We start from the raw sequence: 71,300 nt of genomic DNA, 5'->3' as shown, positions 1-71,300 counted from the left end.
GCCCACCTCCTCCCCACCCTCCCCAGAGCTTTGCTTTGTCCAAGCTCAGCCGACACAAGGCCCAATACCGCCATCAGCGCATACCTCCTCCTTGCGCTCGGGCAAGTCTCTTGCCTCCAGAGGGAGAAGGGAGAGGGGCATAGTATATTGGTACATGCCACTCTGCCTCCCACCCACTGCTCCCCTCCCTGACATGCCCCCATTCCTCCCAGACATGCTATGGGATGATGTACTTCGCAGAAAGGCATCTGCTCAGAGCAAGTAACCCCTGGTTGCTCTTACTGCACCAATACAGCCACAATGCAGCCCCAAGGTAAGGGAACAAAGATTCCTAAGAAAATAAACACAAGAATAGTCCCATTGGATCTGGCCATAGGCCCATCTAGTACAGCTTCCTGTATCTCACAGTGGCCCACCAAGTTAGGGAGCACACAAGATCTGGCTCCCTAACTTGGTTAGGTAGCCTACCTCTAAAATGCGGAGGTTGCACATACACATCATGGCTTGTAACCCATGATGGTCTTTTCTTCCATAAATTTGTACAATCCCTTTTTAAAGGCATCTAGGCCAGAAGCCATCACCACATCCTGTGGCAATGAGTTCCACAGACTGATTACATGCTGTTTTAAATATTTTAAAGCCATTTAGTTATTTGATTTTTCTCTGTAAACCGCTTTGTGAACATTTAGTTGAAAAGCGGTATATAAATACTGTTATTATTATTATTATTATTTTCTTTTGCCCGTCCCAACACTCAATTTTAGCAGATGTCCCCTGGTTCTGGTGTTGTGTGAGAGGGAATAGAACATCCCTCTGTCCACTCTATCTATCCCCTGCATAATTGTGAGAATTATTCTCATCACTAGTTGTTCCTTTGAGATGTACTTACTACTACCATCAGAACCCAGGGGGGAAAAAACAAAACTTCGATTGGCTTGTCTCAGGTTGGTCTATACTGCACTATGGAAAGGCAACAAATGTTCTTTGTTTTCTAAGATGGGGGGAGTGAGTTTTCTAAGATGGGGCTGGTGAGTCATTATACTTGAGCATAGAACTCGTAGTGCTGTACCAGTTTTGTATGAACATGGAATTGGATGGATTATAGCAAGGGCACAGATAGGGAGGCCCCCGACTTGTATTTGCAGAAGCAGCCCCTTCCCAAATAAAGTCAGGTCTATCCTCCAATAAGCAGATTGAATCCACCCCCAGTGGTGTGGCTAAGGAATCTGGCGGCGAGGGGGGGGGCACAAGCAGTTTTAACACGCACACAGCCCCATACAGTTTCCTCAGGCCTCAGAAGGTCCACAAAAAATGTAAGTGCCTTTCTGATGCCTCCAGGAGACCTTCTGAGGCTTGGGGAGGCTGCTTTTTTGTCTCGGTTCCACCATCAGGGGTATAGGTTGGCACTATCTCAAGGTGTGGGCAGTGTACCCCCTGCCCCCCTTAGCTATGCCATTGTCCACCTCTTAATAATCTTTCTAATCCATGCCACACTGCGGGCATGCTTCAAGCTCCAGAAGACTAATTTAAGTGATCTAAGGCATTCCCAGTTCTAGGAGGTTTGGAGGGGGGGGGGAGTCTTTGAGTTCCTTTGCAGGAGAACTGGGAGCCAGGCATTCTTGGGTTCAGTATCCACATCTGAGATTACTGCTGTAGAAATGGATACCCTCTGCCAGTGCTTTTTTTGTAAAATAAAAAATAAAAAAAATAAAAAGGTGCAGGAACTCACAACTTGTTAATCTTTTATTTATTTATTTTTAAACCATTTTTTATTGGAGAAATATAATATTGTTTTATGTGCTTCCCCCTAAAGATGAACTTACTTCTGAGTAGACATGCATAGAATTGGGCTGTCAATCTCCACATCCCCTTCCCCCTAGCTACTTTTTCTACACATGGGGGAAAAATACTGTACAGGTGCACTTGTAGCGTGTAGTATGTAGTGTGGCACCTACTTCGAGGAGAGGAAGCAGTGAATGGATTCCAAAAAATGGCTTACATGAGTTCCATGTAGTAAAATAACTCTAAGCAACTGTGGGAGTAAGAACAAAAGAGGAATTCTTACACGAGAGGGGTCCTTAGGTGCACATAGAAACAGCTATGTTTGCAAACAAGGAATTAAATATGGTTTAATTCAGGTATCAGAATACTCTGTGCCTTTGGGAAGGTGCTTGGCATGCAATTGTATGTTCTCTGCTGCCCTGAGCAGCTGCTTTGCATTGCTGGAGAGGAGCTGCAAACGCTGGCTGGCAGAGGGCATGCTTGTGGGGGAAGGACGAGGAAGATCTCTGGCAAGGCTGGACAGCACGTTGTACACACGTAGAATCCCTTTTCATCTGCCCTTAGCATGTGAAAACGGGTGCAGATATATATCTCTGCCAGGATTAAGAGCCCAATCCTAGGTATGTCTACTCTGAAGTAAGTCTCTTTCTAGTCAATGGAGCTTACTCCCAGGAAAGTGCCCAGGCCAGGCCCACTGGACACCTGGGAGATGCCCAGCCAAGGGCAGGCAGGCGGGCGCAGGATGGAAGGGTGATGCCTGTGGCTAAGGGGACAGGCAGGCAAAACGGGGGCGGAGGACTCGGGGTCCTCACTCCTGCACTTATTGCCTGGCTCAGCGGGCGTCACACTCGCGCGGGTCTTGCGCTGCCTTGGCCGTCGCCGGGGGTCGCGCTCCTGTGCCCTCTGCCTGCCCAGGCGGCCGGGGAGCGAGGGAGTGTCAGCCGCCAGCGGGAGGCGAACTCCTGAGCTCAAGGAGGCTGAACCTCACCCGCTGGGCGGCCCCCACGATGCGCCACTCGCCCGCCGTTGCTCCAGTCTCCGCGGGACTGCGCGGAGGGCGGGCCTCCGTCCTCCAATGGGCTCTGCGCATGCAAATGAGGGCGCTGCTGCCTGCATCCTCGCCAGCATCCCTCGGGCAGCGCATCCCCTGGACACTCCCTGGCTGGGCAGAGTGAAAGGTCGGGGGCTTCGCTCTTCCCTTCGTTGCCGCCAGAAGTCTCACTCTGGGCCGCCTGCAGGTCCTGGCGTGGGTGCCTTGATCCATTGGCCTGAAGGGGGGCCATGTCCCTCCAATAACAAGTTGGCCCAACAGCCCTGGAAAAACACCAGCCGCGGGGGGAGGGGAATGGGTCAGTATTGGGAAGGCTTACACTGCATTTTGGGATCCACCTGAAGCAAGGAGACCGTGCACAGCAGTGCATGCAAGTGAGCTGGAGACGGGACCATTCTTATGAAGAATATTTCTGTGCTGCTTTTCAACAGAGAAGTTCACAAAGCGGTTCACGTAGAAATACAGTAATAAATGCCTCCCTGTTCCCAAAGGGCTCACAAACCAACCAACAGAAGAGGCACCAGCAACAGCCACTGGAAAAGACTCCATACTGGGATGAAGAGGGATGGTTTCTCTCCCCTGCTAAATGTAAGAGGAGTTGCGTAGCCAAAGGGGGGTCAAAACGCTTTTTCAGGCACCTGTGTAAAGTGACCCCTCCCCCTTGCCTTCCGAGCCATTTGGGGCAGTGAGAGCAACACAGAGCCCCGTATCGCTCTGGTGGTGAGGGGGAGGGGGCACTTTACATGGACATTCAGGTGCCTGAAGAACTTAGCATTTTGACCCCCCTCTAGCTATGCAACTGAAGAGGAGCACCACTTGAAAAGGTCTCTTTGCCTGGCTGGCAGTACTTACTACTAACTAAATCACTAAATAATCAGTGAACAGAGCTGGGCAAGTATGTTTATTAAAACCCAAAGGAAAATCACGAAGAAGTGGACAGAATTGCAGCAAGGAATCTTTGGAGAACTATTCTCAAATACTGTACAGTATTGAAATTGAATGCAGTTACGGAAAATGTCCAGCAGAGAGAGCCAGGAGAGCCAGTTAAGAGAAAAAGGAGAGAAACAACACAGACCAAAAACCAATGGAAATGGGCAAGAGAACATAACTGAACATAAGTGTTCACCGAATGTGGAGATGAGTTCTCATATTCTAGCTATTGGCCTTATTACAGCAATGAACCATTGGAGAACCATTCTGCCTCCTGATCAAGGCATCTCCCAGCTCTCCAGCTCTCCCACGCGCCTTCCTTCAGGGCCCGTGAGAGGGGGGTGCAGAAGGTACATTGTACCTGGGCCCAGGATCAAAACGGGGCCCAGGAGCCAAAGGATGGGAGCCAGAGATTTCCTGGGATGTCATAAAATGTTTGCATATACTGTGTGAAGACTAGCATTCATATTTTGCATCAGCCTACATGGTTTTATATACTGTAATTGGTAGAAATTAGGAAAAGAGAATGGAATGGAAAAGAGAAGGGACTCAAAAGGAAGTGTGTACCCCCAAAACATTGCACCCCCCCAAAGGCAGGAGGTCTGGTCTAGAGGGTAGAGCCTCCGTCTGCCTGAAGATAATATCCACAAGGTCGCCAGTTCGAGGCCACCGGCACCGTGCGACCTTGAAGCAGCTGACAAGCTGAAGCCGAGCTATTCCATCTGCTCTGAGCGTGGGAGGATGGAGGCCAGAATGTGAAGCCAGATCAGAATGAAACACCTGAATGTAGTGGTTCTTGAAAGAAAGAACCTTTAATAATAGGGATTTAAATAAAGCCTGCCTATGTAAACCGCCTTGAATAAAGTCTTGAATAAAGACCAAGAAAGGCGGTATATAAATACCTGTTGTTGTTGTTGTTATTAAAGGGGCCCAAAAGAAACATTGTACCACCTGATAAAATTCCTCTTAGAGGCCCTGACAGTCAGTGTTCCCAGCAACACTTACATCTCTCACCAGCTCCTTCCGGTTAGATTCCAACAACATTGTCATTTACTGCATCTTGAAATAGATGAATAATCTAGAATAATAAACAAACTTATCTATAAATAAATATATGGTGTATCTGGAAATGTTCTGTCATGTCACGGACACCTAGCTCAGTATGGTTGGTGCTGACTGGCAGTAACTCTTCAAGGTTTCAGGCAAACTTTTTCTTCTTTTTTTTCTCTTCTAATGGTTGAGCTTTACAGCCCAAACCTGAGCTGCCCGGCACGTGGGGCTGCAGTGGCGCTGAAAATGACTGCCGCTGCATCCAGCACACCCCAGGCAGCTGCCTTAGCCCAGGTAAAGCGAGTAGCCCCACAGTGGGGCGACTCGATTCTACAATGACCCTAGGGTCAGCATAGAATCTAGAGCTTTTGGGTCGGGTGACCAGCCTGACACGAAGGCTGTGGGCTCCACTGCTCCCACCTCCCTCCCACCCTGCTTCCTCCCCCGGCACACCTCCTCCCTGCCTTCTCCCCACCCTCCACACACCTCCCCCGCCCCGGAATGCCTCCTCCCCACCTGCCCCCATCTGCTGCTCAGTGGTCCATACGATAGCCGAGTGGCAGAGCTCCAGTGCTTCAACAGCACTAGCCTAGCGCCTGCCAACACTAGGCTAGCACCGGCAGAACACTGGTGCTAAGGCCCGTAAACGTGCCTTATGGCAAGTTTGTGAGTGTGCTCCGGATAAATCTCAACCCGCTGGCGCCAGACAGATAAGCAAGCAACATTTTCTATGTTTCCTATCTGAGACAAGCTGGCAGAGGTAATCAAACTGCATACATGTTCATGTGCTAATGAATGTATGATGCCAAGATGTATCAATGCTGAATAGTGCTTATGAACCAAATGTTATGTTATGTAAGGAGAAGATGTAAGTTCAGCATACCCAAAGTCCATACCCAAAGTAAGCCAACATGTATGTTTGCTCAGAAGCAGCCTTCTGCTCAAGCGGGCCCAGAGAAGCAACTTTGCTCTCTTTCTTTCTGAGAGGGTCTGTTTGTGCAACAGGCCACTGTAAGCAACTTAATGCTAAATGTTTACTCATGTTTACTAATGCTGAAACTAATCATTTATGCAAATGCTTGTTCATGCAATGTTATGGGCAAATTAGTTAGGTTTATATATATGATCCCATAAGACAAACAGCAGGATACATTTCTGCCCTGTCTCTGTTTGAGACAGTTGGAAGTAGGTGAAAGGTACAGCTAGTCCAATTATTGGCTAGTCCAATAAATCAGTCCAATTAAAGTGCTATTTGACAGCTAGCAAATAATTAGAGAGGACCCCAGCTAAAGGAATATCCACTTTTAAGGAATGTCCAGGCAAACTGCCAAAGGAACTGATATGTCAAGATGAGTGGCTAATTAGCAGAAGTTGTATTTTGTATGCAATAGGAAAAGCTAAGGTGAATGTTAGAATGTGATTCAACAAGATTCCCTTTTTTAGCCAAATAAACAAATAAAGTACACAATAATGCTTAAGAACATATCAAATGCTAGAAGCCTGAGTGTTTTAAGCATTTCACAAATAAACAAAGGCAAATTTAGGGGTATGCTCAGAGGACAGAGAGTGGAAGCTGGTCAGGCAGTCCTGAAGGGTGTTGCTCTTGGCAGCCTGCCAGAATGATGAGTTCAGAATGATCCAGTTGTCAAGAAGTTAATTGAATTGATAAATGGAGCCAGGCTGAACAGAGAACACACCCCCTAAAGCTTGGAAGTCAAACTGGACCAAAGGAGCAATTTGAACATAATTAAACCAGGAAAATAGCTTTAATAATTACTGAAGCTATTCTTTAGAGTACAAGTATGGTATTTTAAGTGAATTTAATAGGTTAATTGTAAGAATAAAAGTTAGTTGGAGTACATTCCAATTCTGTAAGATTCAAAGTCTTGTTTGATGTTTTAACTGAAACATAACTCATAAGGAGATTTGAAAATAATGAGAAGTCAAAGATGCACCTGGCCAGGAAATGAGATAATTTAAAGAACTTATCTCTTAGTACCATGAAAGAGACATAACTCAAATCATTTTAAGAGAGTTTGAGCTAAGCAGCCATTAATCTAGTCTCTCTAATGAGGACATTTGTAAATCAAGTCCAGCTAACTAACATTGTGTCTCTAAGATAAGAGAAACACCTGCATAATGAGGTAATAAATTGTCTATGAAGTTGTCTAATTGGCCAACATTCTTGAAAATCCACTGGTCAGCAAAACATTAATGAAGCTCCTAAAAGCTGACAGAAAAAGTTAAGTTTAATTAAAATAAATAAGAAAAGAGTTCTAAAAAGAGAAATCTTTATTTAAAGTTAGTTTCCCTGTACAGAATAAATATATGTTTACTACTATACCTTGCTAACATCTCCTAAAGTACACATATAAGAGAAAACTTAGTTTAAACAATGCTGGCACACAGCCCCTATGAAGCCTGGTACTAAGAATGTTAAAGAAGTCAAGGTCAGGCCAATAGAAGAATAAGCAGAGACAAGCAAAGACAGTAATAATTGGGTGAACAGTGCCACCTCTGGACATGTTTTATGCAAATTTCTATTTTTCTTATTGGTCAGTTCAACCTAGCCAACCAAATGTCTGTAAAACGAGCTAATTAATTTCTAACGAATGAGAGTGTGAGATTTAGAGACAAAGAAGTCAAATTACTATTTAAACAATGTACACCTATGGGAAGTTTGCTTTTTCTCTGGGACACTGAGAGACCACAGCTCTCTGTGTTCCCCATTTTGAACCACCAAGAGAAGCCCATTGCTGGCAATGAATAAAGCTTGAAGATAACCACAATTCTAAGTCTGCTGAGATTGTTTTGAACCCTGATTCGCCGTGCAGCAGTCTGTCTCTGTATAGCTTTGTGGAGCGCCTTGGGCTCCAAGGCACTGCCCAGAGACTGTGCCACCATTTCTGCCTGCTCACTCAGACATTCTCCCTGAGGAGCAAAAGAGGAAGGATTGGGCATGCGGGACTGTCTGCTGTGGCACTCAGAGAGAGAGAGAGAGAGAGAGAGAGAGAGAGAGAGAGAGATGAAAACAGCAGCATCCTCTCATTTGCTCTCTTGCAAGTGACGAATGGCTACTTCCAATATTAGCTGAAAGACACTTTTATCCTGTCTATCCTCATGGAACTCAAGGTGACATGTCTGGCTCTGGGAATGTTTCTCTTTCTCATGCTCAGTGCAGCACAGAAATCCTGGTTATCAGAAAATGCTACTTGAATCTTACAAAAGTGACAGGAATATGTTTATGATACTCCGTGCACCAAAACAGTCTGCCCTGTGGTAGGGAAGTGTGACAGGAATATATTTTTGCTGATTTGGCCATGGCTGGATTAATCGGTTTGATGGAGCCAGCCAGCAGCTGAAGGAGCACAAAGCCTGCCGGAGCACTCCTTCAATGACTTGCCAAGAGAAAAGAGAGGTGTGCACTCCTGCAGTGGCCACCCTGCTCTTCCAGGTTTGTCTGGCCACTGTGCCATGCAGCACCACTTGAAGCAACCTGGCTAACTTGGCTAGCTGCTCCAAGCCTGGTCACTGCAGAACTTGGAGCAAAGAAGTGAGTCGGAGCAAAGCAGTGGCCCCTTTGGGAGCAACAGGGGAGGGCACTGACTTTCATCCCTGCTTGTGGGGAAATGTTCACTGAATTCATTTTCTGGCCATTACTATTATTCATTTCATGTCATGACTATTACAGAAAATAATTTTGCTGTATGGCAGGGTGTCAAAAATTTATGGGTCCCAGGTGTCCAATGACCTAAGCTATGCCTCTGATTGGGAGGTACAACATGGCACACTGGCAGACACGGGTGGTTGTGGAGTGAGCTTTCGGCATGCTGAAGAGGCACTTCCTCTCAAACAGAGGAGGGACATGGGTTAGTGTAGCGTTCCAATCTCAATGCCTGGCAACCAAGCAATCAGCTGCCAGCCAGAGCCCCAGCTGGCCAGGCCATACATGGTCCCAACCATGCTCCCAGGGGCTGTGGGGGTGGAGCCAAAGTCCCAGCACAGGTGGTGTGGTGGGCACTTACAGTGGCACTGGGCAGGGATGTGACATTCTGTGCCAGTGAATGTTACAGATCCTCCAGTGACTGTATGTCTCTGTATGTCCCTGGCACTGGGTATGCCTCTGCTGTCTCCACTCCTGCTTGTGTTGGTGGCAGCGCTTGGCCAGCATGGGTCCTGCGGCAGCCCCCATCCCAGCATCACCTCATCTGCTGCTCCTGCTGACTGCACGGGCATAGGCCCTCTGGGCGGCTCCTCATCCTCGTCCACAGAGATGGGAGAGCCGGCCTCTGGCAGGGACTGCTGCAGCTCCTCAGCCTTCTCCTCAGGTGCTGGTGGTGTCTGGAAGTGCGATGGCCCCAGTGGTGGGGGTCACACTTGTTGGAGTAGGTGCAACTCTGTCTTCTGCCTCTTATCCCAACCCTGACCTTAACGCTACCTTTGCATTTTAAAAATTAAGTACAATTGGTATAAATATACATATATTGGGGCACAAATATCTGGGGCCCCAAAATAATAAACTCTCTGAAAAGAAAGGACTTTGGCTCCTGTGGTTCAAGAAAACACACGTACCTGGGCTGCCTTTCACGGAAATCATTTTTCAACTATGAGAAACCAGATCAGGCCAGCATTTGTGAGAAGTGAAAACCACAGCCACTTCTGGTGCACCCGCCTCCCACTCTTGTGGGCTCCATCTGCAGGGTGAGTGAGTGACATTTTGTAGACATTATATATCTGGACTTTCAGAAGGCGTTGAAACGCTACCTTTGCATTTTAAAAATTAAGTACAATTGATATAAATATACATATATTGGGGCACAAATTTCTGGGGCCCCAAAATAATAAACTCTCTGAAAAGAAAGGACATTGGTTCCTGTGGTTCAAGAAAACACATGTACCTGGGCTGCCTTTCATGGAAATCATTTTTCAACTATGAGAAACCAGATCAGGCCAGCATTTGTGAGAAGTGAAAACCACAGCCACTTCTGGTGCACCTGCCTCCCACTCTTGTGGGTTCCATCTGCAGGGTGAGTGAGTGACATTTTGTAGACATTATATATCTGGACTTTCAGAAGGCGTTCAACACGGTCCCTCACCAAAGGCTACTAAAAAAACTCAGAATTAGAGGACAGGTCCTCTCGTGGACTGAGAATTGGTTGAAGGCCAGGAAACAGAGAGTGGGTGTCAATGGGCAATTTTCACAATGGAGAGAAGTGAAAAGCGGTGTGCCCCAAGGGCCTGGGACCCCAAGTGGTGTGTCCTGGGACCGGTGCTTTTCAACCTCTTCATAAATGACCTGGAGACAGGGGTGAGCAGTGAGGTGGCAAAGTTTGCAGATGACACCAAACTTTTCAGAGTGGTGAAGACCAGAAGTGATTGTGAGGAGCTCCAGAAGGATCTCTCCAGACTGGCAGAATGGGCAGCAAAATGGCAGATGTGCTTCAATGTCAGTAAGTGTAAGGTCATGCACATTGGGGCAAAAAATCAAAACTTCACATATAGGCTGATGGGTTCTGAGCTGTCTGTGACAGATCAGGAGAGAGATCTTGGGGTGGTGGTGGACAGGTCAATGAAAGTGTCGACTCAATGTGCGGTGGCAGTAAAGAAGGCCAATTCTATGCTTGGGATCATTAGGAAAGGTATTGAGAACAAAACGGCTAGTATTATAATGCCGTTATACAAATCGATGGTAAGGCCACACCTGGAGTATTGTGTTCAGTTCTGGTTGCCGCATCTCAAAAAAGACATAGTGGAAATGGAAAAGGTGCAAAAGAGAGCGACTAAGATGATTACTGGGCTGGGGCACCTTCCTTATGAGGAAAGGCTACAGCATTTGGGCCTCTTCAGCCTAGAAAAGAGACGCTTGAGGGGGGACATGATTGAGACATACAAAATTATGCAGGGGATGGACAGAGTGGATAGAGAGATGCTCTTTACACTCTCACGTAACACCAGAACCAGGGGACATCCGCTAAAATTGAGTGTTGGGAGAGTTAGAACAGACAAAAGAAAATATTTCTTTACTCAGTGTGTGGTTGGTCTGTGGAACTCCTTGCCACAGGATGTGGTGATGGCGTTCTGGTCTGGACGCCTTTAAAAGGGGATTGGACAAGTTTCTGGAGGAAAAATGCATTATGGGTTACAAGCCATGATGTGCATGTACAACCTCCTGATTTTAGAAATGGGCTATGTCAGAATGCCAGATGCAAGAGAGGCCACCAGGATGCAGGTCTCTTGTTATCTGGTATGCTCCCTGGGGCATTTGGTGGGCCGCTGTGAGATTTAGGAAGCTGGACTAGATGGGCCTATGGCCTGATCCAGTGGGGCTGTTCTTATGTTCTTAGTGAGTGAGCATCTAAGCAGAAACAGCCGCTGCTTCTGTGGTGCATTCATTTTGTAAGGAGTGAAAAAATGAAGTGAATGGGGACTCATTCATTTCTAGTAAAGAAATAAGTGCTGGAGGCAAAAATCCCCAACAAGATTGAGCCAAGATGAAGTAAAGGCCAAGCAAGCATGATGTTAACCAGTAACATGCAGGGATGGGGACGTGACTCAGGCTTGACTCGAGTTGGCAAAACATGACTTTTTCAAGATTTGTAGGAACTTGAGTCACATGTGTCAAAAACTTGGGCACTGATATGGGACTCGGGGGTTTTAGCCTAAAAAATCAAAGACTCAAATAGACTAAATCCCCTGTGCACTTGCAGCTTAGGTTAGGTTCCAGAAGTCTGTATGTAAATTGAAACATATGTCAGGCTCAGCTGGGGGACTGGCCGGCTGGGGGTGGAGTCTGCAGGCCTGTCGACCCGAGTGCTCTCCTCCTCCCTTCCCTGGCAGGTATCTACATCTTTGCTGGGCTTGCCAGAGGCAGTACCTGGAAGGGCCCATCAGGCTCAGCTGGGGGTCTGGCCGGCTGGGGTGGAGTCTGCAGGCCTGTCGACTCGAGTGCTCTCCTCCTCCCTTCCCTGGCAGGCATCTTTGCTGGGCTTGCCAGAGGCGCGAGCCTTTGGCACGTGCCGAAAGGCAAGAGCCAAAGGGCTCTTGGCCCGGGGCTTGTGCCTGGAAGATCTGGTCCCCTCTTGGTCAGTGGACCAAATAACAGCGGTTGGATATCCTCCCCTTCTCTTTAGACAGGGGAGAGAGGAGCAACAGTCTTTTTGCGGCAGAGGATCCGCCTGTGAGACACCCAGTGCTGGGCTTGCCTTGTTTTTATCTTTTTATAAGCAGTCCTGCTGGGTGTCTCTCTTTGTATCGGCCAGTGTCAGAAGGTGGGCCTCGCCACATGTGTTTTTTCTCAGGAGGGAGCTCAGGGGAAGGGAAGGGTACCACTATCAAGAGACTGACGGGCCAGGGGAGATATGGTGGTGGGGGTCGGACAGGCCATTACAGGAGAAGGAGAGTTCATCATAGGCAGATCATCTCCCCTTCTGGTCCTTCCCCCAATTCTCGGATGCCTGGTGGTCTTGGCAGTGAGTCCCTGCATCTGAAGCTGCTGCTTTTGAATGCCAGGTCGGTGAACAACAAGATCTGTATCATCCGGGATTTAATCCTGGATGAGAAATCCGACCTGGTATGCATTACTGAGACCTGGTTGGACATGGAGGAAGGCGTTAGTCTCTCTGAACTTTGTCCACCAGGCTTCCAGGTGTTGCAGCAGCCAAGATTGCAGGGACGGGGAGTTGCAGTGGTCTATCATGAGTCCATCTCCCTTACCAGGTGCCCTGTCCAGCAGTCTGCTGGGTTCGAGTGCCTGCATGTTGTGTTAAGAGGACTGGACAGGATTGGGATTCTGTTGGTGTACCGCCCGCCCTGCTGCCCAAACATCTCCCTGCCTGAGCTGACTGGGGTGATCTTGGGGAGGGGAGGGAGGGAGGGTGGGAGGAGGGAGGGTGGTCAACTCTTCCTTGATGGAGGGGACGTTGCCACTCGCTTTGAAACGGGCGGTGGTTCGCCCCCTCCTGAAGAAGCCCTCCCTGGATTCCACTATGTTGGATAACTACCGGCCAGTCTCCAACATCCCGTTCCTGGGCAAGGTAATTGAGTGGGTGGTGGCAGCCCAACTCCAGAGGGTCTTGGATGAAGCTGATTATCTGGATCCTTTTCAATCTGGTTTCACGCCAGGCTTTGGGACGGAAACTGCCTTGGTCGCCTTGGTGGATGACCTACGCCGGGGACTGGACAGGGGGAGTGCGTCCCTGTTGGTCCTGCTGGCCCTCTCAGCGGCTTTCGATACCATCGACCATGGTATCCTTCTGGGCCGATTGGCCGAGTTGGGAGTTGGAGGCACTGTTTTGCAGTGGTTCCGCTCCTACTTGGATGGTCGGTCCCAGATGGTGGTGCTTGGGGATGCCTGTTCGACACCCTGGCCTTTGAGGTGTGGGGTGCCGCAGGGTTCAATTCTGTCCTCCATGCTATTTAATATCTACATGAAATCGCTGGGAGAGGTCATCCGGGGGTTTGGAGTGGGGTGTCATCAATATGCTGATGACACCCAGCTCTATCTCTCCTTTCCTCCAGACTCCAGGGTGGCGGTTGAGGGCCTGGAGCGCTGTCTGGAAGCAGCAAGGATCTGGATGGGGGCTAACAAGCTGAAATTAAATCCGGATAAGACAGAGGCTCTCCTGGTTAGGAAATCCTCGATGCAGGTGCTGGACTATCGGCTTGCTCTGAATAGGGTTGCACTCCCTCTGAAGGAGCAGGTCCGCAGCTTGGGGGTCCACCTGGACTCACAGCTGCTCCTGGATTCCCAGGTGGCGGTTGTGGCTAGGGGGGGCCTTCGCTCAGCTTCGGCGGGTAAGCCAGCTGCATCCGTACTTGGATCGTGCAGACCTGGCCATGGTGATCCATGCCACGGTGACATCGAGGTTAGATTATTGTAAAGCACTTTATGTGGGGCTGCCCCTGAAGACGGTTTGGAAACTGCAACTAGTGCAGAATGCGGCGAGCCATGTGGTCACTGGAGCTAGGTGGTTTGACTCTGTCAGCCCGCTTCTCCGGGGGCTACATTGGCTGCCCATTCATTTCCAGGCCCAATTCAAGGTGCTGGTTTTGACCTTTAAAGCCCTATACTGCTCTGGGCCAGGGTATCTTAGAGATCACCGACTTCCGCACAATCTGGCTCGTCCTCTTAGGTCATCAGAGAAGGCCTTTTTACAAGTGCCACCGCCTAAGGAGGTACGTGGGGCGGCGGCAAGATATAGGACCTTCTCAGTAGTGGCACCAACATTATAGAACGCCCTTCCCCTTGACTTGAGAATGGCCCCCTCTCTTGAGACTTTTTGGCGAGGCCTGAAGACCCTTTTGTTTAAACAAGCCTTCTGAGTTCATGGCCTTTTTAACATCTTTTTTACATCTTTTAGTATTTTTTACAGGCCTGAGTCCTCTATGATCTGCTGCTTTATGCTCTTTTTATCTGACTTTTTATCTGACTACTGTTTTTATGGTATCTGTTAATGTTTTTTAATATGTTTTTATTTGTTTGTTAAATTATGTTTTAATCCTTTTTTAACGTTGTAAGCCGCCCTGGGTCCCTTTTGGGAGAAGGGCGGGGTATAAATAAAGTTTATTATTATTATTTATTTATTATGTAGGTAGAAACAGCCAGTTCTTGCTGGTCCAGGCACTACTGTGCCTCTGGAGCGTCATTAAACAGTACTTCCTGTTTTCCTTCTGGAAAGTAGCTTAACTGAGGCAGTGCTGGCCTCCGAGGTGCCGGCCTCTGAGCTTGTGGACCCCTCTGCAGGGCTCCCTGCACCTCCAAAAATAGTTTTTAAAAGGCCACTTCTGGTTTTGTCGCGAAACAAGGAGTGGCTTTTTTTTTTTTTTTAACTATTTTTAGATGTTTGGAGGCACAGGAGCCCTTCAGAGGGGTCGAGAGGCTCCCTTGACTGCCCCCCCCAGAGCCTGGCACTGCCTCAGGTACATTTAAAGAAAAACCCTTGTACCCCCCCCAAGCGATTGTGCTGCTGCCTTTGCCACTCCCCCACAGGAACTTACAGCAGTTCCCAAACTCCTAGCAAAACAATGCTAGGAGCAAACACAGAATTCCCATTCACACCGATGGCCTGCAGTGGGGAAAGAGAACATTTGCAGTGGAGAAGCAGTGCGCCGAACTCTCCCGGAGAGTTTGGGAACCAGTGCCATAGCGGAAGATGAGCCATCAATCCATTTCTGAGGTCAGAACTAGATGTTTGATGGACAACATGGGATTATCAGTCCCGTCTTTGTGGCAGTTGCAGGTGAGAAGTAGTGGGTCCCTTCCTGCTCCCCCCTCCACCTTTCCTGCACAGCCAGGTCACTTTTCCCACAGCCAAACTCTGGTTCCTGCTCAGGGTTTCTGATCAAATGGGGGAAAACAGGTTGGGGAGGCGAGGTGGCTGTGGGGAAAAGCAGGCAGGGGAAGGTTCAGGTATGATCATTTCCAATGATTCCATTCACCTAGTAACTGTCTTTCAGTTTATTCTTGAGGCTGATTGTACTTTCAGTTTCATTCTGAGACCTCTGTTTCAAGATTTACTAGTTATGCGAAAACATAAGTACTAGAAGTTCAGGTCAAGTTCAGGACTGTGGTGGGGAATAAGAGCCTAACAGCACAATCCTATGCGTTACTACTCAGAAGTAAGCTCCACTGCATTCAATGAGACTTACTCCTGGGTAAGAATAAATAGAAGTTGAGCCTAAGTCCCTGTCCCTGCCACAGTCTTGATTCCGATTGGGCCTTGATTTGGCAGCTGAAAAGATGTGAAACTACTCAGCACACAGTAACCCTCTCATCATGTCCTCTTCACCCCCAGCATTACCCAAGACCTCAGCTAGCCACATCCTGGGGCTTCCCTCTGCTTTCATCTTGAATAATTAGTGTTTCAATGGTGCTTTCAAGTACTCCAAGCACTTCTTCCACAAACATAAGCTTGCAGCAACTCTCTCACTGCCCTGGCCTGCTCATTAGGTGTCTTCCTCCAGCGCCACCATGCTCAGGTCTCTGGCTTCTGCACACTGCTCTGCCCGCATTCATCCTTTCTAGTCCTTAAGCCTCCCAGAACATGCTCTTTCTCTCTCTGCCAGAAAAAAAGGAGGAACGTCTTAGCAGAGGCATCTTGAGAGAGGATGGAGGAGAGTTATTATGGTGAAATTCAGTTAAGCAGATAGTTGGGAATGGGGTTCACTGCCCTTCTAACTCTGCCACTCGATGCAACCCTTTCTTGTTGTTTCATGGAATGCCACCCGCCAGCACCAGTGCAGGCTTACCAACAGAGGGAATGCTGCATCCTGAAGGGAGACTGTCGCGGAAGTCTCCTCATAGTATGGGAACTTTTGTTCCCTTGCGCTCGGGCAAGCCTCTTGCCTCCAGAGGGAGAAGGGAGAGGGGCATAGTATATTGGTACATGCCACTCTGCCTCCCACCCACTGCTCCTCTCCCTGTCATGCCCCCATTCCTCCCAGACATGCTATGTGATGATGTACTTCACAGAAAGTAACCCCTGGTTGCTCTTACTACACCAATACAGCCACAATGGAGCCCCAAGGTAAGGGAACAAAGATTCATAAGAACATAAACACAAGAATAGCCCCATTGGATCTGGTCATAGGCCCATCTAGTACAGCTTCCTGTATCTCACAGCAGCCCACCAAGTTAGGGAGCACACAAGATCTGGCATTCTGAGGTAGCCTACTTCTAAAATGAGGAGGTTGCACATAAACATCATGGCTTGTAACCCATGATGGTCTTTTCTTCCAGAAATTTGTACAATCCCTTTTTAAAGGCATCTAGGCCAAATGCCATCACCACATCCTGTGGCAATAAGTTCCACAGACTGATCACATGCTGGGTAAAGAAATATTTTCTTTTGCCCCTCCCAACACTCAATTTTAGCAGATGTCCCCTGGTTCTGGTGTTGTGTGAGAAGGAATAGAACATCCCTCTATCCACTCTATCTATCCCCTGCATAATTGTGAGAATTACTCTCATCACTAGTTGTTCCTTTGAGATGTAGTTGCTACCATCAGAACCCGGGGGGGGGGGAACTTCGATTGGCTTGTCTCAGGTTGGTCTATACTGCACTATGGAAAGGCAACAAATGTTATTTGTTTTCTAAGATGGGGGAGTGGGGTTGGTGAGTCATTATACTTGAGGATAGAACTCATAGTGCTGTACCAGTTCTTTATGAACATGGAATTGGATGGATTATAGCAAGGGCACAGATAGGGAGGCCCCCGACTTGTATTTGCAGAAGCAGCCCCTTCCCAAATAAAGTCAGGTCTATCCTCCAATAAGCAGATTGAATCCACCCCCAGTGGTGTAGCTAAGGAATCTGGCACCTGGGGGCACAAAGAGTTTTAACATGCGCACACCCCCATACAGTTTCCTCAGGCCTCAGAAGGTCCACAAAAAATGTAAGTGCCTTTCTGATGCCTCCAGGAGGCCTTCTGAGTTTTGGGGAGGCTGCTTTTTTGCCTCGATTCCACCATCAGGGGTATAGGTTGGCACTATCTCAAGGTGTGGGCAATGTACTCCCTGCCCCCCTTAGCTATGCCATTGTCCACCTCTTAATAATCTTTCTAATCCATGCCACACTACAGGCACACTTCAAGCTCCAGAAGATTCATTTAAGTGATCTAAGGCATTCGCAGTTCTAGGAGGTTTGGAGTGGGGGAAAGTCTTTGAGTTCCTTTGCAGGAGAACTGGGAGCCAGGCATTCTTGGGTTCATTATCCACATCTGAGACTACTGCTGTAGAAATGGAAAATCATCTGGATACCCACTGCCATAGTTTTCCTTCAGCAATGGAGTCTCTTTTTGGTGATACAATTTCAAATGGATGAAATTAAATGGTTTGCTCTAGTTGACTACACACTGGGAGGTGAGTTCTTCACACAGAGGATTTGATGAATGAACAATCTCTGCCCCATCCAACTGCAAACAGTGACTGCCTTGCTCAGGGCTGTTCACGTTTTTCTTTTGACCACCAGGGCAGCTTTTTGAGCAGATACAACTGAAGCAAAGCTTGATATTGCCTATTTCCCACCAAGCTGCTTTTTCACCCGGATTCAACAGAGCGACCCTGAACGCTGCCGATACTGCCTCCGGTCTGCTGCCTCTTTCCAAATCTTCAGCTGCAAAAGTGCAGGATTTCTCATTTGATTTAAAGGGGCTGCAGGAATGGGGGAGCTCCTTTATTCACACAGTCCCTGGGAATCAAACTGGAAGACCCACGCTTCCAGGTTTGAAGAAACTGCACCTGGAGCAAGGCAAGGAGGTTTGGTAGGGGGAAAGTGGATCAGTGTGGGTTGCATCCGTGAGACAGATGTGAGACAGTGGCAGTAGCAGGCTTGAGATGAAGGGCACTCTGAATCGGCTGCCCACTAATGCAACTCGCATCACCTTGCTTCATGTATGGGCTGACCCTGAACATGTGCCTCTCTGTCCTGACCCAGTAGTTCCTTGACATTTTATAATGAATCTATATTACTTTCACACTTCAGCAGACTCCCTCCTGCATCTCCAGATGCCGCCATGAAACCTAAGAATTTGTACTAAGGACAACACAACGAATAGTCCATTATAATAGTAAACTTATATAGGGCTTTTAATATGCTCAGAGCATCCTGTTAATGATGTGATGTTGGGTTTTTAATACACAAAAGGTTTACAGCCAGACCTATGATTTTATTTATTCCCAAAGATGAAAAATGAATTGTCTTAAATGACAGTCACCCAGGCATACAAAGATAGATAATAAAAAAACTACATTGACGAATGACAATTAGCCATCCATACAGACTTGGAGACTGACCACACATCTGGATAGTGCCTCATTTTGGAGACTCCTCCTTCACAACAATGTAGAAAAATGTTCCTTATTAATACAGGCATCTCCCCATATCCAGGAATCCGGTACCTGCAGTTTCACTTATCCATGCCCCCCCACCCCTCCATGCCCATTACCTTTGCTTTTCTTTATTAGCAGTGGAAGCACAGGTTTTCTTTCTTAACAGAGGAACAGTTTCATGCATAACTGAGGAACACGACATGCAGGCAGGCAGCTTTTCTAGAGACACAGCCAGAACATTGACAGGAAGCAGGAATGCCTCTTCCCTCTAGTGTGCAGGTTGTCTGCATGCCAGCTGTACAATTCTAACTCAGAAAATGAGGGAGGACCATGAACCATTTCTGGCATTATATGCATACATAATAAATGTAGGCCCCAGAACATATACAGGAATTCTCATGTGAAACTGTTGCAAGGTCCAAAAAGCAAGACTCAGTAGTCAAGGGTGATCGTCTGCAAGCTTTTATTTCGTTGCTAGCAATGGGCATCTCATGGAACTCCTGTCCAAAGCATTGAGAGCGAGTATCTGTCTTAACCAGACCCTTTATAACATTCTGGGTCCTTTGTTTGAACTTCCCATTGGCTGAAGTTTGACATCATAGATGGGGCTAACTCTTAATAGGCTGTAGATAGCCTTAGAGACACTTGATAGGTGAACTTCAAGTTACAGGTTTCCAAATAAGGTAAAATTAAACAATTAAACATATTGTATTACAAAGTTTTCAAGAACCAGTAGAGTGCACTATAACATTATTTTATTCAGAACTGACCTTGGCAGGACTTCAGACCTATTTCTTGGCATACATCTCCCTTCCTGATTAGGATGGCCTTGCTTGAGCCACCTGTCTTATCTCCCCTGCATTCCTTCTCCTGTTTTTAGCAAAACACTGTGGGGCTCTCTGCCAACCTCTATTAAGCAAGGTCCTTTAAACCACCTTTTAACAGTTTTACTCTATGCCTTAATTCTATTTGACTATTGTGACCAGTTTCCTATTAAGGGGTATAGTGGTGTATATCTTTGCCAAGAAGTGACCTCTTCCCTTTAGTGGTTGCCTAGCACCGTGAGCTAAGGCTCCAGCCAGCTTCTTGTGATTTTTCATATATTTTAACATAAAACAAGCCAAACTTTCACAGCATCACATTTTCTTTTTAAGAAATCCTTCTCCCATTTACCTTCAAACAAGTTATTCAGACATTACATGCCAGGCAAACTGCTTTTTCCCTGCACCAGCCCCCTTTAACATTCATTTCTCCATTTCAGTTGCAATTCAAAGGTTGATTCTCAAGAATGCTCTTGCTTATCTAATTAAATGTATTCTTTTTCTAAATTTGTCTCTTGCAGGTGTCTGCATCCAGCTAGCTAAACCTATATTAGCCTGCCAACTGATAATACTAAGACTTTTCATACTACAGTGTTGCATATATGTGTTTTTCTCAGCTTATGATATCTTGGCTGGCCGTATACTTCTGCCAAGAAGGAGTTTATCTATCTTTGAGATACAACTACCTTTTCCAAATTCCAAGGTTTGTGAAACTAGCAAAACAGCTTTCTAAGCAGTTTTTCTGTGAGACTAACTTATGATTCTTTTAGATGAAAATGGCTTTCACTATTCTATGTGCCCCTATGCTTTTAAGCCTTATTGCCCCAATGGCATATTACCCTGGTCACTCTGTCACCATCTATCAAAACTACTTAATATTAATTAATATTAACTATTGCTCATCGCTGAAAAATGAACAAACATATATGCGACAAAAATATGGGCATTCTGGAACCTATAGTATTTGTGTGCAGCATGTGTGTACACATACACACAAATATTTTCATTAACTTTTTAAAAAAACCTGAAATTAAATTCTGTTATGCTATGAACCTAAATAAATGGCTACATATTGAGGCCCCCTCGGCTTCATGTATGTTATTCAGGTTTTTTGGCTGGCTAGCTGGCTATAAGTTATTGACATTTAGTAGCCCTGAGTAACTCATGTCCAGGAAGCAGAGAGGGTTTGGTGGGGGTACTGAAGGTGCCTCCAACCCCTTCAATGGACGGGGCTTGCTGCTGGTGCATGCATCCATGTGCGCTTGCTAGGAGAGGGCAGAGGAGTCTAGACTCTGACAAGTCCTGCTTGCGTAAGTCCTGCATCTGTCAGGGACTGAACTGAGCCCTAAGAGAAATGTCTGTCCTGTTGAAATGAAGAACATTCAGCTCAGCTACAGTGCCAGCTCAAGACACCCAGGGTTGAAAGAAGTAAACTAACTAAATGAATGCAAACAGGAGACAGAATGCAATCCTTGGTATCTGAAGCTTTCATCAGAATAATATGGTATACACACATGTCCCTTTGCAGGTGAATGAATGAGTGTGTTAGTAGCCCACGTCATGCAAGCACATTAAATGGGAAAAGAGCTGACTAGAATTCAAAAGCAGCTGCAGAGTACATGGCACAGGTATCTTAGTGGGTACACGAATGAGTTCAATGGGTACACGAATTCATTTAATGGCTGAATGAGGAATATACAAGGTACATATCCCACTCAGCCACTAGAGGCGCTGAATGTAATAGTGCAATATAATGGAATAATTTCTTTCCATTACTGTACATTGCATTACATTCAGCACTGCTAGTGGCTGAATGAGGTAGATACCTGGAAGTGCATTTTGGGAGTTATTTGGAGCTCTGAGAGGCTAGGGAACCATGCAGGCCAGATAAAATTATTTGGAGGGCCGGATGTGGCCTGCGGGCCAGGGTTTGGAGACCCCTGGCCTGTCTCATGCAAGTGCATGAAATGGGAGCATGGCTTGCTAGAATTCAAAAGCAATTGCAAAATTATTATTCTTTTTTGATGAAAAGAAAAAAAAGATGAGATCAAGCAAAATCTGAGATTGCATTTGAGGCCTCTGTGTAGGGCAAGGCACGAAGGCTTTCCTGGGCAGATTTCAACTTCCCAATGAGCCCTCTAATTTCAGCACTGGAGAGGGCCATCACCCCTTCGTTTCCCTGACCCATTAAGGGGAACACATGCTGGAGAATATCTTCAAGGACATGTTCAAGGTCTTCGTAGATCAAAATATCCCTGGACAAATCATCAGCCACACTGACTTTCCCAGCCAAGAGGCTGAGGAAGTTCACACATTTCCTCAGAGTATCCTGAACACGAATTATTTCTGCCTGCCTTGAAGCCAGCGAGTGTTGCTCTGACGTAATCAATATGATTCTGTACTGTGTGTTTGTAATATCCATTTCAGCATTCCATATGAGAGAGGACAATCTGCTGGTTTCTGCTGCGTACCGGGAGACCTCCTCTCTGTGTCGTTGAACTGCCTCTTCAGCTTCCCTCTTCGCTTTCTCAGCGGCATCCAAAGCCACTTGACCACAGCCCACCATGACAGAACCTGGGGATTAAAGTTGATATTTATTCCCCATTTACTAAGAATTGGAAGTGCACATTCAACCTTTCAGTCTTGAGGGAGTTCTTTCCCCATGGACTTCTCTGTCCAGGAGCTTTGAGTATCTGTTCCAGGACTCATACACATTGCAGAGGATTTGGGGCATGTTTTAGGCTGCATAGCATAGGGTCACTCCTGGTTGCCTTCACTGTTAACTCAAACACACTCTGACAACTCAATCCTACCACATATGGATGGGGAGTTGCAGTGGCACCAATGTGGTGTCTGCTGCATCCTGCGGGGCTGTTTTGGCCTCTAGAGGCCTCCACGGGGCAAAAGAACATTTGTTCCCTTGCCCTGGAGAAGGTACATGCCAGCCCAGTGGTTCTACTCGGACCTGCACCAGCAATCTATCCAGCACAAGTTGAAGTGGCTCTGTGAAAACGGATTGAGCAAAGAAGGGGGCTAGGATTTGGTGGATGCCGCTGCAACTGAACCCACACCCTTCTCAGGTCCGATCCACCCTCCTCCCCATCCCTGTCACTGCCCCATTCTCCGCACAATCCTACCTTCATCAGCAAGCTTCCACAGAGCCATATAGTGGCTCTATTTCATTGAAAATGGAGAAGGTGCTGAAGAGAGCGACAAAAACGATTACTGGGCTGGGGCACCTTCCTTACGAGGAAAGGCTACAGCATTGGCAGCTCTTCAGTTTAGAAAAGAGATGATTGAGAGGGGACATGACTGAGACATACAAAATTATTCAGGGGATGGATAGAGGGATGTTCTTTTCCCTCTTACACAACACCAGAACCAGGGGACATTCAGCAAAATTGAGAGTTGGGACAAAATAAAACATTTTATTTACTCAGCGTGTGATTGGTCTGTGGAACTCCTTGCCATAGGGTGTGGTGACGGCATCCGGCATCCGGCCTAGATGCCTTTAAAAGGGAACTGGACAAATTTCTGGAGGATTACAAGCCATGATGGGTGCAATCTCCTGGTTTTAAAGTAGAAGTAGGCTGCCTCGGAGTGCCAAGTGCAAGGGAGGGCAGCAGGGTGCAATTCTCTTGTTTTGTGTGCTCCCTGAGACATCTGGTGGGCCACTTTGAGATACAGGAAGCCGGGCCAGATGGGCTTTTGACCTGATGCAGCAGGGCTCTTCTTAACGCCTTTTGCAATGGCTGGAAAGCACACACTGCCACCAGAACACTAGTTCCAGCAGTGGGGAGGATAGGATTGGGCCATCAGTTCCCAAGTTAAGCACTAATTCTGTTCTGGAGGTCTATCTGGAAGTGGGAAAGTAGGGAAATTGAAACAGCACTGTTGCATTTGCACAAAAAACACCACTATGCAAAAAAGATGAAGTAGCCACCGTAACTCAGACATCCATCACTTGGGGACACAGTAAAGTTCATCTTAGAACTAATTCGTCATTTCTCTGTGGTTATGCATTGCAGAGAATGATGAGTAACAGACTATTTTAGTGAAACTAGTTCTGGAGCTTCTTCGAGCACTAAGCAACTCTTCTGAATGCCTCACAGGATCAAGCCCAACCTTCCAGCCATGAAGGTGATATAGAATTTGCTGGTTGATCCATGACTGACTAGGCATTTTTTGCTCTGCTGCCTGATTAGTGGTTGGGGATTTTTTGCAGTACCTTCTGGCAGTGAGAGAACAAAGGTGAGGATTCTGTGCCCCATATAATTATTAACTCTTCCCCAAGACTAGTGGAAGGCGAATAAGTTAAAATAATAATAAATAATAACCAAGTACAGGTTGGGCCACAGTATCCACAGTGGATCTGTACCCAATGGATACCTATTCAACTGATGTGAGGGCCCTCAAAGGATCCCCTGGAATTGCCCAGAGATGCCTTCTGCTCATGTCCAGGAGGTGTTCTGAGTCCTAGGGAGGCTGTGTGCTTCTTGGAGGCCTCTGAAAGGCACTTCTGGTTTTTGGCTGAAAGCAGATAAGGAGGACTGATCTGTACATGCAGTTTTGTAGCACACACGCAGGCCAGATAATTCAGCTTTTTTTTAAATGCTTGATTCGGTTTCAGTGCTGCCTCATATTGTTTTACTGCAATCCACACAGCCTTGGCCTTTACTTCAAAGGTTAGTGTTCAACTTAGTATTAATGTCAGTGAAAAGCCACTTACCAGCAATGATGCCCACAATAGGAATGAACATCAGCCCAATGCCAACATTTCTTATTATTTCATTTTGCTCTACTTCTCGCCTCTTTGCTGCCACTTGCCGATTCATTTCTTCCAGGTGCCTCTGAGCTGCTTCCAGCATATTCCTGGAACTACTTTCTGAGGACCTGTAGGAGGCCAGCTGGTTCCTCAGACAACTAAGATGCTGATTCTTCGCATTTTTCTCACCCTCCTTTTTCTTCTTCTCTGCCACCAGCTTCACGCTTTGGTTGTCAATGTTCCTCAACTCTCCGTTTGCCACTCCCAAGGCAGCCTGCATTTCCTGCGATGCTCTCTCAGTGTGTCTCTGGACTTTCTCTCTAGCATGATGGTCTGTTGGGCTTTCCAACAGGCTCTGAGCAAAATTCACAAGTTCTCCCATTCCTGACTGAAAATGGTGCCGGTCAATCAGTGAAGACATCTTATTGTTTGCGGTTGAACATGAAAGAGTTAAGATACAAGAGTCCTATGGGCAAAGCAATTAGCAGTGAGTGAGAGAGAAATCTGTGGTTCTTGGGGCCAAGCAAGTCACTGAAGAATTTTATGTGTGGGTGGCTGTAATCTATCTGGAAAAAGTACTTAAAAGGACTACCAAAATTATCAGTGTTGTAGCACCAGAGGAAAAACTAAAGTTTTTGTTTACATCCCGCAGCCAAAAAAGTTTTGAAGGTCAAACCCCACATTAATTTATCTGCATTTATGGCATTCCCCTCTCTCCCCATTCTTTAAAATAGAAAGTGGGAAGTTTGTATGACATGCAGTGTTTGGCGGGATCAGTTTCCAACAGAAGCATTTTTCCTACTGTAAATAGTGCATGAAGGGGTGCCTGATTTGAATCAGCAGCAGTGTCAATGTCCCCACCCCTTTGTCACATTTTGCATACACATCCCCAACGTATTACAGTATTTGTGTGGGGGAAAAACTGGATTAGTACATGCAGTTAAAGTTATGTTTGATTAAGCCTAACAAGACCCCGGTTGCTTAATCCTTAGTCTACATGGCTACACAGAAGTGAATCTAATTTTATTCAATGGGGTTTACTCTCAGGTAAATGTTATAGGATTGCAGGCTAAGTCTAGAAATCCACACCTTTTCAACCAGATAGTGGTGGCAGTGATGGGCCAAGCAGAGGTAACATATCAGGCAGAGGTGGTGGAGTGGACCTGGACTATCAGTTATGAGAATAACAGCACACAGCAGGCTTAGCCCTTCTCTCCAGACAATTGCATTCATTCACTGTGTGAGTTCCCATTTTCCCTTTCAGAAAATGGACAAGAAAAGGGATACTCTGGCCTCTTCAGAGATAAAAGAAACTGTTCAGCAGGATTGTTGTCTATTGAACCTGGATTAACTGTTTAGGCACCAACACAGGTGGGTCTGGTGGCATTTGTCCGTTTTTGGTGCCTTGAGAAATCAGAAGTATCATTCACCTCCTTCAAACCAGCTAGAACAACTGCAGCTTTGCCAGCACACAGACGACCTCTTTGTCATGCTTCTCCCTTTCATTGAATCTGGGCTGTCATCTTCTGGCTGCACATTTCCCATTGGCTGAGAATGACCTAGAGTGCTGATACTGGGACCCGCACAGCACTCTGCACCCCCATCCGGATAGAGCATAGGGCACTACCACAGGTACTGAAGGCTCCGTGGTCTCCTTTTACAATGCAAGAATCCCTGTGGTCTTGCTGCCCAAGCGAGCCAGGGGTGGCTCCTAAGAGCTTTGCCACCTTGAAGACTCGAGGGACAGGTTGGGTTACTGTTACCTCCCCTGTCCCGCCCCCCCGTTCCAATCAAATTGGAAGCCCTCTATATTGACACTTAATTAAAAAAAAAAAATACCCAGCCATGACTTCCCTTAGTTATCTGAAATCCTTAACTAATCTTTTTAAATTATGAAATCCCAGAGACTTTCTGTTGCTTTGCCCTTTCACTTCACATAACACAAACATTATCACACCAATTTTAGCTCCTCCCACTGGTCCTCAAACCCACACCTCCAAATCTGTTCCTACAAAGTGCTGTACAAATGTTAGAGTACATATTGTTATGGGAAAAGATCCTCAGGCTATCAACTGTTGGCTAACCTGGTGGAACATATGTATTGATAGCAGCCAACAGGCTGGATGGTAGAACTTACAGTGGGAAAAGTGTTCTTCTGCTGATCTCTCTGCTTGTGGGAAATCCCAGAGCCCTCTTTACCAACATAAAGGTAACCTTTACCTTACTTCCTGCAATAGGCAAGAGCTGCTCTCTTTCAGTAAATGTCAGGGGCACCAACCATTGCTATTGCTAGCCAAACACTCCTCTGAATCCCTTTTGTTTTCCAGGAGTGCACCATTGCCACAGGGGTCCTCTGCAGAGTTCCACAGCAGCCTTCTCAAGGACAGGAAAGTGAACCTGTAAAGCTACAGCGGTCTTTGTGTTGGCGTCGGTGCACTGTCAGCACAGCATTCAAATAGGTTTGTGGCCTAAGAAGATGACAAAACCTGGCCAGTTGAGAAAGATTTTATTGAATATCCGAGTTATAATATTACATGAATATGAGCTATAGTAGTAAACGAAAATGAACTTTAGAATGATTGCTTATAAGAATGATGGCTACAAGAAATCAGTTAAGCCATTTCTACCCAATGTTGTATATATGCAACAGGGGCCAAATGTGTACACCTGAGTGCTGGGCAAAAATGGGTTAATACAGCAAGTCATGCTCCAAGAAATGAAAGATAAATCAAGAGATCATTTTCATATAAAAGCTAAGTTTGATAACTGCCATGAGCAAACACCCTTCTCCTAAGTTAACCCCTTTTCTGCCTCAAAGGCAATATCTCAGTATTTGTGGATACCGAAGCAGACTTAGGAAGCAGTCTGTCTCACAGCCCAATCCTATCCACACTTTCCTGGGAGTAAGCCCCATTGACTCTAATGGGACTTCCTTCTGAGTAGACATGCATAGGATTGGGCTGACAGTCTCTATTCTGACTAAAGCCCTGGGTCACACCTCACCAACAGCCTTCCTCTTTCAGATGTTAATTAGGACCCAGGACTGCCTGGTATCTCTGGAGAACAAGAACCTTGACCAAAACTAGCTCATAGCTGGTCATTGGTCCAAGTTTGCTCTCCTGACCATGATGCTTGAGTGTGTGTGTGAGATTGCATGGGGATGAGGAAGAGTATGAAGCAAGGTTAGTCAAAACACTCCTTGTCCTTTTCCCTCCTCAGCCTGAAGGCTGTTGGTTGGCAGGCAGACCCCCAGCTGGGTAAAAGGGTCAGCCTACATTTCTGGTGGCAGCGAAAATCTACCTCCATGTGCCTAAAGCATGACGGTACATGTGGCTTTGACTTAATCCTGGGGTGTGGAGAAGCACCAGATTTCCCAGAGGGGGACATGGCCCTTCTTGGCACTACCCTGGAGATTGCTAAATTGGTACATAAAATGCTTACATTAGCAGTTATATGGTTAATGCAACACTTCAATCATTATGTTATCAATTCAGAGGTTAGCAACAGATAAGCTATTCCAATATAATATAATATAATATATTATAATATAAACTTAAAATTTCAAGGAAGATTCAATCTAGCTCAGGGATTATAATGGCCTTCTCCTATTTAAAAAAAGAAAAAAGAGAAGAATAAAATTAAAGCTTCCCCACCCCACTCATTCTACAGGAAAAAAAATTGCTGTTAGAGAAATTCACAGAGGCTATTCAAATATTCAAGGGTATTTGAAACAAACCTCAATCTAAGTCCAAAAACCAATTCAGAAACACGTTTTTCTGTGATCTGGAATTGAATGGGCACCTCATATCTCTTGGTTGCTTGAAGCTGATTAAACCTCAAGTAGTATTAATTGGTTCAAAACTAGTTCAATAATTACACTCTCAGTAGGTTCTTTTGAGGAGCAGTGAGGGCTTCTGTTTGCCTCAGCTACATCTGGAGAAACTGTACTTCCCAGTGAATCATCTCTAAAAAAGAGCGGTTGCAGAGACTGGCAGGGAGGGCTTGGGACTAGTAGCCCACCTGGGACTGTTTGGAAGCAAAATGGGGCCACCCAGAAACAAGACTGGGAGAGGTGGACCAAAAAAGAAATTATCATTGTTCTGGGCAGTCCCAGAGGTCTCCTCAGGGTAAGGGGACATCTGTTCCCTTGCCCAGGGGAAAGCCTATGCTGCTGACTGGCACCGAATAGCTGGCACAAGTTTGAATGGACCTGGGAAGGCAGATCAAGGCTGGGAAGGGGCATTGGATATCAGTGGGGCAGCCACCACCATTACCACTCCCTTTCTGGCCTTTTCCCACCACGATCTCCACCCCACCTCACCTTCCTCCCACCCCCCATGCTGACTTAGTGGTGTCAGGAGTCATGGACAGGCTCACTGCTTGCAGATGTGGCCCGACAGCACAAAACTGTGTGTTGAGTTTTGCCACAGTCATAAAGGACCTTACACAGCCAGAACACGAGCTCCGGCAGCATATGGAATTCATAGGAGTCCCCCCAAAATAAAATGTATAACATAAAATATACAATAGACTTTAAAAAAGCTTGATGAGAATGGTATATAGTTGAGGGGCCTTCAAGAGCTACAGCATGCTGAAGGAATTCCTGGAAAAAAACACCAGCAGGGCAACGAAGGATGAGGGGATGGGATGACAGCAACTTGGTCTGCTTCAGCTTTGCATTATCATGAAACTAGTCATTATGGTTGTTGCAGGTCCTACTTCTCCGCACTACAGGCAAACTTGACAGGTTTAGTGCTTGCTAGTTTAGAAGTAAAATGGGTCCACTCAAAAATAAGGTGCAGTCCACCCTCATTAGCCACAGGTTTGTGGTCTGCAGGTTTGACTCAACATGGATCGTGAGCTTGTGCTGGAGAGCCTCAAGAGGACTTCTGTACGCAACCAGGTCTGGGAGACTTTCTGAGGTGCGGGGAGGCTGCGTGCAACTTCCCCCCAAAATAATTGGTGGTGATGTGAGGATGTCACCTTCAGTTACTTCCAGGTTCTGAGCTACTGGAAGGCTCCGGTTTGGCAGGCACAGGAGACAGTGAATAGAAGCAGAAGCTGGAACAGGGCAGCAGGGAGACTGAAATGTTGCTGAAGCGGGAGAATGTGGTGAATGGTGGCTGCGGCAGGGATTTCGAAGGCCACCGGAAACGGTCTTGCAGGCAGCATGAGGCCCACGGGCCACGTGTTGGGCCACCTGATACAGATAGCAAAGACAACCATTCTGTCAGATGCTCCATTCTAGGCAAACTGATCTTCCTCCACAGTGGTCATCTTCCGTATCCCTTGGTGCACTGCATCCCTAATCTTCTTCTTTTCTTCCATAATTGTGGGAGGAAGCACAGCCTTAAGTTCTCTATCCATGGTCTTCAGTCTAGCCTCTATGTTCCTATCATATTCTTCCTTCTTCTCTATCACCATGCTGAGGATGGCATCCTGGGTCTCCTTACAACCCTTGTTTAACGCATTCCGCTGTTTTTTAAACTCTGGATCTGAAGGGTCGAGCGTGATGAGCCTCCCCAGACTGCTGACCCGATCCATCAGGTATTTCTCAGACACCTCAGTGTAGGTCTCGGCAATCATGTGCACCAAATTTGCTACATTTGAAGCACTGAACACGTGGTTGTAGATGAGGTCTTTCACAAAGGCGTCAGATGAATAGCCCTCTATCGTCTGGACATCTAAAACATATTTCAAGAAGTCACTGATCTTTTGCTTTAGGCAAGAATCCATGAGGTTGGACACCATTTGGAAGAACCGTATCATTTTCTCCCATTGCTCCTTCACTTCCCCCATTGCTTTCAACCCTTTGGTCAGCATCTTAAGCGCAGCCTTAAAATTGATTTTCTTCATCTTGAAATTCTCCATCTCACATATAAGCTCTTTCATCTCTTGATTCCGCTGTTTCAGTTCTTCAAAACTCTTTTGATAAGCTTCCTGAGTTGCCTTCAGCATTTCCCGGCTCTGCTCCACCTTCACATATGCATTTCTCATTGCACTGGATTCGCTTGTTGATTCTTGTTGGTATTTGGCCATATTGGGGGGTTTGGGCTGAATCGGGCTAGATCCCAGTGTAGACTTCCTCAAGGAATCAAATTCTGTTGCTTGTCGTTCTAGTTGTTTTATTTCCTCAATGAGAACTTGCTCTTCTTCTGTTCCTTCTTGGTAGGATTTAGCTATTTTCTCCAGCTTCTCACAGATACGAACACCAAAGCCACACAGATGCAGAACCTGCTTTTTGAGATGGCAGTCTGCCTCCCTCTCAATCTTGCTCTTCACATCAATGAAACCATTTTTCACCCAGTTGGTTTTGACCTGCCCTTTTATCTTGTCATAAACATTCTCCATATTAAGCAAGCCGCCCTCCTTAACAACCTTACTCCTGAGTCCTACTGCATAGTCCAGTATCGGTGATGTGGCCAAACAGATGTTGATTTCATGCCCAGCATTCTCAAAATTGGCTTTCCCTGTTTTACCTGAGAGAAAGTTGCCAAAAGCTTCAACCGTATTGGGAATTATTTTTCCAAAACTCTCCACAATGGCCATACCTACAGCATTCCAACCTGTTGGTATTTCTTCCATGTTCCTTTTGTACTCCTGAAATAAATCATCAGTTTGCTGCTTCAACTGGTTGTGGTATTTCTCTGCCATTTCCTTAGCCTCTTGTGCAGCTTTCTCTTTAATTTTTGTCAGCATTATCGCAGTCTTCACCTCTTCCAGCTCTTCCTTATAAACTTGTTCGGCACTGATGACGGCCTCCAAGAGTTCCTGAACCAGGGCAATCACACTGGCATATTTGTCCTTCACAGCAACAGCTTGGGACGTACATTTTTCTGCTATAGATTTCAGACTCCTTAATTGTCCTGGAAGCAGAGCATCAACCACCTCTACCTCCTGGAAAAGAGTTTGAACTATGTCCTTTATTCTTCCTGGGATGCTTGCAGTAAGGAGACGAATCTGGTCCATGTTGACATGGGCTTCGTTAAAAGCATGCCAGCCTTCATTACTCACTTGACATAAAGAGGCCCTGAAGGAGTTTGGGTATTTGATGTGTTCGAACCCTTGAGGAGGTGGATTCTTGTTGATGGAGAAGTCTCCTTGGCCAGCAGAGATGCAGATTAGATGTCCCAAGACGGCAATGGAAAGAGGAGCCGGAGACAGATACTCTTCCCAGTTGGCATAGGGCTTCATCATTAGCTCTGTCTCTTTTCTTACATCTTTTGCTTTGCTGAGTATCATCACACCTTTAACCACAGCCTGGCACTGCTCATCTTCACTGGCCATGCTGTTACCTGTGAGCCTAAAACATATTTTAATTGATTACTAAGAAGAACATATTTTCTCTCCTCCAGATGTGGGAATTCTAGTTCAGTGGTTCTCAAACTCTCCAGGAGTCTGAGAACTGGGGGTAAGTGCTTGTGGGGGCAGGGACTGGGATGGGAGAGATGTCCTGACAGTGCTGTGGGCATCCAGCAGCATTTAAACATACCTGGGTGGACTGCGCAGCATCCTGGAGGGTTCCGGAGGCTCGCAGCCCCCTCTGTGAGCCTCCCCTCCACAGCAGTGGTCTCTGATCTGCAGTCGGAACCCACTTCTGGTTTCGGAAACTCTGTGCTCCAGAGCACCAACTGCAAACTGCTCGGAGAACACTGCTGCAGAGGGGAGGCTCGCGGAGGGGGCTGCGAGCCTCCAGGACCCTCCAGGTGACTGCAGTTCACCCAGGCATGTTTAAATGCTGCTGGAATGTGCACAGTGCGCCATTGGGACACTCATTTCTGGGTCACTCCCCTTAAGGGCAAAGTGACCCTTTTTGGTTCCAATGGTGGGTTGCGACCCACCTCTTTGAGAACCACTGTTCAGATAATTTGCAAATTCCTTTTAGTAAAACATTTCAGACATCACACAGCCAGCACACAAACCAGCCCCTCCTTGTAATCTCCTTCTCCCCTTTCTCCCACTCTCTGCACTGCATTAATATATTCTGACTATTGACAGAAGCTTTCTCTGTCATGTGACTAAAGTCCCAGATCGGTCTTTTTCCAAATGTTACAGCACCATTTGCAATGGCAAGGTTGTGCATTACTCACAATTCTACACAAGTGTTTTATTTGTGATATTTTTAGGTCTAGACTCGAGATCAGCCATTTTCAACCACTGTGCCGTGGCACACCGGTGTGCTGCGAGTGGTCCACAGGTGTGCCACAGGAATTTGGGGGAAGGTCATTTATTAATAGGGCCAATGGGAGGTGTGAGCCCCCACTGGCACCATGGTGTGCCTTGTCAAAAACCTGGTGGTGTGCCCTGACCATTTGAGTCAATGGTGAGTGTGCCATGAGATGAAAAAGGTTGCAAATCACTGCTCTTGATGGTAAATTTGAGAATTAAATGTTATTTTTATGGTTCTGCAAGCTGCTTTGCATGCCCTTGTAGGGGAGACTGGAGGGCTGGGGAGAAGGCAGCTTCAGCTTGGGGATGGTCCCTGTTTGGGGCCCTGCAGGAGGCCTCAGGCTGGCTCGGGGGAGGGGGTTAAGTCACCCTGGTCCTCCTCCCTGGCATAGCCTTTGAGACTGCGTCCTAGGCAGGCGCTGTTGGAGACACAGCCTCCTGCCTCTCCAGTCCTGGCTTTCTGCCCTCATCATGGGCCTCCTGTCCATTATATAAGCTGCTTCCTTCTCCAGCCCCACCCCTTCCTTACTGGGGAAGGCATAAAAGGGGCCCCTCCCAGGGCCTCTCTTCCTGGGGTTACCTCCCTTGTCTCTCCCTCCTCCCTGACCTCTTACTGGGTCAGGTCCTTCTGGTCTCCCACCTTCTCCCCGACACCAGGTGCTCCAGTCAGGGAGAGGTGCCCTGTCAACAGATCTCTCCCCACGAGCTGGGGATGTGGGAGGCTCTCCGGCAGACTTGCCTGTGCCAGGCAGCCCTCCCTCTTGCCTGGCCAAGCTACCCATCCCTTGCGTTTCCTTGGCCCTCTTGCAAGGTAAGTCTGGGTCTGGCAGGTTGGTGGGCACCCCAACAGCCCTTCAGGGAGAAAAGCAGGATACAAAATAAGTGAAGAAACAAACAAATTCATGGACAGAACAATCTTATGCAGGTTTACTCAGGAAAAAAAATCCTTCTCTCAGGGAGTTACTCTCAGGAAAGCATGCATAGGATTGAAGCCTGAATGTAGCACTGTGCACTGAATGCAGGCTCTTTCTTTCCTTGCCTGCATATTCCCCGATAATACATGAGACAAGTGGTATGCATTATAAATGGACCACAATTTATTTAAATGAACAGGTATCCACTTGCAGAGGGTCCAAACCTTCTGATACTCTACCCCCTTTTAGTGTGTCTTGGAGGTGACAGCCAGCTACTGTCTTTCCCGCTGAGAGCATTCCCACCCTGACCCTAAAGAGGAGAGCATCAAGGTCAATATAGGCTTTTCTACAACAGGGATTTCAAACTCAAACAGCAGGTCAAACAGCATTCGTGGCACCTCCTGAGGCCGGAAGTGACTTCGTCATTCAGCATGAAGAGACGTCAATAAACAGGTGATGACCAGAAATAAGCACTTTGTTCTCACGGAGCAAGGGCCCAATCCTATCCAACTTTCCAGCTCCGGTGTAGCCACAATGCAGTCCCGTGGTAAGAGAACACATGTTCCCATAGCTTAAGAAGGCCCCAGTGACTGCCCCTCCACCACAGATGTGCCACACCCCACTGGCACCACTGCACCAGTGCTGGAAAATTGGAAAGGATTGGGCACTAACTCATTAGCTGCCAATGACAGATGAGAAAATATGCAAAACACGAAATATTTCGGCAGCCCAATTATCACCTTTCAGGAGCTCCTGCTGCAGTGTCGCTTCACAGCTCAGCAGCCGAGAGGAACTCTGCAAAATGACACCTCAGCAGAAGCAGCGCTGCTAAAAGAGCAGCTCACATGATAATTGGGCTCACCCAGCACCTCAGAACCGTCTCCCTTTTCCCTCATCCCGCTTGGTCTGCCCCTTCCCAATGTACTATTCCTCGCCTGCTGAGGCCTCCTTCTGTCTCTCTCTCTCTCTCTCTCTCTCTCTCTGCCAAGTTCTTTGGCAGAAGCAGCACAGATGAAACAACGGCTCTGGAGCAGCGATTTTCAACCTTTTTCATCTCATGGCACACTGACAAGGTGCCAAAATTGTCAAGGCACACCATCAGTTTTTTCACCATTGACTACTGCTGGTGGGGGCTCAAATCCCCCAATTGCCCTTCTAATAAATGACCCTCTCCAAAGTCCCATGGTTCACCTGCAAACCATCTGCGGCACACCAGTGTGTCATGGCACTGTGGTTGAAAATCACTGCTTTAGAGTCTAGGTAGGAGAACTAAGTGATCATGAGGATTACGGAGAGGCTGCAAAGCTCGTGGAGAGGACGCAGAGGCCCACAGCGCACCAGAGAATGGGGGGAGGGAAAGAGTAGTGTCTGGAGGCAGGAGGGGGTGACTTGCACTGAATGCTATCCCCTTCCTCACCTCCTGACATGCCCCCTTTCTCTCTTCATACTTGTGCCAGCTAAAGAACAGGTCTGAGGAGACCCACTAGCGATTGGGAGGCTGATGGAAGGTAAGGGAAAATATTTTCCCTTACCTCTCTCAAGCCTCCTGGTCTGCCCCCCCCCCTTTCGGTGTGGCTACAGTGGTGGGAACAGGATTGTGCTATAAGACAGAGAGATTGCACATCTGAGAACTCTGCAACTTTGTGGATGGAAAGCTAGCCAAGAGACAGAATGGCCCTGTCAACAAACGGTTGCAAAAAGTTCCCCTTTGTACACTTCACCCTAAACCCCACATTTCCTGATGTCATATTTGCAGTATACCCTAGTGCTGGGGGCTAATAATGTTTCGCAGACTCTGCGTGCAGCAAATCCTAGAGACCCACAGACCTAGGAGACGCGGGCTATGCTTACAGATCCACCAGGGTGTTAATTCTTGAAACCACATCTCCTAAAGCAAGCCAGTGTGTCGACTGTGATATTCTGCAGCCCTGGAACTCATCTGGCAATAAACAGTGTACCACTGCACAGATATCTGATTGCAAAACCCCTGACTAGTTGCATCACTACAGGGATCTAGAAGCTACTGGTTGATAACAAGACCACTGTTTGGTTATTGCAACAGAAACACTGTGGCTTTCTTAAAATCTTGCTCCCCAGATACCTATTGCTAAATTGCAAAAAGATCAAGCAGAAGTCCACCCCTCTCGAAGTCCACCCCACCTTGCTGCATACCAGTGGTCCTTAAAGTGTCCCCCAACCCCCAGGTGCTGCTGGCAAACTGCCTTTGGAGCTCTGCCTCAGAGCCTCCCAGCCCACCAGAGGACAACAAGAATTGCAACAGAACAGGAATTCCAACCAAGTGCCTAAATTCTCCTTCATCTGTGAATTTACCCACCTGTAATGACAAACCCTGGCTGCCCCAGTGAGAAACCCCAGCAGACTGACATCATCAGGATGAACCCTTAATAGCTGCAGCACGGACTCAATGTCTCACTCTGCCATCAGGGCACTTGTACCACACCTTCTTGGGCAACACTCCCAGTGGGGAGATGTGGCGGTGAGGCAGAGGAGGAGAACTAAGTGGTCCCACCATCCTGCCTGCCGTGATCTCCTTGCAAATTTCTCTACATATCCTGCCCACTACCCCTGGACTGACTTCAGGTTGGCCACCCACATCTGCCCTGCAGGGGTGTATATACAGTCACCCCTTGTCTTAAGTGCAGTTGGCTGCTTAAGTTGGCTTGCTTCAACTACACCCAGCATGACCAGACACAGTGGAGAACAGAGTGCCTATACCCTTAACTCGAAGAGGGATTTTGGGCAGGTGCAGCTCAACATGGAAGGGTTTAAAAAGCCACACCTGCCCAAATTCCCTCTTCTATAAATGGTTAGAGTGCCTATGCCTTTAATTGTATCTGTAGTCATCCACTGTATCTGGTCACCCTGACTACACAAAAAGAAAAAAGAGAGAGAGAGAAACAAAAGCTTACATGGTGCAGGCGATTCTACCCGCCATTCCACTGATTATGTGCGTGCCTGAAAGTGAGCGTGAGATTGGAGAATGAAGGTGCTGTTCCCTGTTGAACTCGGTTCTCTCCTGTCTCATGTAAATATTGAAGAGACAGTACATATTTTCCTGATATAGGGGATTTTCAAGGCAATTTTGAATATATGCTATTTAAGCATTACGCTTAAATACTCTGGCATAAGGTGAGGGGTGAGTCTAAAGCCAAGTCAGTCTGCCAAAACTGTTGCTAGTTTAATTGGCGGGGCCCATTCTAGCTGACGTGGGCCTCCCCCCTTTTAGTGTCTGCCAACTTGGCTCCTGGCCACTGTTCTCTGACCCGTTTCTTGCACAGCTGGAGCTCTAATTTTTTACATAAATCAGCCAGGCAACCACTGCAGAATCTATGAAGGCGCCGTGTACATTGGTGCTGAAGCAGACTCCTCCTTCCTCACTGTGCTGACATAAATGATGGTGCTGGAGACCCATAGCTGCCCAGTTTTGCCAAATCAATCTGTTATCTTGCAAGCAGCCAGTGGCTCTGCTGCCGCCTCCTGTGCCCAGAGGGACGAGGGGAGTCATCCAGTGTTCCCAATAATTAGTTTTTCATGAATCTGTCTTAGGCTGAGTCAGACCCTTGGTCCATTCAGTCCACTGTTGTCTGCAGCAGTCTCCAGGGTTAGGTGGAGGTTTTCCCTAACCCCACTTGGAGGGTAGCAGGAGTCCTCTGGACCCCAAAGGGGCTCCGTCCTCCCCACAAACCTCAATGTGTGACTGGTCCCACATTGGTCCAGGCCAAATGAAGTGGGGTTTGTGATCCTTTGAGCCTGACTGATGCTGATGGGGGGGGGGGCAACAAGGACCCTAATGCCTTTCCTGAGGGCAGATTCATCATCCACGTTCACTCACTGTCCCCAAACCTTCACTTAGGACACAATCCTAACCCACTTTCCAGCACTGACATAAGGGCAATGCAATCCTGGGGTAAGGGAACAAGCATTCCCTAACTTTGGGGAGGCCTCTGTGAGCGCCACCCAACTGCAGGACCTCTGGGCTTCTGATGAGCCCGCTGGTCATCCCGCCTGGCCCTGCCCCTTCCCCAGCATAAGCCAGTCAGGGCTCCCTGCAGCCTCGCCTGCTCACAGTGGTGTAGCTAGCAGGGGGCGGTCCACCCTGGGTACCACCATTGGGGGGGGTGACACCACAAATGCCCCAACATCACTAACATTGTGGAGGTTACAAGTAACCCCATCATGCCATATACCGTTGGATGTGGAATTTCCAGTGGAATGCAATGGAAAAAACCCAATTGAAATATCTCCTTTCCATCAAAAGTTATGGCTAAAAAACTGGAAACCCAAAACTGCATGGAACCCTATGGAAAATGAAACTCAGCCATATCGCGCGTTTACTCGTGAGTAGGCGAACTTGCCATAGTTCGTTGGAAAGGGCAGGCTGAGAGAAATCCAGTGACACCAGAATGGTTCCTATCTAATGAAAGCAGCCCCCAAAAAACACCCAAGAAGGAAGTCCCTCCGTCCAAGCAGACGAATGTATTGAGCCCCATGGAAAGCGAAAGCAAGCCTCACAGTCGCGTTTACTCACAAGTAAGCAAATGTGCCTTGGCTCCTGCTCAAGTCAGGCAAAGGGGAATGCAAGACTAGCTGCATGGTCCCCATCTGACGAAAGTGGAGCTCAACAATTGCTTTAGAAGGCAGCACCCCCCCCCCCAAAAGAATAAAACAGAGGCTTCAGCCGGTAAGGTGGGCACTGGGGAGGGCTGAAAATCTCAATGATTTATTTGTGTGTGTGTGTGTGGGGGGGGGGGTGTTATTGCAGGCAGGCCACAGAGAAAATTCACTTGGTGAAACAGGGCTGGCTTCCCCTTATTTATCTGTTTTTCTTTAATTTAATTATTTATAAATATTTTATTTTGCTTGATGATGTCACTTCCAGCCATGACATCACTTCTGATGGGTCCTGGACAGATTGTCAATCTAAAAGGTGGGTCCCAGTTTGAGAACCACTGCCTTAACTAAAAACAGGCCAATGAGACATCTGGGGCAGGGGGGGGTGACACCCTAGTGACCAAAATTCTGGAAATCGTGGCTTTTAGGAATAATACCATCATGTCATATACCATTTGATGCAGAATTTCATCTATTGCTTGTGGGGAAGTATTCACTGCATTTATTTTCTGGCCATCATTATTATTCATTCGATGTCATGGCTATTACTATCTCTGTCTCACCTCCTCAAAGGGTTGTTGTGAGGACAAAATAAAGGGAGGAACCATGTACAGCACCCTGAGCTGCTTAGAGGAAGGGTGGTATAAAAATGTGAATTAATTGATAATTATCAATATTTAATTAATAATTATCAATAATTAATTAATTATGTCAGATGGGGTGGCAAAAATTTATGGGCCCCGGGTGTCAAATGAGCTAGCTGCGCCTCTGCCTGGTCGCATTTCTGCTGCACGGAGGCTCCTCCAGCCGGCATCTCACCCAATGGGCGAGTGGAGGTTGCCTGCTGGCCACGCTGGGGCTCTTGCCTGGTCGGGGCTGCCGCTTCTCAGCAGCGCTGCCCCGCTGGGGCTCTCCCTGCCTCGCTGACCTCCTCGCCCTCCTGTCCAGCCTCTTCCCCTCCCTCCAGCCTCTTCACTCCAGGGCATGTACTGAGAGTTAACCCCCACATCAAACTAAGCTTACAATTTGAAGCTTACTCATTTGAAGCATATCATTTCTCATCTGATGAGGGTCAGAAAAGTTTTCCCCAAACTTTATGGTGGTTTGATATGGATTTGGGGTGCCGATTCCAAAAATGGCATCCGTTTTGCCCTATCACGTCTAGTTTTGGAGATATAGTACAGCCTGATTAGTGAATGGTTCAAGCAGCTTCCTCATGAGGAAGCCATGGTGTAGGCTGCCTCATGAGGAAGCTGCTTGAACCATTCACGAAAGACGCTATGCCGTGTCTCCAAAACTAGACGAGATAGGGCAAAAGGGATGCCATTTTTTGAATCGGCACCCCAAATATTTCCAGGAATTGGTATAACGTTTCAGGAAGCAAAATGTGTGTTGGCCTGTGCAATATTTGGGATAGCTCTATCAATCAAGTGACAGTTCCCTTCTCCAGATTTATTTCTGATGCTCCTTGAACTAGAGACAGGGTTGTCCGTGATTCTAATTGCAGGGTTGTGGCTAGTGCACCAATAACAACAACAGGGGTGCTTGTTGTTTTCGTTCCCCAAAGGCTCTGTAGAGCATTTCAGTTTCCAGATCTTTGTATTTTGTGATCTTTCCAATTCTTTCTCCTTGATTCCCTGATCTCCTGCAATGGGCATATCCATAAGCACCACTTGCTGCTTCTCAGCCACAGCTGTACCTGGCATGTCATGATCCAGTTTTTTTTAACCAATTGGATCCCAGCGCACCATTATTATTCACATCAGAATGACAACACAGCTGATAACGTTTGTATATGTACACACAAAAACCACGACATTCATCAGCTGGTAAATGCTCATCCACACAGACATCTGCCTGGCATCTAGGTGTAGATGAGGTACACCCAGATGTCCATGTGAATGAGCATTAGTATTATTTATTTTATCCATCACACACACAAAAACAAAGTTATATGATGAACAGTATCTGCAGAATTCATATTCAAGTAAATAACAATTCTGTTTTTAACACACTTATCCATGTCCATACCCTCTTTCATTCACCTGTCGTGTTTTGTTAACAATGCTACATCCAAAGTTCACCTATACCTGCGGTTTTCAAACTCTCTGGGAGTTTGCAAAGCACAGTGAGTTCTTGCAAGGGAGAGGAGGGAGGCAGCGAGGGCAGGGGGAAGGCAGCGACACAATCCCCAGGATCAGGGGGGCAGCAGGGACTGGGATGCACTCACCAGTCCCTGCAGCATCATCCTGAGGGTGCGGGGAGCCCTGTGCCAGCGCCTGCAGGGCTTCCCAGCTGGCTTGAAGTGAAAGAGCTGCTGCAGGGACTGGTGAGTGTATCCCAGTCCCTGCTGCCTTCCCCCTTCCCTTAAGGGGGCAGAGGCCAGGGCCCTCAGTCTGGGGCATCGTAGCACCCCTGTCTGAATACCAGTGACCTGTACCAATCCAATACACTGAGATGCTTTCAGCATGAAGACACACTTATTTTGGGGGCAGTTAACAGACAAGAGAAACCAACTGAGACTTTGACATATTCAAAAAATGTGCTCTCAGGGTTATACAAAGGTGTCATCTCGTGTTATGTCCTTTATCTTTTCCAACCCAAAATGGTTTGATAAATGGGCTTGTCCAACAGATACGTATGTCTATTACAGCAGAGACGATTACAGTTCTCATAAATATGAACCACCGTGTCTGAGATCAGACACCACCAAAACTGTAATTTGAAAAGATGACATCTTTTAAAGATGTGAAAAGAACGTAAGCCCTGCTGGATCAAGCCAAAGGCCCATCTAGCCCAGCTTCCTGTATCTCACAATGGCCCAAGGGAGGCCTCAGGAATCACAACAAGATTCCTGCATCCTGGTGCCACTCCCTTGCATCTGGCTTGCTGAGGTTGCCTACATCTAAAACTAGTAGGTACATACTACTACCATCATGGCATGTAGCCTGCTGGACTTTTCCTCCAGAAATCTGTCCAATCCCCTTTGAAAGGCATTGAGGCCAGACACAATCACTATATCCTGTGGCAAGGCATTCCACAGATTGATTACGCTCTGGGTAAAAAAGTATTTTCTTTGTTCTAACTTACCCAACACTCAACTTTAGTGGATGTTCTCTGGTTTTGGTGTTGTGTGTGAGAGAGAAGAGCATCTCTCTGTCTACTCTAGCCATCCCCTGCATAATTCCCTTACCTTAAGGGAAGGGAAGGCCTCTGTGAAGGCCTCCCCACTGCAAGATGCAGAGCATGCCCCATTGGCACAGCTGCATCAGTGAGAAAGTTAGTTAGGATTGGGTTGTTAAATGCATTTCATTCTCCCCCCCCCCCCCCATAAAACTTCAATACTCACTCCAGCAGTATCTGGTTTCTGAAGTTCAGTGTTCACAGCTTGTTCTGAATGAGCTTAGTTCACTGAAACTAACCTTATATATGGCATTTCCTGACTAAGAAGATTGTGGGTGTAACTATCTTGTGTGTGGGGAGGGGGAGCTTGGTTTTCAGCAAAGAGTTTTCACTTTCCATGTCAGAGATCAACCCTTTGCAAAGGCAATCCCTCATAGTGCAGAGGATGTATGCATTACTCCTTTCTTTTGTAATAATATATAAATATTACCAGGATGTTCTTCTATACACAGGGAAGAATTTCAGGCACAAAGCCACAATCAGTTCAGATCATTTCTGTTCATTTTTTAAAGTGGCTGCCACATTGATACATTCCAGTTTATCCCAGGAATGCCTGTTATGAGACCAACATTAAATGTAGTGGAAGCGTACCTGACAACATTACAAACAGAGCTGGCACCAGCACCAAATTTAAACAGTCATCTTTTTGCAAATACCTGCCACAAGACATTGTGCTGCAACAAAGATAAAACTGTAATCTTATGCAGCTGTAGGCATCACTGCTGTCAGGCCTGGGTAAGCTGGTTCAGGCTTACTGTGTGCAGTGAACTGTTTTTAGGGGAGTATTTTTTTATAATGTCCACGCATGTAAATAATTGGTTTTTTGTTTTGTTTTCAATTGAAGCCAGTGTCCCTTTTTGTTTGTTTTAAAATATGTAAAATATGTCTTATCCCCTGAGAAAGAATTACTCGAAACACACTGAGAACACAGATAAAGGAATACAGCATTTTGCGCACCATCTCATGTCTCTTTTGGTGTGATGAGAAGCACCCCTTTTTCACGTCCCTTGCTTATGTTCTGATTTTCAGCAGATAACTAATAAGGCCAAGAAATAATCCCTAAGCAAATATAGCTTGAGATATTTGTCTGATTTCTTCCCCGGGCCATTCTACTCAAATAAATCAACAGAACATCAGGAGGCAGGCTGCTCTTGAGTGCTGGTTGAGGGCAAGAGGCATCTGGTTCCATTACACACCTTGCTTCTTATACCAGTTAGTCCTGGTAAATTATTCATTTATTGCATTTTTATACTGCCCTTCCTTCAAGGAGCTCAGGAGGTATACATGGTTCCTTCCCTCCTTTTGTCCTCACAACAACCCTGTGAGGCAGGTGAGACGCAGAAATAGTGACTGACCAAAGTCATCGTGGAAGCTTCGTGGCTGCATGGGAATTTGCATCTGGATCTTACAGATCTCCCACACCACTACACTAGTCTGGTTCTCAATTTAGATTTAGCCCATTTCTTTAACCACTAAACTTAGTCACTGCAAGCTGTGATCCGATTGGTTGAAGAGCTTCCAGACCTCTGACAACCCAACTAGCTTTCTACCTAACTTTCCATCACCAATGCAGCTGTGCCAACAGGTCCCAATTCCCAATTCATATCAGCTTCTCCCACAGTCATTTTTTTTGTTATGGGTATGGGGGATGGGGACATCGTTCAAAAAGAAAAGAGCACCAGGAAAGGACTATCTGCCCCAATCACCTCACGCATCATGTTCCCAACTCACATCAGGGTCTCCCGCAGTCACTTTTTGTTATGTGAGAAATCCAGCCAGCCTTAACAATACTATTCAAACTTGTGTAACATCCTGTCTAATTTGGCCTGAAGAGGTGCCAGGTCTTGAACAAGCCTCTGATGCTGTCCGTGTAACAGTAGTGTGTTGTGTAACAATCACTGACAAGAAATATTTTTCTGTATTCTTCAACGTTTTCTAAAATATTGTAAGCTGTAATACACATGTTTACTCCACAGAACCCGGACCATTCGCCTCTGCCTGCCCCTTTATATGGGACAACAGCAGGGCTACATGCTCAGTTGAGTGCATTGCTCCATTGCTACATCAGGCCTCAGGGTCAAGCATGGGTTGCAAGCCAAAAAAAAAGGCTGGTTCTGCTTTTTGACTATTTCTAGGTCTGGCCAATGCTCTGATCCCTAACCCAGAAATTTCTTGGCATTCTCGCTGCAAAGCTGATTTCCCAGAAACAAGGTCTTTTAGCAGAAAGGCTGTTGTGAGTACAAAATGAAAGCAACAGCTTCCTTGCTTTAATGGGAGAGGGATGATAGTTCAGTGATGCAGCATGCACTTGGCAAACAGAAGATCCAAATTTCAAGGCTCACCCTCTTCAAGTGGGGTAGACAGAAATGTCTGCCTGAAACCTTGCGGTGTTACCGTCAGTCAGCATCAAGAACACTGAACTAGATGGCCATGGCAAAGGTAGAGCATTTCTAGATATACCAGCAACGCAGTCCTCGGCATGTTCACTCAGACGTAAGTCACACTGTGAACTTCCAAGTGTTCAAGAACCCAGGAAAGTGTCTATAGCAGTGGTTCCCACACATTTTGCACCGGGACCCACTTTTTGGAATGAGAATCTGTCAGGACCCAACGGAAGTGATGTCATGACCGGAAGTGACTTCATCAAGCAGGGAAATTTTTTACAATGATAGGCTGCAATCCTATCCAGACTTACCCAGGAGTAAGTCCCATTAACTATCATTGTTAAAAGCATATACATAGTAGCTTGTTAAAAGTACAGTTCTGTAACATTTCCCCAAATGCAGACACATACCATGGTAGCATCAAGTCTAAAAGATTCAAAATAAAATATTGAAATAAATGGGGACCCACCTGAAATTGGCTCACAACCCACCTAGTGGGTCCTGACCCACAGTTTGAGAAATGCTGGTCTATAGGATTGCAGCATTAATTTCTATGCCCTCAGAACCCAGGTAGAAGTGAGGTTGTCCGCAGACATAAACCGACGTGGTTGACACAGGATCTGGTGAGAGATGTGTTCTTGGAAAGTTGGACCATAGCACTAGCCAGCCACTTCAGACAGGTAATTAGGAAGTTTCAGCTCAGTCCTACCCTGCATGCTACTTAGGGCCTGATCCTATCCAACATGCGCCGGCCCACCACCAGTGATCAGTGTTGCAAATGTGCTGTGAGGCACACCTGCTACATTTACCGCCCGGTCAGAGCGTGTGCTGGCTCAGAATGAGGAGGCCCAATGCAGGGACTTCAGATTCAGCAGAGTTGAGCTCTGCCAGTCATGCCCCCTTCCCGAACCACTCCCTCCTTCTGGCCTGCCTTCTCCCCACGCTCCCGTGCCCTGGGACACCACCCCCCACGTCTCCGCTCACCTCTGCCACCCAGCTGCAACCCGGAGCTCCAGGCGAGTGCCGGATGGAGGAGACATGAGTGGGGGTGCGGGGGGAGCCTTTCCAGGGCAGGGAGGGTGGGGAGAAGGTGGGGCAGGCAGAGTGAGTGGGGTGGGAAGGGGAAGGACTGGTAGAGCTCAGCTCTGCTGGATCCAAAGCCCTGTGACGGGCCTTCTGGCCCAACACGGCACTACTTTACTCTGTGCTGGCTACATAACCGGAACAGAGTTGAGTAGCCCCATTGTGGGGTTGCTTCCCTTACTCAGAGGAAGCGTTGGGAGCTGCCTGCGGCTGCCTGACATCCATAGGCCTGCTGGACTGATTGCTGTGGCACCAGAGTGAGTGAGAGAGAGAGAGAGAGAGAGATCATGATGCTCCATCTGCCTTGTGGTAGAGAAGTGTGACAGGAATATATTTTTGCCGATTTGGCCATAGCTGGATTAATCATTGTGACAGAGCCAGCCGGCAGCTGCAGGAGCACAGACTGCCAGAGCGTTCTTTCAATGGTTTGCCAAGAGCAAAGAGAGGTGCGCACTCCTGCCGTGGCTGGACAGCTCTTCCAGGTTTGTCCAGCTGCTGTGCCATGCCAGGCCATACAGCACCACTGAAAGCAATCTGGCTAAGTTGCTCTGAGCCTAGCTGCCTGCTGCAGAACTCCTTTGGCCACTCTGAGCTTGGCCAAGTCCTGCTCCAGGTTAATGGGTGTGACACCATGAGTTACCACACAGGTTTACGCCAATCCTAGTGATGCCACTGGTGGGAAATTTGAATGTTGTTGGCAACTGGCGGGCAGCCCAAAGCTGAGCTGCCCAGAGCGTGGGGCTGCAGTGGTGCCAAAAATGGCTGCCACCGTATCCCGTGCGCTCCAGGCAATCGCCACCAGCTCCTTGCAGCTCCTCGCCATCCTTGCCACAGGATGTGGTGACGGCATCAGGCCTGGACACCTTTAAAAGGGGATTGGACAAGTTTCTGGAGGAAAAATCCGTTACGGGGTACAAGCCATGATGTGTATGTGCAACCTCCTGATTTTAGAAATGGGCTATGTCAGAAGGCCAGATGCAAGGGAGGGCACCAGGATGAGGTCTCTTGTATCTGGTGTGCTCCCTGGGGCATTTGTTGGGCCGCTGTGAGATACAGGAAGCCTATGGCCTGATCCAGTGGGGCTGTTCCTCGGGAAAAGGGGACTTTTGTCCCCTTGGCCTGGGTAAAGTAAGAAGCCCTGCAATGGGGCTACTCGATTCTACGGTGACCCAAAGGTCAGCGTAGAATCAAGAGCCTCTGTGTCAGGCGCCCAGCCCAACAGGAGGCTCTGGATCCAGTGGAGCAATGCTTCACCAGTCCCACCTCCCTCCCACCCCACTCCCTTCCCCCAGAACCCCTCCTCCCTGCCCTCTCCCCACCCTCCCTCCACCTCCCTGGAACGCCTCCTTCCCGCCATCCCCCATGCCTCTACTTACCTCTTCGCTGCTTGGTGGTCTGCATGACCACTGAGCGGCGAAGCTCTGGTGCTTGCCCAGCACTAGCCCAGTGCTGGCCAATGCTAGGATAGCACCGGCGCTAGGGCTAAGTGCATAGGGCCTTATGGCATGTTTGGAATAGTGTGTGCCAGCAGTGAACCAGCAAGCAAAGAAAACTTTGGGCCCTCAGAAAACTTTTAAGTGGACCCCTCAACCTGGTGGGGGGAGGGATCATGGAGAGGGGGATAAGTTGGGTGCTAATATTGGGTATGATGGTGGAGAGGTTCTTATGTTGAAAGGAGTGAGATGAACAGGAGGTCATGGGTGGAAGGATTACTATTGGGGGGTATTAAGTGAATTGTGAATTTTGGTGGGAATGAGTCTGGGAACAGGAGGGGGTTATAATAACTCTGTGAAAGTCTAACTAGGGAAAGTTTATCATCATAGCAGAAAAAATGTTTTCATGGGTTTTGCTTGTTTGCAAAGTCTTTCAGGTCAGACCGAGTTCCTGCAGCTTGTTGAACAAGAGGAGGGGATGGAACTTATGGGGGGTGCGGATGGGAAGTTTGGGTGCTGGTCACTGACTTAGATGACCATTCATGGTGGACTGTAGATATGCCAGTTGTTATTAACCATGATGTCCACATTGAGCTTCCAGATGCAGGGCCAGTTTGTCACTGAGTACTATGCGCAGGGGAGCAACAACAGGGGAGGGCACTGACCTTCATCCCTGCTTGTGGAGAAATGTTCACTGAGTTCATTTTCTGGCCATTATTGTTATTATTATTCATTTCATGCCATGACTATTACATGGATGGGTGTGGAGCGAACTTTTGGCATGCTGAAGATGCACTTCCTCTTGAACTGAGGAGGGACACGGTTAGTACAGAGTCCCCATTTCAATGTCTGGCAACCCAGCAATCAGCTGCTAGGCAGAGCCCCAGCTGGCCAGGCCACACATGGTCCCAACCATGCTCCCAGGGGCTGTGGGGCTGGACCCCCAGTCCCAGCACAGGTGGTGTTGTGGCACTTACAGTGGCACTGGGCAGGAACATGCAGTGATGTTCTGTGCTGGCGAGGCACAGAACGCTATGGATTCAATGACTTAGAAGCGATGTAACACTTTCGGGTCATGCAGAGCCTCCAAATGTGACCAGAACCCCATTCCAGTTGTGTCCAGAGCTTTTCTGAACTCCCCCCCCCCCCAAACCAGCTCTCCAAGCCTCTTCCGGCTCCTGCCTTTGGCAGGTGCTGGGTGGGAGCAACCAACCCTCAGGAAGAATGTCACGACATTCTCCCAAGGGCAGGGCTTTGCTGAGCCAGTGGAAGCCAGGAGAGACTCACCTTCCAAGGGGGCTTTCTGAAGCCCATTGAAGCCTTGTGTGGTCTCTGTGGGCCTCAGACATACTCCTAGGCATGACCGGAGGACATACCTGGTTGCATCTGGGAGCTCAGGGTTGAGGTGATCCAGGAGAGCAGGTGAGGCTCTGCCTCACCTGCCTCCAGTGACTGCATGTCCCTGGCACTGGGTGTGTCTCTGCTGTCTCCACTACTGCTTGCAATGCTGGCAGTGCTTGGCCAGCATGGGTCCTGCTGCAGCCCCCACCCTGGCCTCGCCTCATCTGCTGCTCCTGCTGACTGTACGGGCATAGGCTCTCCAGGCGGCTCCTCATCTCCCTCCGGGGAGATGGGAGAGCCGGCCTCTGACAGGGACGGCTGCAGCTCCTCAGCCTTCTCCACAGATGCTGGTGGTGTCTAGCAGTGTGATGGCCCCAGTGGTGGGGGTCATGCTTTTTGGAGTAGGTGCAACTCTGTCTTCTGTCCACAGCGGGTAGATTGGTTTGTTTCTCCATGTTCCCTCCGTGGATCTTGGCAGCATGGCCTTAACCCTTTCCTGCCTTTCCCCCTCAGACTATGTTGTGTCTCCTCAGAGAAAGTCAGTGTGAGGGTCTTTTCTACTCAGAGACCAGCCCAGACCAGAGCCCTGACAGGACTGGTTAAACCAGTGCCTCAGGTGCCATCCTGATTACATACAACCGCAGGGGAAGCCAGCTTTAGGGGCTTGCTATCAACTAAGTTTAGGTGAACCTCTGTTAAGCAGATGCTATACATGTAAAAATGGAACTGCAAGTGAAATCCTGTTGTTGAAATGTGTGACTGGACTGGGTGAGGGAGGTTCCCTGAGGTAAAATCAGACAAAGGAGATGCACTGCAACCACTCTCTGCTAACCCCTGACCTCAGATAGAGGCAAATCCCAGCAGGTTATGGGCCCAGAAGCCACAGAAGAAAGAAGTCCTTAATTAACCTGAGAAAAATCTTTGCTCTTTTTGATTTAATTTTTTTTATTAGATTTGTATTCCGCCTTTCTCCCCGAAGGGCACCCAAGGCAGCTATGATTTTTGGGTTCTCTCCCCACTCACTTTTTAAAAGGCTGAACTTGCTTGCTAGTCAATGATGGTGGAGGCTTTAGCCCAGCGATTTTCAGCATCTCACGGCACACCAACAAGGCACTAAAATTGTCAAGGCACACCATCATTTTTTTGACAATTGTCAGGGCACACCATGCTGCCAGTGAGGGGGGCCTCACATCCCCCATTGGCCCTACAAATAAGTGACCTTCCCCCAAATTCCTGTGGCACATCTATGAACCACTCATAGCACACTAAATCCCAAAACTTTCCAGAACTGGTACTGCAAGATAAAAGCAGGAATACAGATATACGGAGCCTTACCTGCCTTAGACAAAGATAGCCCAACAAGCGGAGAGGCTGCAGTTGAGAAATGAGGTCAGGCGGATGGAAAGTCTCAATGTTTAATTCTCAGATCATTAACAGCAGTAGTATAATAATTCTGGTACTAGAATGGGTATCACACACAGCCCATCACTGAACTATTGTCCCTCTCCCATTAAAAAAAGGAAGCTGGACTTCCTTTTCATTTTGTACTCACGACAGCCTTTCTATTAAAAAAGCTTGTTTCTGGAAAATCAACTTTGCAGAGAGAAAAGCAGAACCAGTCTTTTCTTTTTCTTTTAGCTTTTTCTTGGCTTGCAACTCATTCTTGCCCCCTGGAAGGCCAGAAGTAGCAATGGAGCAATGCGCTCAGCTGAGTGTGTCGCTCTGCTGATGTCCGAGGTAAAGGGTTGGGCAAAGGCAGGTGGTCCCAGTTCTGTGGAGTAAACATGTGTATTATATGTAAATGTGTTTTTATATGTTTCAGGCAGACATTTCTGTTTACCCCACTTGGAGATGGTGAACTTTGGATCTTCTGCTTGCCAAGTTCATGCTGCATCACTGAACTATCATCGAAGCTGTTGCTTTCATTTTGTCCTCACAACAGCCTTTCTGTTAAAAGAGCTTGTTTCTGGGAAATCAGCTTTGCAGTGAGAATGCCAAAAAAAGCATTTCTCTGTTAGGGACCAGAGCATTGGCAAAACCTAGAAATAATCCAAAAGCAGAGCCAGTTGTCTTTTTTTTTTTTTAGCTTGCAACCCATGCTTGCCTCTGAGGCCTGTTGTAGCAACAGAGTAATGTACTCAGCTGCAGATGTAGCTCTGCTGTTGTCCCATATAAAAGGGTGGGCAGAGGCAGGTGGTCCTGGTTCTAGAAACCTGTGTATTACAGCTTACAGTATTTTTGAACATGTTAAGGAATACAGAAAAGTATTTCTGATCTTGCATAACCAAAGTGTCTGTGGGAGACCCAGGGCCGTATTATCCATTAGACCAGGGCTTTGGGACTAGTAAGTAAATACCAGTTCCTGCAGCCCCCTTCGCGACAAGATCCTGGGGATTGCGTCACTGCTTCCCCCTGCCCTCGCAAGGACTTACTGAGGCTCACACTGTTCCAGAGAGTTTGAGAACCGCTGCATTAGGCTGACTAGGCTGAAACCTGGGGCCCCCGCAGGGACTAGGGGCCAGTGGGAAGCAAGCCAGCCAGCCAGCCAGCCAGCCAGCAGGCTTCCCTGCAGCCTGGCCTGCCTGCCTCCACTTGCCTCCTCCCTCTCCTCGCCATGGAGTGCATCACCCACTGTGGGGGAAGGAGAGGATGGAGCTGGCAAGCAGTGAGCCCAGTGTCCCCTTCCCATACAGCAGCTCAGGCCACCCTCCCTAGTCTCCCACGCGCTTGCTAGGAGCAGGGGGTCCGGACACCTGAGTCCGCTGGCACTCATTCACTCTCCCTGAACTCTTAACTGCCTTCACTGTTCCAGCCTCCACTGATCCCTCCCTCCCTGCTGGGTCTTGCCACCAATCTTGGCAGGGGGGAGGATGCATCTACTCAGAAGTCCCATTATAGTCTATGGGACTTACTCCGAGGTAAGTGTGGATAGAATTGCAACCTCAGAGCCCAATCCTACGCATGTCTACTCAGAAGTAAGTCCCATTATAGTCTATGGGGTTTACTCCCAGGCAAGTGTGGATAGTGTTATGTATGCAAGTTAAGCAGGATCAAAATCCTGCATGACTGATTGGCTCAGACTTATGGTGATGGATCAAAATCCTACCATCTGATTGGCCCTCTAGTTAAGGTTTCAACTGCACCAATCATGGGGAGTCTGGGCGGAGCTAAAGGGTATAAAAGTCAGGGGTGTTTGCCTTGATTCAGATTCATTGCCAGGTTCTGTTCCGGAGATGGAATAAACATATTGCACTGTTATCTCTATGCCTTCCTTTATTCTCATGGACCCACTGTATAACAGATAGGATTGCAACCCCAGAGCCCAATCCTATGCCTGTTTACTTAGAAGTGAGTCCCATTAGAGTCTATGGGGCTTACTTCCAGGTAAGTGTGGATAGGAGTGAAACCTCAGAGACCAATCCCATGCATGTCTACTCAAAAGTAAGTCTCATTATAGACTATGGGGTTTACTCCCAGGTAAGTGTGGATAGGATTGCAGCCTTAGGGCCCTATCCTAACCAACTTTCCAGCACTGGCCTAGCTGCAATGCAGTTTCAAGGTAAGGTAACATGCCCTTACCTTAAGGAGGCCTCCTTGACTGCCTCCCCACTGCAAGATGCAGTGCACACCGCATTGGCACTGCTATGTCAGTGCTGGAAAGTTGGTACTTGGGACGTGTGCTGCATCCTGCAGTTGGTGTTGCTCACGGAGGCCTCCTCAAAGTAAGGGACTGTTTGTTCCCTTACCTTAGAGCTGCTTTGCCCTTAAGTCACTGCTGGAAAGGACTGACATAAGGGGTTAGGATTGTACAGCCTCCCCTTTTTTTCTCCTGCCACCACCAACTGCAGCTATTGGCCAGTCTCTGCAGCATCCCCCTTGCCCCTCCTTTAACCTCCTTCTGATTGGCTGGGAGGAGGATGGAAGGAACTCATGCTTCTCCCTCCTGCTGGGAGAAGTGGTTTGGACTTGGAGGGAGAAGTTTTCTAGTCCAGCACCAGCCAGGAGGTGGGTGACTGTCCATCCTCCTGCACCTCCCCTGCATAAACCTCCTTACCCCCTCAGGGCACAGCCCCATCTGCCTCCCCCTTCCCCTCCAGTGCTTGGAGGCACTTATTATATAATGACCTCAGCCTGTTTGGGACAAAAGTACTGAGCTGAGACAGGCTGTGATATAAAAACTATCTAGTCTTAATTGCTTGCCCAGAACTGGTTGGATACTACATACAAAATAGTTAAAGGCATGGAGAGAGTTGCCTGTTTGGAAAAAGTGTGTGTGTGGAGGGGGAATCCCTGCTTTGCCCACCAACCAAGAGACTGCAGAAAGACACCAGCGATTGTCTTTCCCACTTGTTTCTCCTGGCTCCTCTTTCGCTGAGCTCAGTGACATCTACATGCCATTTAAAAAAGAATGAAAACCTTGAAAATGAAATTTCATTTTGATTTGTTTTTGAAAAGATAATATTATGCTGTTGCTGGAAACAGCATCTTACACATCAAGCCTTTCAAGGTTGTGACATTCACATCTGAATTTTTTTATTTTTATTTTTTGCAATTCTGGCTATTTGCATCCCACTATAACCGGGTAACAAACTAAAAAAAGTATAGTTTATATATATCCTAAATCTCTTATCCCAGCCCTGACCCTAACGCTACTTTGGCATTTTAAAAAAATAAAATAAAGTACATCTAATGTAAATATTCATCTATTGGGACACAAATGTCCAGGGTCCAAAAATAATAAACTCTCTGAAAAGGAAGGTCTTTGCTTCCTGTGGTTCAAGAAAACACACGTACCTGGGCTACCTTTCAAGGAAATCATCTTTCAGCTGTGAGAAAGCCAGGCCAACATTTGTGGGGAGGAAGTGAAATCTACAGCTACTTCTGACTCACAGACTCACCCCCTCTTGCAGGCTTCATCTGCAAGGTGAGTGCGCATCTGTAAGGAGTGAAATGGGGCACACAAACTGAGAATCTTCTCTCACTGTCAGCAGCCTTACTAGAATCATTGAATGTTAGCATTCAGTGAACATAAAAAACATAAGAAGTGTTTAACATAAGAAATGTTTAACCTTTCCATGTTCCCCACCACTTTTCTTCCATTAACTGCTCCCCCCAGGCCACTTTTTTCTCAGCCAGGCTCTAGTTCCTGCTTAGGGTTTCTGATCAAATGCAGGATGGGGAAGGGTTGGAATGGGGCAGGCAGCGGAAGGTTAAACACTCACTTCCACCCATTGCTCCCAAGTGTTCTGTGTTCCACATTGCAGCAAATGGTGTGATTGGGAATTCTATGTTTGCTGCCCAGCATTGAGGCCTTGGCTGAGGCTCCTCCTAGAACAAGACCTGCACCAAAGGACATAGAAGAGCAGCTTCTTTTTGGAAAGGCAAGAGATTGACATCCAACTTCTGCTTTTTTTTTTTTTAAAGATCTTTCAAAATCCATTGTAATTAGCAACAGAACAACATCTTACAGTGCAATCCTACCTTGCGCTGCATCAGGCAGGCTAGGAGGCTTGCGCTGTATCCAGTGCAAGATTGGGCGCCAAAGTGGCTCAGCCAGAGGCAAGGGGAAATTCTTTCCCTTATCCTCAGGTAAGCCACTGCAGCCCCTATCCGTCTCCTCAGACTTGAGCCACCTCCTGAGGTGGCACAAGTCCAAGGAGAGCGGAGCAGCTTGAACCTGCTCCGCCCCGCTCGGGAACGGGGTTGGGATATGGCATAAGAACAGAGTCCCAGCACCGCCTCCTGCTCCCCACCTGCCCGACCCCTGGGCCACCCTCCGCCCACCCACCCCCGCCCCGGAATGCCTCCCTCCTCCCTGCCCACCCCAGAGTCTTGCATTGGCTGAGCTAAGCCAACGCAAAGCTCCACAGCAGAGTCAGCACGGAGGCTGGATGCAGTCTCTTTGGGCCAGCGCATGTCCTTGTGCCGGACCAGTTGACTCATGAGGAGGCACAAACATGCATTACGGCACGTTTGCGACTCACCTGGGCCAGCGCAAGGGACTTGCACCTGCTCAAGGGACTTGTGCCAGCCTAAAGGCATGTTAGGATTGCACTCCAATATGGACAGTCAGTGTGCAGGAATCACCATAGCCATCACAGCCTGTTGTCTTTTTTAAAGGCGACCTACAAATGCCCAGATCAGTAAAATAAACAAACATGATTCTTAAACACCAAAATAAAACTAAAACCATAATGAACGTCTCAACCATAAACATCTGTTTGTCTTAACAAAGAGAGCTTATTTTTACCTCAGTTCCAGATGTTACACATTTTATGGCCCATCCTTCAAGACAGACAGACATGGTCAGTGGGGGGTCAGGGGGGCAAACGCCCTGAGTGCTGCATCTGTGCAGTGCTCCAGACCACGCGGGCAGCCTTCTGAGGCTTCTGATGCAATCTTAAGCAGTACTTCCCGTTTCCTGGAAATACTGTTTAAGAACGCGGGGAAGCCTCAGAACGCTTTCTCAGTCGGTCCCAATGTTGTGCGAGGCTCAGTAGCAATAGGTAAAGGGGGGCGGAGTGGTGGGGGGGCAGCATTGCAGACCTTTGGCCTGGGGTGTGTAGCAAGGCAGGTTTATTACTGTCTATGGCAGACTATTAGCAGAAGTAGCCAAAACTGAAAATCCTGTGCAAACTCCAGACCTTACAAGCACAGAAAAGTCAAGGCTGCCCTTCTGGAACAAAACATTAAAAGGGAGTCTTTATCATGTCTTTATGGTGAAATGGTCAGGTTTTGTATGAGTAAGACAGTTGCTTTATGAATGATTGGCTCTATTTATGTTTCTATGGCTAGCTCATTTCTTCCAGAGTTGTGAATACTTTTCCTGATGCTGACACACAAGAATTAGGCTTGTGACGCTTTTTGATTTAAGGTTTAAGTATGTGAAATGTTTGTCGTTTTGCTTGTGATAGTATTGATGCAATTAATAAGTGACTAAGAAACAATGTTGATGGATGGATACCCTTGAAACGTGGTGCCACACAGCATTTTTAATCGAAATTCAAACACAGAAGTAACTTGCAAAGGATACCTTCATAGTTGGCTCAGCAGGACTACTTCCTGGTGGGTGATATAAAGTACAACATAATCCCATGCATGACTACTCAGAAGTCAGTCTCATTGAGTTCATCTGGATTGTAGCCTGATAGTGCACTTTTTGAAATGACACTCTGACACTTAAAGCTGACACTGAGCTTTAAGGGACTAAGGGCGCAATCCTAACCCATTTTCCAGCACCAACGTGAGGGCAACGCAGCTCCAAGGTAAGGGAACAAACATTCCCTTACTTTGAGGAGGCCTCCCTGAGTGCCTCCCAACTGTAGGATGCAGCACACGTCCCATTGGCACCGCTATGCCAGTGCTGCAAAGTGGGTTAGGATTTGGGCCTAAAAAAAAAAATATTTCACTTTACCAACTGCACAAACCTATTTTTATCCTCCTATGGTGAGTTGGGAGAGTTTTCTGGAGCTTTTTTTGAGCCCTATGTTCATTGGATTGGGACTATTCTGGTGGCCTTGTGTTCCACTTTGCCTGGCCTTTGCTAGGAGCTGACTGAGGCACATTTACCTACTCATGAGTAAGTGCACACATGGGCTCACAGCCCAATCCTATGGTGCCCAAGCATTGGCGCAGCAATCGCAGCGCCGGTACTGGAGGTCGCAAATGTGCCTTACAGCATGTTTGTGCCACCCAGGGAGCAAGTGGCACGGGGGGGGGGAGGCTTGCGCTGCCCTGTCAATACCGCAGTGGGAGCCCTGGCAACGGACAGAAGGCAGGTAAGTGCCAAGTGAGGCAGAGCAGTAGGGAGGGCGGGGGAATGGAACCAGTGGGGTGGGACTGACCCAGGAAGGGGGTGGTACTGGCAATGGTGCTCTGCTCCAAAATTACGATGCAGACTCGAGAAGCCCCATTCAGCAGCATGAAGCATTAATCGGGGTAAGGGGACGAAGGTCCATTACCCAAAAGGACCTCCAGCCTGCTCGGATCCAACACAGGATCCAGTGACAGCCATTGACCATCACTGCTCCTTTACTGGATAGGACTGGGCCATTAGTTTCGCTTTCCATAGGGCTCTATACATTTTCCTTGTCAGCTTGGAGGAGAGACTTCCTTCTTGAGTGTTTTTTGGGGCTTGTGTTTATTGGATCAGGACCATTCTGGTGGCACGTTCCTTTCGGCTTGCCCTTCATCAACTGAGGCACATGTACCTACACACAAGTAAATGCACACATGCTACTCAGTTTCACTTTCCCTAGGGCTCAATACATTTTCCTTGTCAGGTTGTCAGTTTCGGTTTCACAGCCAGCCAACAACCAGGTTGCGACCCACTGGTGGATTGTGACCCATAGTTCTGGAATCATGGCATTATGACATAATAAATATTTAGGAAAATATTTGGGTGCCTAGGGAATATTTGGATGCCTAGGGAATCGTTTTGTACAGTGGGACTACAAAGTTTTATTTATTTATTTATTTATTGGATTTGTATTCCACCTTCCTCCCCAAAGGGCACCCAAGGCGGCTAACAATCAAGTTAAAAAATACAAATAGACATTAAAAATACAAGACATTTAAAAACAATTAAGAACAAGATAAGATACATAGCAGCATAAGTTATAAATTTATAAAAACAGCCCTTATGGTGCCTCGAAGGCTTTCCTGAATAAAAAAGTCTTCAGGCCCTGCCGGAACGCTAGTAATGAGGAAGCTGCTCTCAATTCAAAGGGGAAGGAATTCCATAGTGTAGGTGCCACCACCGAAAAGGCCCTGTTTCTGGCCGCCATTCCCTTCACCACTCTCAATGACGGCACAACCAACAGGGCCCCTTCTGATGACCTTAGAGAACGGACCGGATTATACAGAAGAAGGCAGTCTTTCAAATACACTGGTCCCAAGCCATTTAGGGCTTTAAAGGTCATAACCAGCACCTTGAATTCAGCCCAGAAACGAATGGGCAGCCAGTGCAGCCACCAGAGTAGCGGCGTGACAGAGTCAAACCGCCGACCCCCAGCAACCACCTGAGCCGCCGCATTCTGCACTAGTTGTAGCTTCCGGACTGTCTTCAGGGGCAGCCCCACGTAGAGCGCGTTACAATTATCTAATCTTGATGTCACTATGGCATGGACCACCATGGCCAGATCCGCCTGAGATAGGTACGGCCGCAACTGGTGCACCAGCCGAAGCTGGCCAAAGGCACCCCTGGCCACAGCTGACACCTGGACATCCAGGAGGAGCTATGAGTCCAGAAGAACCCCCAAGCTGCGAACCTGCTCTTTCAGGGGGAGTGCAACCCCATTCAGAGCAGGGCGATAGTCCAGCACCCGTATCGTGGATTTCTGCACCAGGAGGACCTCTGTCTTGTCCGGATTTAATCTCAGCTTGTTCGCCCTCATCCAGATCCCAACTGCCTCCAGGCAGCGCTCCAGGACAGAGACAGCCACAGAGACAGAAAGGAGAGATAGAGCTGAGTGTCATTAGCATACTGATGGCACCCAGCTCCAAATCCCCGGATGACCTCTCCCAGCGGTTTCATGTAAACAACATGGGGGACAAGATAGAACCCTGTGGCACCCCACACCTCAAGGGCCAGGGTGCCGAACATAAGAACAGCCCCACTGGATCAGGCCATAGGCCCATCTAGTCCAGCTTCCTGTATCTCACAGCGGCCCACCAAATGCCCCAGGGAGCACACCAGATAACAAGAGACCTCATCCTGGTGCTCTCCCCTACATCTGGCATTCTGACTTAACCCATTCCTAAAATCAGGAGGTTGCGCATACACATCATGGCTTGTACCCCATAATGGATTTTTCCTCCAGAAACTCGTCCAATCCCCTTTTAAAGGCGTCTAGGCTAGACGCCAGCACCACATCCTGTGGCAAGGAGTTCCACAGACCGACCACGCGCTGAGTAAAGAAATATTTTCTCTTGTCTGTCCTAACCCGCCCAACACTCAATTTTAGTGGATGTCCCCTGGTTCTGGTATTATGTGAGAGTGTAAAGAGCATCTCCCTATCCACTCTGTCCATCCCCTGCATAATTTTGTATGTCTCAATCATGTCCCCCCTCAAGCGACTCTTTTCTAGGCTGAAGAGGCCCAAACGCCGTAGCCTTTCCTCATAAGGAAGGTGCCCCAGCCCCGTAATCATCTTAGTCGCTCTCTTTTGCACCTTTTCCATTTCCACTATGTCTTTTTTGAGATGCGGCGACCAGAACTGGACCCAATACTCCAGGTGTGGCCTTACCATAGATTTGTACAACGGCATTATAATACTAACCGTTTTGTTCTCAATACCCTTCCTAATGATCCCAAGCATAGAATTGGCCTTCTTCACTGCTGCCGCACATTGGGTCGACACTTTCATCGACCTGTCCACCACCACCCCAAGATCTCTCTCCTGATCTGTCACAGACAGCTCAGAACCCATGAGTCCCCCAATACCACCATCTGGGACCTGTCGGTCAAGAAGGACCGGAACCACTGCAAAACTGCCCCTGATCCCCACCTTGGCCAACCGTCCCAGAAGGACAGCATGGTCAATGGTGTTGAAAGCCGCTGAGAGGTCCAAAAGGACTAGCAAGGATGCACTCCCTCTGTTCAGTCCTCGGCGTAGGTCATCCACCAAGGCGACCAAGGCCGTCTCCGTCCCGAAGCCAGGCCTGAAGCCAGATTGAAAGGGATCCAGATAATCCGCTTCATCCAGGATCCTCTGGAGCTGAGACGCCACCACCCGCTCGATCACTTTGCCCAGAAACGGGAGGTTCGAGAGACTGGGCGATATATCCAATATAGAGGGGTCCAGTGAGGACTTTTTCAGGAGGGGGCAAACTACTGCTTTCTTTAATGCCAGAGGCACCACCCCCTCCCTCAAAGATGAATTTACTACCCTCTCTGTCCACTCGGCCAGCCCCTCCCGGGCAGATCTAACCAGCCATGCTGGGCATGGATCCAGCGGGCGGGCAGATGGCCTCACGCTCCAAAGGATCCTGTCCACATCCTCAGGTTCTACAAGCTGAAAAGAATCCCAAAAAATAGGATTGACAGGTGCCACGGGGACATCACTAGACATTGTCAACATGGAGTCCAAGTCGTGGTGAATCTGAGCGATTTTATCTGCAAAATGCCTGGCAGAGGTGTTACAGCGGACCTCCGTGTGGTCCTCCTGATCCACTGATGGGGTCTGATGGGGGAGACCCCACACCACACGGAAAAGTTCTGCCGGCCGGCTATGTGCGAACGTGATGGTGGCAGAGAAGAAGGAGCGCTTCGCTGCCACTATCGCCACAGAGTAGGCCCTGTAGTGGGCCTTAGCCTGTGTCCGGTCAGATCTGTCATGAGTCTTCCTCCACTGTCGCTCAAGACGCCTACCCTGCTGCTTAATCATTCGAAGCTCCTCGGTAAACCAAGGAGCCACTTTGCTAGCTGGGAGGCGCCGCTCAGGAGCAATCTCATCCACAGCCCTGGCCATCTCTGTGTTCCAGAGATCGACCCGAGCTGCAGATGAGTCACTGGCCTTAGCAGCAGGAAAATCCCCCAGAGACCTCAGGAAACCATTCGGATCCATCAGTCTAAGGGGGCGAACCATACAATAAGGTCCTCCGCCTCTGCGGAGACAGGAGGCCACAACAAGTCTAAACCTTACCAGGAAGTGATCTGTCCATGACAACGGAGTGATGTTGATCTCCTCCACATCCAGATCACCATTCCTTTGCCCAGACAAGAACACCAGGTCTAGCATGTGTCCAGCCTCATGGGTTGGGATAGAGATCTTTTGTGACAGGCCCATGGTTGCCATGGCGGCCATGAAATCCTGAGCTGTGCCTACCTCTGGGGCCTTGGCATGCACATTGAAGTCCCCCAACACCAATAGGCGGGGGGCCTCCAATGCAACGTCCGAGATCAACCCAGTCAGCTCAGGCAGGGAGACTGTTGGGCAGCAAGGCGGACGGTACACCAACAGAATTCCAATCCTGTCCCGCCCTTCCAACGAGACATATAGACACTCAAACCCAGTGAATTGCCGGACAGGGCTCCTGGCAAGGGAGATGGACTCCCGATGGACTATTGCGACCCCCCCTCCCCGTTCCTGCAGTCGTGGCTGCTGCATTACCCGGAAACCTGGAGGACAGAGCTGGGAAAGGTTCACTCCTCCCGCATCATCCAACCAGGTCTCCGTAATACAAGCCAGATCAGCACCCTCACCCAGGATTAAATCCTGGATGAGACAAGTTTTATTGTTGACTGATCTGGCCTTTAAGAGCAGCAGCTTCAGACCCAGGGCACTACTGCCAAGGCCCCCAGTTGTCAGAGAGCTGGAGGGAAGGCTGGAAAGAGGGACGATCTGTCTACGATGGACCCTCCTTCCCCTGGAACGGCCAGCCCTCGCCCCACCACCATATCTTCCATGGCCCATCACTCTGTTGATGGTGGCACTATTCCCCTTCCCATAGCTCCCCTCAAAAGATAAACACATAACTTACCAGTGAGGCCCGCCCTAAAAACCACTGTAACGATGCAACTGCTCAGATTGAAAATTTGTCACTAAAAAAGTCCACACCCACAGATAAAAGCCAGGGATTTGGAGGGGGAAGTGAGGAAAGGCCCTAGTCTACAAGGTCCAAACCACAACCACCTCCCTTGTCCAATTCAGTCCCGATAGCAGTACACCAAATCATTCCACCACCCCTCTCTCACAGAGGTGCAAACTCACCCACCCTCCAGCTCCCCTCTCTCACAGGGGCAGCCCTACTCCTCTCTAACTCCTGCATCAGGACTTGAATATAAGACAAGGGAAGGGGGCACCAGTCCATAACATTCCCCGAAGAGTGCGGACCAGGCCAAGAACAGGGCAGCGTTGGACACAAATAATAGACTGCTGGCTGCGCTGACCGTGGTTCTTCAATCCGGTTGCTTGGTCTCGATCCCCTAGGCAAAGAGCCACGGGCAAAGAGCCCTTTGGCTCTTGCCCTTCGGCTCGCGCCAAGGCTCGTGCCTGTGGCAAGCCAGAGACCCTTTGTGGGCTCACCTGAGGGGAGAGAGCAATGAGGCCTTCAGAGCTGCTGCAGACAAAAGGCAGACATTCCCTCAGCCCCAGTGCTGATAACCCCCTGTAATGGTAGCAGATGGTTGCTCATATCATTCTGTTGGTCCTTCAAGAAATCAAAGGTACAAACATACCGGCTTCTTCTTGAAGGCTGCGGTAACACTCCATGTAACTGGACTGAGGTTCCCTGAAAAGTTCTATCACCAGCTCTTATGTACTTAATTACGAGTGTTTAGCTTCTCATGCATGGAACAAAATTGCAATTTACATTATAGCATCTTTTTCTTTTGCCCTTTTAGTTGGGAATTTTTTATGAAATAGTGAAAAATACAGAGAAGGATAAAGCAAATCAGGAAAAACCAGGATAGTCTAATGGCAGAAAAGAAGACCGCCGGGTCTGGCAGGACAAGCTGTGGCAACAGCCTTTCGGCTAAGCAGAAAAGAAGACTACCAGAAAAAAAGACTGCCAGAAATAAAAACACAGTCACATAAAGGATAAAATGCCAAGAGAAGGACCCCTCACATAGCAGGTGATCCATTACGTCATAATAAATATTGCGGAAAATATTTGGGGGCCCAGAAAAGTGTTTCAGCTTCCGGATGCTCCTTTCTATAGTGGGACTAGAAAGGATTACCATTCCCTCAGCCCCAAGGCTGTCAACCCCCAGTAATGGAAGCATCTGGTTGCTCATGTCACTCAGTTGCTCCCTCAAGGAGTTATAGATACAGACGTACCGGCTGGTTATTTCAGCTGCGCTCGCTTGTGAAACCAGAGTGCCTACAAAATGAGAACAGTGGCGCAAAGCCTCTTGCAAGTCCAGAACCTCCTTGTGAAGCTTGGCTAACATGTCCTTCTCTTCCGCAATTGCATTGATCCTCCTCTGGTTCTGCAGGATACTTTCCTCACGTTCATCTATCTGCTTGGCATATTTTTCCATTTCTTTACGATATTCTTGCTCACGTTTTGTGCACTCATCAACCACTTCCTCTGCCATAGCAGCTGATTCCTCAGCATCCTTCATAGCTCTGTGGGCACCAATAGCCACGATGCCCCCTAAAACCAAGAAAGCAGAACTGTGTATTTTTGTGGGTATGTACAGTTTGCCACCATCCAAAAACTCTGCTTCTACAGGCAAAAAGGTGATTGACACCTCTTTGCCTGTACAAGCAGATGCTCTTTCCATAAGTCAGTGAGCAGATGTTGACCAGTATCTATCACCGGTATCTACCCATTAACTGTATGGGAATACAGGTCCGCACCATTTAACAATGGGGATATGTTCTCCAATTACCTGCAGTTATGCGATTAGGTCATTAAGCAAACATTCAGTCCAGTCTAGTGCCTGTGTTGTGTAAACAGACACTCCCTACCAGACACTCTCTGGTAGGAAGGCTACTGGAAGCTGATTGCTTCTTCTTTGCATTAAGAGCCTTTTTATTGGGTAAACAAACACTCTGCTGCAGGCCATGGGAGTCCGATTGCCTCAATAAGAGCCTCTTTGTTGTGCTTTGACCACCATTGTTAAGCGGACGGTTGTTAAGCACGGACACCTGTATCCACACTATAAATGTGCAGTACTTTTCCCAACTATCATCCCTTCTCCCTTGCAGTGCAGGAACTTTCTGTGAAAACTGTGCAGTTCCAACTACAAGGGGCTTACTTCAAGTGGACATTGTATGCATGTGGAAGTTTCCAAACACCCAGGAGACACAGGAATGGTATGGTTATACAGGAGCATGCCCTGTGTGTAGGCAACCTGCTAACTTGAATCAACCAGGGACAACCCTACAATGAAGCAAGGAGAAGCAGACTGCTCTTGGTGGATGATTGTGGGTCAGCTCTCTAGGGCAGCAAAGCAACCAGTCCTGCCTCATGGATAGCCCACAAAATGCTCCTTTTATTTTTCCCTCCGTTACAGGGAAGAAAGGAAGAGGAAGATTTTTGAAAGGAAGGAACTGGAGTCTGTGTGAGAGATGAATTGAAAACAAGAGAATGGGGACGGAAGGGAGAGATGCCTTTCAGTTGGCAAAATGTCACAGATAAGCATAGGCTCTGAACCATCTGCAGTTCAAGAATGGCTCTCTGTATTTGGCTGTTTAGAATTCTAATACCTCTTGGAGGTCTGAAGGCAACAGCTAATAATTCACGGGATCACCTGAAGTGTTCCACATCTATGACTAACAGCGCAATCCTATCATGTGCTGGAACAAGCAGGCCAGTAGGCGAAATAGGGCACCAAAGTGGCTCAGGCAGAGGTAAGAGGAAACTCTTCCCTTACCCCTGGGTAAGCCACTGCAGCCCCAATGGGTTTCCTCAGACTTGCGCCACACCCTGAGGTGGCATAAGTCCAAGGAGAGCCGAGCAGCTTGAAGCCACTCCGCACTGCTCGGGCATAGGAGCTAGGATCTGGCATAAAAGCCCGATCCCAGCCACGCCTCCTGCTCCCCACCCACCCATCCCCGGGGCCGTCCTCCCCCAGAACTGGAATGCCTCCCTCCTGCCTCCTCCCTGCCCTCCCCAGACCCGTGTTGCCAAGCTCAGCCAACGCAACTTATCTGGGGGGAAGCTGCCATGGAGGCTGGATGCAGCCTCCATGCTCCAGTGCACCTCCATGCGCTGGCACAGCTTCCTCCCTGAAGGGCGACCCAGGATTGTGCCCCAAGAGCGCAATCCTGACTTGCAGATGGGTTTGTGCAAATCCAGGGCAATGAGAACGGGGGTGGGTGGATTGAGCCTGGGAGGGTGTAGGATCAGCACGCGCCATATCCCATCCCCCTTCCCAGGCCTGATCTGCTGACACGGATCAACTTGGACTTGCACCGGCGATATCACTGGAGCAGGTCCAAGTTGGGTCCCACTGAGCTGCTGGGGCTTAATCGAGGGCAAGAGGGAAAATATCTCCTTACCTTGAGGTGACCTCCAGCAGCCAAAATTCCCCCACAGGATGCAGCTCAATTCGTGACTGTGCCACTGCATCTTCGCAGGGGAATTTGGTGAGGAGTGGGCTGTGAGGTCACATCCAGATCACTGCAGTTCTAATTTCAAATCTGTTCTGAGTGTATGTGTCTACAAGTTCCTCCGTTTTTCATAAATATTGGGATCAGGCATACTATGTTTTGAGCCGTCAGGGAAAAAAAAAACACTCACCTATGACCGTGCCCACAACTGGGATCAGCATTGACCAGAGGGCGGCATTTCTTGTATGTCGCTCCTTTTCAGCTTCAGCTTCAGCAAACATCTGTTCTGCTTGTGCAGATTCCTTTTCTAATCTCTTCTGCTGACAATTGGCCATATTTTCCCTTTGCAATTCTTTCAAGGTTTTCAGATGGGTTTGTACTGTGCTGAGAATCTCCTGGAGTGCTTTCTGCTCATCGGTTAGTGTTTTCTTCCGGACCGTCAGCTCCAAAGTTGCTGCATCCACCCTCTCCAGCTTCTGTTGAGCCAAGCCTTCTGCACGGGAAAACTCCTGGAGTGCTTCCTCAATATGCTGTCTTACCCCAGCGTAAGCACTGGAGTCTTCCTGTGCTTGGAGCAGACAGCTGGCTAGAGATGCCAGTGCAGCTACTCCCCTTGTAAAATGCATCCTGACACTTTCTTCAAAGCCCTTGTCTCTTGCAGTGATTGCTGAAAGCGCCATGTGCAATCTCACTGAAAACGAAGTTGCTTGGCCTTGAAAGAGGGAAAGAGAGAGATCAGACAAGATGGCAATGCAGGCAACCATTTATTCAGTCAATATTCATTCTGGGGGAGCTTGGGCAGGGTCCTTTATCCTTGAGGAAGAGGGGCCCACAAACTGAGAATCTTCTCTCACTGTCTGCAGCCTTCATAGAATCATTGAATATAATCATTGGTTGCTCTCTTCTGCACCTTTTCCATTTCCACTATATCCTTTTTGAGATGTGGCAACCAGAACTGGACACAACACTCCAGGTGTGGCCTTACCATCGGTTTGTACAACGGCATTACAGTATTAGCCGTCTTATTCTCAATACCTTTTCTAATGATCCCAAGCATGGAATTAGTCCTGGAGGTCATCAGCCCCCTGCTCAATGCAGGCTGCTGCTACAGTATCCCTGGCAGTTGGCCAACCAGCCTGTTTGAAAACCTCAAACAAGGGAGAGCCCACAACTGCACAAGACAGAATGTTCCAGGGCTGGAGAGCTCTTACACTTAGGAAATTCTTCCTCATGTGTAGCCTAACTCTTCCTCTCTGTAGTTTCAATCTATTGGCTCTAGTCCTGTCCTCGAGAGCCACAGAGATAAGTCCTACCCTCTTCCTGTGTAACAGCCCTTTAGAAGACGGCTGTCGTATCTCCCTTCAGTCTCCTCTTCTTCAGACTAGATACAGCAAACTTCTATAGTTCTCTGTTGAAAGCACTAAAGAAGTGAGACACTGTAGGAACTTTTCACATTGCAGGAACTTCACAGTGTAAGAACTTTTCACTGACCATCTTGGAGCTCAATAAACGTTCAGCTCTGCTGTTCTTTGGAGAGGCTATATGCTTCCCCCCATCCCCCCCCCACCAGTGCAGCTGTGCCATCAGAGTGCAGTCTTCCTCCCATGGGGAGACTGTCCCAGTGTTCTCGTCCAGGTGGGAATGTGCTCAAGTCCCTAAGCCTAAGTTTCAAGTCAAGTCTCAGCCTTCAAGTCAAGTCTCAAGTCCTTTACCAAATTCTCAAGTCTAGTCCCGAGTCTCGAGTCTTTCGAGTTGCAAGTCTCAAGTCTCTGAGACAAATTTTACAGAGCAAAAGGGGGGTAGTGGTGGGGTGTGAGTGGGAGTTGTCATTTTACACTCCCTTGATGTTCCCATCCCATCTCACTCAAGTCAGAATAAAAATAGCCTTTGGGCCAAATAAAGCAACAATCCCATTGGATGAGTTTTCTTGGAGTCTGTCTGCCCTGAAATAAAATGCCTGCCAAGTTGACCCTAGTCAAGATACACCTAGAGTCACATTGCATGCAGCGGAGGGGGTTGGGTGGAAAGACAGCCTTTCTGGGGCTAAATCAATCAATGATCCCACTGTCCGCATCCTGCAGTCTGCCCTGAGAATGCCTGTTCACACCCCAAGTGCAGAGATATCAGCTAAATAAAAGCACCTCAGAGATTCGCAGCCTTTAGTAGGAAAAAAAAGAAGCTATGAACTGCACAGGCATTTAAAGCAGCAAGTTCATTTTTATAGGTGATGTAAATGATGGCAGGGTGCCCCCCACTGTTGTAGACACAGCAGCACCAGTGATGTATTTAAGTTTGTTGTTGGTCCAATCCCCCCCCCCCGGCCTGGAATATGCAGGGGAGCAAAGGCAGGAAGGAGGAACACATGTTGCTCCTGCCAAGGAGACTGCCAAATGAAAAGTATGTCGAAATAACTGAAGCCATTTTTTGTCTATGGCAAATAACCGCCTTCCCCATCCCTTGTCTTTGCCTCCTCCACCCCTTCCTTCCCCCATCCCTTGCCCATCTCCTTCTGACCCTCCCTCATGCAGCAAAGAATCTGAAGCTGTTCCTTATTTGTACATCACAATGAACCTCCATATTCTGCCCCTGCCTTCTTGTCCTTCCCACAGCCTTGCTCAGCGAAAAAAACCTGAAGCCTTCCTCCTTCCCTCATTGCACTATCCTCCCAGCCTCCACCTCCTGGCAGTGGCACAGCTAAAGGACTGCGTTTTGCAGGTAGCCTCACCACAGCATGCAAGGCCCCCCCTTTGGAGCCATTCCAGGTGGTGGGAGCAATATGGAGGCATAGGCCTCCATGTTGCTCCCACCACCTGGAATGGCTCTGATGGGGAGGGGCCGCTTGCATGCTGCTGGAAGCTCCCTGTAAAACTTAGTGCTTTGCACCCCCTGTAGCTACACCACTGCTTCCTGGAACCTTCCCTCCCACCACATCTACCTGCTGGAGGCCTGCTGCTTCCAGATTGCCAACAAGTCTTTCAGAGCAATGTGGAAGCGGCAAGGAAAAAAAAGGAAAGCAAGAGCACACATACTATAAAGATAAGGACGCAAAGCCAAAAATGACCTGTGTTCATAGTCGAGATGCAAGTCCCTGTGTCCAAGTCATAAGTCGAGTCAGAGCCTTTGAAGGACATGACTTAGTCTGACTTACAGGTGAGTCTCACAAGTTGAGTGCCCACCCCTTTCTCCAGGTAAGGGAGTGTTTGTTCCCTTGCCTGGGGTTAAGCCTCCACAGCCCCGATGGGTCTACTCCGATCTGCACTGATGTTTTTGCTGTCACTTCCTCTGCTGTCTCAGGAAGGTGGATCAAGTGCAGGAAGGGGGGTAGGAGCTACTGCTGCTGGAGCTAAGCAGCGAGGTGGTCAAGTTTGCAGATAACACCAAACTTTTCCGAGTGGCAAAGACCAGAAGTGATTGTGAGGAGCTCCAGAAGGACGTCTCCAAACTGGGAGACTGAGCAGCAAAATGGCAGATGAGTTTCAAATGTAAGTAAGTCTAAAGTCATGCACATTGGGGCAAAGAATCAAAACTTTACATATAGGCTAATGGGTTCAGAGCTGTCTGAGACAGATCGGGAGAGATCTTGGGGTGCTGGTGGACAACTCGATGAAAGTGTCAACCCAATGTGCGGCGGCAGTGAAGAGGGCTAATTCCATGCTTGGAATCATTAGGAAAGGCATTGAGAATAAGACTGCTAATATTGTAATGCCATTGTAAAAATCGATGGTAAGGCCACACCTGGAGTATTGTGTCCAGTTCTGGTTGCCACATCTCCAAAAGGATATGGGCCTCTTCAGCCTAGAAAAGAGACGTCTGAGGGGGGACATGATTGAGACATATAAAATTATGCAGGGGATGGACAGAGTGGATAGGGAGATGCTCTTTACACTCTCACATAACACCAGAACCAGGGGACATCCACTAAAATTGAGTGTTGGGAGAGTTAGAACAGACAAGAGAAAATATTTCTTTACTCAGCGTGTGGGTGGTCTGTGGAACTCCTTGCCACAGGATGTGGTGACAGCATCTGGCCTGGACGCCTTTAAAAGGGGATTGGACAAGTTTCTGGAGGAAAAATCCATTATGGGGTACAAGCCATGATGTGTATGTGCAACCTCCTGATTTTAGAAATGGGTTATGTCAGAATGCCAGATGCAAGGGAGGGCACCAGGATGAGGTCTCTTGTTATCTGGTGTGCTCCCTGGGGCATTTGGTGGGCCGCTGTGAGATACAGGAAGCTGGACTAGATGGGCCTATGGCCTGATCCAGTGGGGCTGTTCTTATGTTCTTATAGTGGAGATGGAAAAGGTGCAGAAGAGAGCAACCAAAAATGATTACTGGGCGGGGGCACCTTTCCTATGAGGAAAGTCTACAGCGTTTGGACCTCTTCAGCCTAGAAAAGAGGCTCCTGAGGGGGGGACATGATTGAGACATACAAAAACATGCAGGGAGTGGACAGAGTGGATACAGAGATGCTCTTTTCCCTCTCACACAACACCAGAACCAGGGGACATTCATGAAAGTTGAGGGATGGGAGAGTTAGGACAGACAGAAGAAAATATTTCTTTACCCAGTGTGTAATTAGTTTGTGGAACTCCTTGCCACAGGAAGTAGTGATGGCATCTTGCCCGGATGTCTTCAAGAGGGGATTGGACAAATTTCAGGAGGAAAAGTTCATTACGGGTTACAAATCATAGTAGGTATGTGCAAGCTCTTGGTTTTAGAGGCAGGCTGCCTCTGCTTGCCAGACGCAAGGGAAGGCACGGGGACGCAGGTTGTGTCAGTTGTGTGCTCCCTGGGGCATTTGGTGGGCCGCTGTGAGATACCGGAAGCTGGACTAGATGGGCCTTTGGCCTGATCCAGTGGGGCTGTTCTTATGTTAACCTGTCTTACCTGGCTCCCAGCCTGCACCTTTGTGCAGTGAGCTACCAGCACCCTGCTTTGCCCGAGTGCTGTTGAGGCACCCCTTGTGACTTGTTCCAGTCCCTCTCCTTGCCAAAAGGTTCCTTCTAGCTAGCAGATGCCCGCAGGGACTCAAACCCTAGCCGCAGAGGGTCTTGAGGACTTATTCCACCTGCCTGTCCTCCTCCAAGGGAGCTCCCTTCCTGCCTTTGCTTTTCTCTGCTCCAAAAGGTAATCCCAAAGGTGGGATTTGGGAACATGATCCCTGGTGCAGGCAATTCTTAGCATACTCCCCTTTGTTGCTGACACCACTGCTGCTTCTATAGGGAGCAGGGCTGATGTGGCATCTTTGTGTGTGTATTCCTGTGTGTGCAGTGGCCGTGCAATCTCTCCTTTATCTGACAGAAATAAAACATCAAAACATTCAAACCTTCAAAAAGAAGGAAAGTATAAAAAATGATTCCCTTTTCCACATCAAGTCAGTATGCAGTGGCGTCACTAGGGTTCGCTTCACCCGGTGTGGAATGTCAGCATGTCACCCCCCATGCAGTGGGCAGGGCAACACCCCAGGTGATGGGCATGGTGATGCACCATCACTCCACCCCCACTGGTTTTTTGTCTGTACTTTTGACAGTCCAATCCTATGCCTGTCTACTCAGAAGTAAGTCCAATTACAGTCAATGGAGCTTACCCCCAGGAAAGTGTGGATAGGACTGCAGCCTAAAAGCCCAATCCTGTGCATGACTACTCAGAAGTAAGTCCCGCTGGATTCAATGGGGCTGACTCCCAGGAAAGTGTGGCTGGGACTGCAGCCTCAGGCTGCAGGGGTGTCCATCCTGCTCCGGCTGCCCCCTTCCCTCCCTCCCTCCCTCCCGTCCTGCTGCAGGAGAAACCCCGCCGGGCAAAGGCTCCCTCCCTGCCCGCTCTCTCTGACCTCGATCTCCTCCTCCAGCTGCTTCCCCTGGAGGTCTCTCCAGCTCCCCTCTTAGGAAACAGGCACGAACCCTGTGTCACGATCCTCCTAGGTTTCTAGTGAGAAACGGCAAGACCTACAAGCTGAGTAAAAGCACGCAACACTTACCACCAGTTGACAGAAGAGCTGCCTTGCCGCTCAATGACCGGGTTTTTGCTGAACAAAGTTTATAGCAGCTGCGGGCACAACTTCCTTTCCGGCAGGACTGCCACCTCCTGGGGCTTCCGCCTGCTTTCATTTTCAATACTCAGCATTTCACAGTGCTTCCAGTACTCCAAGCACTTCTTCCACAAACATCAGCTTAGAATCCTGACAACGACCCTCTCATGCCCTGGCCTGTTCAGTAGGTGTCTTCCTCCAGCGCCACCATGCTCAAGTCTCTGGCTTTTTCTGCGCACTAGTCTGCCCACATTCGTCCTTACCAGCCCTTAAGCCTCCCAGAGCATGCCCTCTTCTCTCTCTCTTTCTCTCTCTGCCAGAAAAAAGTAGGAACTTTTTATCAGAGGCATCTTGACAGAGGGCAGAGGAGAGTTATTATGGTGAAATTCAGATAAACAAATAGTCGGGGACTCACTGCCCTTCCACCTCTGCCACTGGATGCAACCCTTTCTTGTTGTTTCATGGAAAGCCATCCCCCCACACACACACACCAATGCAGGTTTGCCAACAGAGGGAATGCTGCATCATGCACGGAGAAGTTTCATAGCATGGCAACTTTTGTTCCAGTACCCTTGGGCAAGCCTCTTGCCTCAGAGAAGAGGGAGGGGCATAGTATATTGGCACATGCCAGTGCCAATGGTAACTGCCCCCTCCCACTCTGCCTCCCACCCATTGCTCCCCTTCCAGACATGCCCCCATTTCTCCCACCACCCAATTACCATTGCCAGCCATGGGTGACTTCTCAGTCGGCCCTCGCCAGCGACCTTGCTGCACATGCTGGCATCACATAATTTCTGCCAGCATCCTGGCACTTCCACCAATGGAAAGGATTGGGGCCCAAGCTACTCAGTTTGCGGTAAAGTACAACTAAATAATACCTCTGAGCGTGCGCAGAATGTGTTTTTCACAGTGGGTTCTTAATTTGAAGACTGTTTTCAATAATTTGACCGTTGCCACAAATACTGCCCCCTTTCTACCCTCAATCTGCCCTTCTCCCCACCCCAATCTACTCCCCATTCCTCCTCACCCTGTTCCAAACACCACCACCCCACTGCTGACTTACTGGTGCCAGGGCATGTGGGCAGACCACTGGTATGTCTCCACAACTTCCTGCTGTGGCCACATTCTGGCTGCACAAAATGGTGTGTTGCATTTTGTGACAGGCATAAAGGCACCAGAATGGCACCAGAATGCTAGTTCCAGCAGTGCAAGGCCCTCATAGGGTTGGGCTGTAAATTATGCTGTGTGCTCAGGTATCTGTGCATAATCTCTTTGTGTGAATTTTAAAAGCACATGCATTTTAAAAGCACTCCTGGAGCTCTCAAAGGTATGCTGTTCTCACATGAACGCTTGCTCAGCATCCTCAGGGAGTAAATCTCCCCAGGGACAATGTTTGCCTATGCAAATAGTATTTATCTCTGGTGAAGCCATGTTCTTTTTAAATCCCAGGGGGCAAAAGAACTGAAAGAGTAGACCACTGACCACAATTGTAACTGAAATGTATCCATTTATTGATTTGTAGGAATGATAGCAAGGCACATGTGATTATGGAGTAAATGCAGACATTAAATAAAAATGAATTGGACAAGCCACCCAACCAAACATCATAAAAGAAATCAAACCACACAGTTTAGCCTAACTGAATCATACTGTTTTACAAAAGTCCTCATAATCTCCTCCTGCCCTCTACTTAAAACTAAAAGTCTCTTTCTCAAGACAGATTGGTGATGGAGAAAGATCCTTCAGAACATAGATTACTAATAAGCAAAAAACAAACAAACAAAAACAATCCACAAAAAGAATCCAAAAATGAAAGTTGGTCCACAAACTGGGTGAGAAAACTGGTTCTTTAGAAGAAAAAGAAAATCAGTTAAAGCAAAGAAGGAATTTAAAAATCTA

The 71,300-nt window shown here is 48.0% G+C and overlaps 2 protein-coding genes across 2 annotated transcripts; both read right to left on the bottom strand.

The window, feature by feature from the left end:
* Nucleotides 1-19,087: 19,087 nt before the first annotated feature.
* LOC136640721 (uncharacterized) lies at nt 19,088-24,982 on the bottom strand. Its single transcript, XM_066616008.1, has 2 exons — nt 24,192-24,982; nt 19,088-22,036 (listed from the first exon to the last, which is right to left on the bottom strand). Exons 1-2 carry the CDS (start codon nt 24,646-24,648, stop codon nt 21,510-21,512), a joined length of 984 nt encoding a protein of 327 aa, XP_066472105.1. The 5' UTR covers nt 24,649-24,982; the 3' UTR covers nt 19,088-21,509.
* Nucleotides 24,983-26,597: 1,615 nt separating this feature from the next.
* Nucleotides 26,598-69,430, bottom strand: LOC136640720 (chromosome partition protein Smc-like). The gene is made up of 4 exons (XM_066616006.1): nt 69,351-69,430; nt 63,561-64,082; nt 61,148-61,466; nt 26,598-31,530 (listed from the first exon to the last, which is right to left on the bottom strand). Exons 2-4 carry the CDS (start codon nt 64,048-64,050, stop codon nt 29,472-29,474), a joined length of 2,868 nt encoding a protein of 955 aa, XP_066472103.1. The 5' UTR covers nt 64,051-64,082; nt 69,351-69,430; the 3' UTR covers nt 26,598-29,471.
* Nucleotides 69,431-71,300: the final 1,870 nt, after the last annotated feature.

This window comes from Tiliqua scincoides, chromosome 2 (assembly GCF_035046505.1).
Source record: "Tiliqua scincoides isolate rTilSci1 chromosome 2, rTilSci1.hap2, whole genome shotgun sequence".
Lineage (NCBI taxonomy): Eukaryota > Metazoa > Chordata > Lepidosauria > Squamata > Scincidae > Tiliqua > Tiliqua scincoides.
Note: the sequence above shows the minus strand (reverse complement) of the source record. Positions and strands in the feature narration are given on the sequence as shown.

Coding starts and splice junctions, on each gene's coding strand:
- LOC136640721 (XM_066616008.1), bottom strand. CDS start 24,648: ATGTCTTCACTGATTGACCGGCACCATTTTCAGTCAGGAATGGGAGAA. Junction 22,037..24,191: donor TATTGTGGGCATCATTGCTG/GTAAGTGGCTTT, acceptor TTTAATCCCCAG/GTTCTGTCATGGTGGGCTGT.
- LOC136640720 (XM_066616006.1), bottom strand. CDS start 64,050: ATGGCGCTTTCAGCAATCACTGCAAGAGACAAGGGCTTTGAAGAAAGT. Junction 61,467..63,560: donor AGTTGTGGGCACGGTCATAG/GTGAGTGTTTTT, acceptor TCTTGGTTTTAG/GGGGCATCGTGGCTATTGGT. Junction 31,531..61,147: donor GCAGCTGAAATAACCAGCCG/GTACGTCTGTAT, acceptor AATATGTTTTAG/GCTCACAGGTAACAGCATGG.